This window comes from Lonchura striata, chromosome 5 (assembly GCF_046129695.1).
Source record: "Lonchura striata isolate bLonStr1 chromosome 5, bLonStr1.mat, whole genome shotgun sequence".
NCBI classification, from domain to species: domain Eukaryota; kingdom Metazoa; phylum Chordata; class Aves; order Passeriformes; family Estrildidae; genus Lonchura; species Lonchura striata.
Genome location: NC_134607.1, coordinates 31,377,872 through 31,449,960, shown reverse-complemented (window position 1 = coordinate 31,449,960; position 72,089 = coordinate 31,377,872). Strand labels below are relative to the sequence as shown.

The 72,089-nt window shown below is 38.3% G+C and overlaps 1 protein-coding gene across 1 annotated transcript; it reads right to left on the bottom strand.

Annotated features, from left to right (window-relative positions):
• Positions 1-35,078: 35,078 nt before the first annotated feature.
• Positions 35,079-51,165, bottom strand: GPR37 (G protein-coupled receptor 37). Its single transcript, XM_021553468.3, has 2 exons — positions 50,473-51,165; positions 35,079-40,571 (listed from the first exon to the last, which is right to left on the bottom strand). Exons 1-2 carry the CDS (start codon positions 51,163-51,165, stop codon positions 39,753-39,755), a joined length of 1,512 nt encoding a protein of 503 aa, XP_021409143.1. The 3' UTR covers positions 35,079-39,752.
• Between the last annotated feature and the right edge of the window lie 20,924 nt (positions 51,166-72,089).

Here is a 72,089-nt window from a genome sequence, read left to right as displayed (position 1 = left end):
TCTCTGGAATGTGTTCTGCCTTTCTCCCTACGAGGGTCAGAAAAAGTAGGGAAAAGTACTGGAGCTCGCTAGGAACTATATAACTATATAACGATAGCCTACAGAGCTATGAATAGATATGAAGGAAACAAAAAAGCAAAAATAATTCTGGCCTCACTGCAATACATCTGCATAGCAGTGCACAGAAAACTATGCCAATATATTTTGCTATATTTTGCTTTAATAAGTGAAAAAATCATTTTGGCAGCTGCATTACTGATCCAAATAGCAATACCTTCACATGCCTCTGGTTGAATATCCATGGAGGACTGCATAGAACAACAGCAATGAAATGAGCTAACCTTCTATGTAAATAGAGATGATTGGAGAATTTTTTGTCAAAATTGTGTTAATCGGGATATGTCCTTTTTATATTATATAGAAAAAAAGAATTTTGATTTCCTTGGATTCCTTACCTCCCTGTTTTACAAATAAACAAGAAAAATGTGTCAGTATGTTTCTTGGTTTGGTTGTAGATGTTTTGTTTTGTTCTGCTTCATCTTATTTTTCTAAACAATGAACATTTTGATTTCAGATTGTCATAAAGAAACTCTGAAAATTTTTCAATGAAATTTTTTACAGAATTTCCTATGAGAACATTGTTTGCATTATTCTGTCAGCTGCTCATCTTAGTATAACCTGTAGAAAGTTTTAACATATTCTCTCCAGTTTTCTCTTTCTTTTTGTATGAGAATGATTTTGTCTTTCAGTAGATAGCTAGCCAGCAGAGGCAGATGACCTCTGCAAGGCAGGTTATAATGCTAGTACAGTAGTAGTTAAATATTATGGTTTGGTTGCTTATTTATTTGCTTAGTTTTTTGAGGTAAATTATTGATTTTGCAAACTGTGGAGTTTTTAAAAAAATCAAATCCATGCTTTTCAATTCATACATAACAAGAAAGATTAACCACATCCCCCTTGATTTAATTTTCAAATTTCTGAGTGAGACTGCAATTAATGCTTCATGAGGTAGTTTAGAAATGCTAATATTTTCAATGGAAGCTGAGAAAGGTTTGGTAATTATTTTATGCAAGTTACTATAAGATAGCTCTGCCACATTTTCTTTGATTGTAGCACATGGAGAGAAGTAATGCATGCTAAAACTCAGAATAAGGTTTTGTATAGCAGAAGATTTCTTTCTTTAATAATATAATTTTCGGGCAATTTGTGAATGCTTAAATGTAAACACTTAGAACAACAAGTCACGTTCACAGGACCTGACTTTACTCTCATAACAGTTTTGTGCTAATCCACCCTAATTTTTTTTCAGACATAGCCATGTAGAAAAAATCAATTCATATTTCAAATATAGTGAATAAGGACAAATTAGAAATAGTTTTGTCAATGAAAAGATTTTTATGTTGTAACTTGCAAAAACACTGATATTTAAGTGAAAGTCTGAATAAACTGTTGATAAAGCAAAGAGCTCAGACTGTCCATCACTGTTTAACTCCAATTTACTCTTGTGTTGAAGATATTTGTAGACTGGATAAACTGGTTCTGAGGTCAAGATTGAATTTATTTTACTGGAGGCTTTTAGCTGATCTACTTCAATCTGGATAGGCTTCCATTCCCTCTCTGAAAAATAGGTATGATAATGGGCGAGAACATTCCAATTATATAACACAGATTTTTAATAATAATTCTATGGTAATGAATTTGTAAGCATTATATTTTTTTTTTATCTGAGCTGAAACTCTTCTGAAATCATGATGAAACTTTAGAAACTTCCACAACCAGATAAAAGCAACAAACAGGTTCATTGAGATGAACATGTTTCTTGAGAACCATCACGAAGAGAAGACTTTTCATAACAGCTCATCGTAAAATACTGTTTTCCCTCCTATATCACATCCCTGTATTTTTTTACTTTTTTTTTAGAGCATGGGCATTTAAAGGATGTTTTATTAGGAAAATAGAAAACACGACATAGGAAATTGATATATTGTAGTTGGGGTGTGGGACACTAGTACTTACTCTGGGTTTAAACTAACCAGTTGCAGCAGCTAGTTATAGCTGTGGACAAATCAAACTGAACTAAACATTCAAACACCTAATTTTTAATAGTCTTTTAGTTTGTTCTCCTTTGGAGCTGACTAGCACTGGCAACAGAAGTGACCAAGAAGGAAGGACAATGGCATCCTGGCTTGGATTCAAAAAAATATGACCAACAGGACTAGGGAAGGTATTTTCCCCCTGTACTCAGCTCTGATGAGACCACATCTCAAGTCCTGTGTCCAGTTCTGAACCCCACGCTGTAAGAAAGGTGCTGGAATACATCCAGAGAAAGGCAAAAAAGGTTGGTGAAGGGTGTGGAGCACAAATCTGATTAGGAGCTGCTGGAGGAAATGGGGTTGTTTAGCCTGGAGAAAAGGAGGGTCAGGGGGGATCTTATCATTCTCTACAACAGCCTGAGTGGAAGATAAAGCCAGGTGTGGGTCACTCTCTTCTCCCAGGTAACAAGTGGCACAACAGAAGGACATGGCCTCAAGCTGCACCAGGGAAGGTTCAGGTTGGACATCCAGATGAATTTCCTCACTGAAAGGGTGGTTAAGCATTGGAACAGACTGTCCAGAGAGGTCCTGGAGTCATTAACCCTGGAAGACTTCATGAAATGAATGGACATGGTACTATGTCCAAGTGTTATGCTTTTATTGGCATGGTGGTGTTTGGTCAAAGGTTGGACTTAAAACATTTTGGAGCACTTTCCAACCTCAGCAATTTGCTGATTCTATGATTCTCTCTTATTCAAGATCAAGATACCTTGAAAAAAGTAAGACCCATATGACTATTACCGTTCCCCAAACTGCACATTTGTCCCAAAATTGTCTCATATCAGCACAGAAACCTCTGTAACACCACCCCACTTCCACAAATACTTTGAAGCTGAACCTAAGGACAGCCCTGTAATGGAGCCAGCTGAGATCAGGAAATGGTGTAGGCACATTAGTACAGCTCAGCATCCAATCTAATAAGTCATACCAGAAGAATCATTCTCTTCGCCTTTTTTGTTTATAAACCAAGTAACCTACCTACAAATTATCAAGAGGTCACTGTACTGTCAAGTTATTCAGGAGCATCTTCATCAGCGTGAGTTTCAGCAAGGATCCAAAGAGAGGATTAAAGCTGTAAACAGGTGAACTGATATTTAGTCAATATATGGAGAATAGTAACTTTGACAAGCCATTATATGTCTATTAGCCAGAGCTAGTTACAAAGGTGTCCCAAATAATAAATTTTTTTCTATCACAAATATAGCTTCAGAGTTTTTCCTTTTATGGTCTGAACTTCTATAACAGTATAGAAAGGGAATATAGATTATTTTGCACTGTAAAACAACTTTGGTGAAAGCAATTCAGTGAATCACAGCTCAAATCCATTCCACACTAAAAAATCTGCAATCTCTCCATGGAGATTTATGGCTAGAAGCACTGGATGAAGCATTGGTGTATGGCAGACTTTCATAGCTGGTGCTAGGAAGAGTTCCTAGGTTTCAGAATGAACATCTATTGTTCATTTAAGTTAACAGATGGTTTTAAAGGCTTAATTGTGTTGCTTAAAATATTGCAACCACCTACATGGCCTTTAGAAATCAGGATATCCCCACTGAGTGCATGGGAATGACCCTGACCCTGAAGTAACAAAGGAGAAATCTTAGTAAAAAATTCTATTATGCCCACATTCCTATAAAACTTTTTCTTGACACTTTGATTATATTAAATTTCTCCTTCCATTTGTACCTAATTCTGACTTATTCTTCTTTCAAAGACAAGGCAAACCCTCAAAAAAAAAAATTAAATCAGAGTAAGGACATCCCAGCTTAGAATTTCCTGGTTAGTAATAATGACATAGATAAGTAGCCTAAAGTGGTGTCTAAAATTTTACACCTCTCTTATACATTTATTTCCAGGAATTGTCTGACACCTTGATATTTATTGCACTAACAAATAATACCATTAAATATTTCTCTCTTGCTCATGCTTTTATCAAGCTGAACTTGTAGTTTTGTGTAATCTGCTTGTGCTATACAATCTTCTTGTGGTATAAAATTACTCAAAGGCGGGACACTTCATTTCATGTTCACTAATTATGGTTCTTCAGCACTGCTGTTTCAGATAAAAAATGTGACAGCATAGGGAGTAGAAATAGCAACTGAAAATTTTTATCAAAGAGTTAATGAGATTTTACAAAGTAATTTTTATGTAGTTTCTTTTTTATAAAATACTTTTTTAAACTATGCTTTGTTTCTATCACAAAACTCACTTGCTCTTTTATTTCTATTGTCTCATTTTAGGAATACAGAAGTGAGTGTAGAAAATTGTAGTACATAGCAAAGACAGCTGGTTATTTTTCTCATAGATCTTGGGATTTCACCTCTTCAACTTTGTTAATTCCAGCCTACAATGAGAATTTACCTCTCAGAGGTAAAATATTTCATGACTGAAAGACAGCTCTGTTTTCTTGCATGTCTTTCTCTTTCAAAGTAGAATGAAGCAACTATGCTAGGTGGTAGGTGAATATTTGGTGTGAAGGTTTTGGTGCCTGGCAGTGTTCTCTGGTGTTCTTAGCCAAAGAAAACTACACTAAATTGCTAGCAATTTAGCTAAGAGTAATGTAGTAAATGGACAGTACTGGAAAGTTGTGTAAAGTCACTTTTTAATCAGATTTCACCCCATGATAATATGTTTTATTTCATCTCCAAACAAGATATCACTCCAAGCAAGTGCAGCTGCACAATAACCAATTGACACCTTATCAGAATGTAAGAATATAATAGACCAGAAAAATTATGGATTAGTTGGACTGGGAGATGAGCTGTAATAGTTTCAACTGACTTATTTTCCAGGTGGCAGTATTTATAAAAGTAACTTTTCGGCATGAAGCATTCAGCCATGCCTTGACTGTCTGGTTATTCCTGTCTACTTATATGTATTTCTTGCTGATAGATGTTGCAGCAAGAAAAGGTACTAATTCTATCACCTGACACAATTTTTCCAAAATGCCATAGAATAAATGGCACTATGTAATTTTTGGCAAATATACCAACTAAATTACTAAGACACAATTTTTAAAAATAAATCAGTAGACAAAGAAAATTATAGCATTACAGAATCATTTGGGCTAGAAAGGAACTCTTAAAGTCATTGAGTCCAACTGTTAACCTGGCAGTCCCAAGTTCACCAGTGAGCCATGTCCCCAGACACTATGTCTGTACATCTTTTAAAATACCTCCAGGAGTGGTGACCCTATCACTTCTCTGGGCAGCCTGTTCCAATGTTTGACAGGTCTTTCCATGAAGAAACATTTTCTAATAATTAATCTAAAGCTTCTCTGAAGCAATTTGAGGTTGTTTCCTCTCAGCTTGTCTCTTGTAACTTGAGAGAGGAGACTGACCTCCACCTCACTACCGCATCCTTTCAGGTACATTTAGGGAGTGATAAGGTCTCCTCTGAGCCTCCTGTTCCCCAGACTAAACACCTACAGCTTCCTCAGCTGTTTCTCTTTGGACTTGTTCTGTAGACCCTTCACCAGCTTCCTTGCCCTTCTCTGGACACTCTTCAGAACCTCAATGTCTTCCTTGTAGTGAGGGGCCCAGAACTGAATGCAATATTTGAGGTGCAGTCAATATTTGAGGTGTAAGTCTGTGATTCTTAGATGAACAAGTTTGAAAAGGGAATCTTAATATCTAAGAAATATTCAAGAAGAAACCTGAAACATTTTTAGTCAGAGATGGGATAGGGTGAAAGGCAAAACAGGAACAATACATACTGTGCAATTAAAAATCAAGAATTTAAACACTGTTTTGTACAGTGTGTTCATAGGAACACCACAAAATTTTCCAAGGAAGTAAGAACAACCTCAAGAAAGGGTGTTGATATGTTTTATTATTCTAAGGCATCTGGCTTCCTTCATAAATTTGGGTATGTCACTTACTTTGCCTGCTTCCTTACTTGGTAAGGGTATTGTTTTCCTATCCACAGGGCAGCTGTGGGGTAAAATGACATTAGCAATGACTAGGGATTTGCAAATTTGGATGTTGTCATACAAGTATCTAAGTCCTTAGTTATCTATTAGTTTAGAAGGAAATTGCATTTGGGAGATAGCTTTGTCTCTATCTCCAAACCTATAATTTAGTAAAAATAATGAAACACTGGGATTTGAGGGTCTGACTAAACTGAAGAATTACATTATCAACTCAGTCTCAGTGACAGTTGATGCTCACAGGTCTGATTACTTTCAAAGACTATAAAACACAGTCATCAACCTAAAAGAAGATATTATTTTTGTGCTACCTTAATGAAACAAATATTTTGAAGAAAACAATACTTTTTTTTTTTGCCTATAGCAATATCAAAGCTATTTGAACTCATTTATTCTCACATCTTGACTCTTACATTCAAATACACATCAACCTTTCTGTATCTCAGTCAGACACTAAAGGTAATACATTTTTGGCTTGAAATATTTTACTGTGTTACTCTTTAAATAACTCATTGACACCCTTTATTGGAATTTTGTTATTCTTTAATATTAACACCAATTTCCATTAATTCTGAACTTCTATTTTTATTTTTTAATTTAGAATGAAATTTCTATCAAAAATATTTATTTGTTAGGCAAATATTAAAATAGGCAAATATTTCATTCATTTTCTTATACATACTGTAAATAAAAAGAGAATTGATGTCTCCTAGAGAAGAATCCTTAACAGTATAAAAAGCTATAAAATATTATACTTTTAATTTAAATGCTTATAGGATCTTTACTCAGTGATATGAAAGTACTTTGAAAATCCAAAGAGAAAATGAACTGTAGTCTATCAATATGTAGCATAAAAGAGATGTTTCTTGCAGGGTCTTTGAAGAAATATTTTTTTTCATTTTCAGAATATTCCAGAATTAATTCAGAAAAGATTCTTGATAGTTATAAAGAAAAACTCAAACAGATCAGTGCAATGAGAGCCTCGTGCACCTGAAAGCTAAGAACTACATTGCCATTCAGACACAAATTAAAGATACATGGTCCCTGAACTTATATTTAAATGTTTAATTTTACATGCTGTTGAATAGAGAAGTTAAAGAGGAGTTAGGAACTAAAAATCTGAAGATTTAGTTGAAGGAGGCCTTTAAACTGAATCTTTCTGCATGGAGCAGAGAGAGTACTCTGGGAAAATGGGCAGATAGCATGGTCTGGATTCAGGGATACATGTGACAAATTTCCTTTTGGGTAAGTACTTTTGTGATCCTTTTGCAAGGACAGAAAAGACAGTATGTGCAGGCACAGCCCAGCCTCCTCCCGAGGAGGAGAGTATTCCTGAACATTCTCCCACATTTAGGTTTGGCCAGCAGCAACTCCAAGGGAAGTCAAAACAAGGAACACTGGACAAGGACCTGCATGATTTATATATACCTGCCCAACAGTGCAGCTGTACTGTCACCTCCAGTTAAAGAATATGAAAACACAAAGGTGAGTCTAAAGATGTACAGAAAGATATCTCTGCATATTTGGAATGCATAACTTTGACTTTCTCTTTGGGGGTGCCCACTTCCTCCACTGAAGAGGGTTTGCTTAGTTTTGGCTGTTTGACATTTTTTAAGCATTCTCCTAATTGTGATTAAATTTTTTTTCAAAAAATGTTTTACCCCAGTAATATTTTACTCCAATAAAGAGTAACAGAAACATATATCCTCTCTCTTAGCCACATGTTTTAACTATTTGTATACTAAACACTAGTTCTTTCCACTCAGTTCCATGACAGCTGCCTTCTGGAAGGAACTTGAAACAATTCTCAAAGGAATAATTCTCCAAATGTTTAGTAATACCGATTTTTATAATGCAGTGAAGGAGATGCATACTCTTCCAAGGAAGTTTTGAAAGAAAAAAGACAGCATGTGTATTTTTGAAAAGACCATGGTCATGGGGTCTGCTTAGTGCTCTTGGCCTCGGCAGGTCACCTGAGCAAAGTTTTTTGCAGTGTTACTGCATCTATTAAGGCACAGAGATGTAATGCAATTCCTTACAGCTTCCTTGTGATTGATTCTTCTGTCAGAAATAATGGTTAGGCATCCTCTGTTACTTAATAAAATTCTCCCATGCTGGAGTAAAACTCCCTTTAACCTGTCCTAATGAGAGATTGTTTTGCGACATAAGTCTTCCTTCTTCTAAAATGGTAATATTTGTATTTTGGAGTGTTTGCAATTAATTTTTTAGGGTATTCACATTTTCATATAGCTTTCTTCTCTTATCCCATCCTCACAGATCAAGATTTTAAGTATCTTAAGAAGCTTTCTGTTCTTTTGATTTTCTGCAGATTTCTATTCTCTTTGAAATGCAGCATCCCAAAATATGGGTGTTATTTCACATTAATCCAAAGTAGCACTATTATACAGGCATTTCCAGCAAACTTGACTTACTGTGATAATCCAATTGATACAACCCAACACTGGAGCTGCTTTTTTTTTTTATGCCTGCAAACTCATCCCTGGTTTATATGTACTTTAATCTTTACACACTCCCTGATGAGCCCAGTTTAAGTGTGTTCTTGAATTTGATTACTCAGTTGTGTGAATTTATTTCCATATGTCCTTACTGATTCTCCTCATTGATTTTAGAAACTTGAACCATTTAAAGAATATTCCATGTTTTAATCCTAACTTCCAAAATAATTTAGATCCTTTTCAATGTCAACTTTTGCATATAGAAGTTATGAATATTTTACAGTGAATGTTTGCTACATTGTGGTAAAATATAGTATTTTAGAGGACCCTACAGTCTTTAGTGAAACTTTGCTACATGGTGGTAAATATAGTGTTTTACAAGACTCTACATCAAATTTATCATTGAAATATCAGAATTACTTTATTTGATTACTTAAAATGCTTACATTTTAGAATTTCAAACTAATTTCTGTATGGCCCACAATCATATAAAATTTTCAGATTTTCCCAAGCAGATCTGTTCAGGAGTGAACTAGTTCATAGGATGAAGCCAAAATGTAGTATTTCCTTCCCCTCAAAATTACAGTCAAACATTTAAGAAAAAAAGAGATGTTCTGAATAACATGCAAGGAGCAACCAGTAGCATCCTCCTGTTCAGCCAAACCTTCTGCCTGAGGCTTTTTCAAATGTCAGTGCAAAACTAACAAATATTTATCCCTCCCAACATCTTGAATTTGCTTGTAAAAAAATGTCCCTATCATACTAACATTGGAATTATTACTTATCCTTTCCTCATAGTGCACCAGAGATCACACCCAGTTTCTTGTTCCCTGCTGTTCTCTATTTTCTCTCTACTTGTACACAAAATTATCTCTGCCTCTGAAAATTTTCACTACCTAAAAACAGTTCTCCTTCACACTGCTTCTGCCTTATTTAATAGTCAACCCATACAAAAGAAAACTGTCCTTTGCTATAGTTTTTTTCAGCTTCACAAAAAATTACTTCTGAAACACACTTAACAACTGGGTTCACACAAAGGATTTCTCAGATGCATGTTCACATAATGAATATCTTCTCCCTCTTATCTATGCTAACATACAGACCGAGTGCCATTCTTTCAGAAATAATTCCTTAGCCCATCGCCTTTCCAGGGAGTATTGCTTAAATGTTAAGTATTTCTGAGTCAGAAATATTCAGGTTGCAGGGTCACGCCCTTTTGGCAATGAATGTTGATTTGTTCTTGACCTCTGCAGGTCACCTGAGCAAAGTTTTGTGTCGAGTGCTACTGAATCTATTAAGGCACAGAGATGTAATGTCCTTCCCTACTCCAGATACCAGTTATGAAAAAGCAAAACAAAACAAAACAAAATCCCAAACACAAATAAACGAAAACCCAATACCACTACCATTGCCCCTCCCTTCCCCCTCCCTGCAAAAAGAGAACAGAAGACAAAGAATAAAAGTTTTTTGAATAACCTAGAGAGTGGCAAAAGTAGCTTTCCTCCTTGAGGAATGAGAGACAACGAGTAGGTACACGTGGCTGAATAACTTGTCCAATGAAGGACTAAAGTACTAGTTTCAAAAAGAAAGATGGAAACTAAATCTCAGTTTGGTCACTGACCAGCCCACACAGTAATGCCTGACATTCAACAAATTGTATTATTTTGTTCTGTTTAGAGCATATCCCTTCAGAAAGATACCTAACATGACCATCACAAATAAAATCCTCAAGGGAGTCTCATAGGTTACAAGGCAGTTTGGTGATAGGTGCAATGTCAGATATGGGACATCTAAGACAAGTATAAGATTCTCCAAAAGCAAAGGAATTCTCAAAGCAGAACAGAAGAATTCTTTGTTCCAGTCCATATAGTTAACCTGGCTGTCAGCAGTACAGGCAATACCAGAGAATAACAAGAAACTACACACATAAAAATCAACTAACAGAATGCCATCTGATGGCTGTCTTATCTCCTGAAGCACAGAATTTTATATTTTAGAATTTCTGCCCCATCAGCTTCAGGAAATATGTTTTCTTAGTTGTGGAACCAGCTGTTGCTTAGATAATATGGTTTGTAGTACATACATAATTTTTTGTAATGACAGAAATGGAATAACATCAACAATGGGTACCCTATTTGTTGAATGTTCTCTGAGAATAGAAGATATTGAACAACAAAAAATGCAATTTTAAATTCAATTCAGGCATTGGCATTGACCGGTCACTAAATTTTTTGAGTTGAATTCTAGATGCCAATAATTAAACAGCAGTATTTATTAAATAATGGACTTTTGTCGCAACAATAATGCCTGAAAGTATTTTTTACTAAAGAAATTTATTGAGCTTCATGAATTTCATGTTCAGATTAATCATGCTCATGCATGGTTCTAAGGCTTAATTCAGATGTTTCTATTTGCCACAGCTGATTGTACAGCTGATTGTACGTCACTTTTAAAACAAGTGCCAATGTATCTGTTCTGTTTGCAGTACATAAGGACATGGGGTCTAGGTGCCTGTGACATTTTGCTGATATAAAGATATTGCAACAATAAACCTAATTATATTAAATGCAGTGGAAAAATTCAGTGGTAAATACTACAGCACAAATTGCACCTTGACATATACCTGTGGTGACCTTACCAACATCAGAGCACAGAGGTTTCCCAGAAAAGTTTGGCCTTATGAATAAAGACTATGTGACATATGGCTATTTTTATCATAATTTGAAACACGAAATATAGAAAAACTACTTTTCATTCTTTGCAGAGAACTTCAACATTATCTAGTCCTCTTTTTTCTACTGATCCTCTTGAAATCCTATTCAAAATCAGTTGTCCTTTTGTGCAATAAATAATATACTCATGATTTATGAAGTGCATTTTTGAGATCAAAACTACACTGCAAAGAAAAGTACCAAGTCTTCTTTGAAAGCAATGGGAGTCTCTGTGGTAAATTATTATTTATCTAAAACCATATATCATTTAATAGAATTTTTAATTTGATTGAGAGATTAAAGGTTGAAAAAATGATGGCTAAGAGGTATTCAGGTTTGAGTAAGAAGTGATTGAGAATCCTGACATATTTTTCTTCTCTAAGTTGCCAGCTATAGAAAGATTTGAACCTCACACTACAAAAATAGCACTTCTGCTGCTACTCTCAGTGCCAGAAAAAGAAAAGAGGATTTGAAGTCAGTTGTCCTTTCATGCTTTCTTGAATTCTCAGGAAAATCATTCCCACTGATTGATAATAATCTGCTAACTTGACAGATCTGATCTTGGCCAGGTAGTATATTTATTCTATCCCTGTCTACCTGGTGGTGTCCTTATCCAATTTCACAGAGTTTCTGTGGTGCAGATGCAGTGAAGGTGCCTGTGATGCCATCTGCTCCCAGGTCTGAACTGGACTTCCCACACGGGAAGGCAGAGCAAGAAGGCAGAACTGGTAAAGGGGCTGAGCCGTGCCACTGCCCAAGCCATTCCTGTGGAAAGAACTGTCTTCTTGGCCTCACTTGCAGTGGCAGCCACTTACCATGTAAAACACTGCCAAATTCCATGTAAAAATTGGCTTGAACTCACGCCCAGATTTTAATGGATCCTCTCCTCTGTGACTCCTAGTAAATAAATTCCATTGCTGATTTCTCTATTATCTGATAACTATTGTTTAATACCATCTGCTGCATCAACCTTCACCTGCAATTTCTGCGCAAGAGCAAAACACATAATGTAACAAGTATTTTTGTAAAGCATTTGTCTGTACTACTTCTCTAATTTGTAGGGTCTGGCAGTGCAACTTGTTAGTCATTTATAGCAGTACTCATTTGGACCCCACAGAGGAGCTTTTGTGAAGCAGAGCTCACACAGATAAAAAACAGTCAGGTTCACAGACTGTGAGACTCCTTTTGTATGGTTTTGTTCCTTCTGAGAATCAAACCCAGAAGGCCCTAAAATGATGTGGAGTACAGAATTTCATACAGAAAAAACAGCATCATAGACAGAACCTCTGCTTGAGCTGAAGCAATTTGCCCAGCATTTTGCCTGACACCACAGCCTGAAGCAGAGCATTGAAGCTGCTGATAATATACCAGTATGGTCAGTAATATAAAGGAGATATTTAGTGTCCTTTAGCCTTCATAATGGCACTGAAAGTAACCCTGCTGAACTAATAGTGGGGAAAGAAGGGGGAGCCTGGTGAGACTGGGCAGGCACATGCACAGGATAATTAGTAGAGGTCTGAGCTGAAGAGAGTCCCCACTGTTAAGCATGTATTTCTTGCACCTCAGACAGCGCTGTGAATATTACTTTTAACTGCTAATATTTGCCTGGAGACAAAGTGATCAAACCTGACAGCAGACGTTACTAAGTGAACAGGGAATCAGTGTCCTAATAATTATTTGCTCCTGGAGTAGTTCTCTGGCTTTTTAGTGGCAGACAAACGCAGCATGCTACAACTAAATTATTATATGCTGATGACTACAGTAATTTCAGATTAGGCAAGAGCTGGAGAATGGTACTAAAGCAGGATGAAAATCTGCTCAAATGAGTGAACTGTTTAACACCTCTGCTGATGGGTTCTGTTTCTGCTACCAATTGTGTGCATGAAGGATATGTTTTTCTGTTTTCCTATTTTAATGATATGCTGTTGTGCTCATCTTTAAAAGAACTCATGCAAATATGCATTTGTTCCAAATGATCAAATGGTAAAGCAGAAATAATAGAGGTGTGGCACCTTTATAGCACTGCCTGTGTATTTATGTGCACAGTTTTATTTGACCTACAGGAAGAGAGGAATTAAAACAATAATTTTCATGACATTGCCATTTAGAAGTTATAAAAGAACTGGAGATCTGATAGTCACTCTTTAGAACTGGATGTAGGCTTCTGAACTGCATTTAATTTCTAACACATAGCAGACCTGTTTAATTAACTTCCCTCCTGCTCCTGAATGAATCATCAGTAATACTGAATAGGTAAACCTGCAAGATAGAAGAGACTATGCACCGCTATACTGTGCCAATGCAATCTATTTGGGCTGTCTTTTCTTCTACACTTTTTACTTTGAGTATTTAAAGATGGATTTCTTAAACAAAGCTGGTAAGTTGAGAACTTTGTTGGACAAGTAAGGTCAAATTAGATCTTCCATCAACACTATATATCTGCTGTATCTTCTTCGGTCTGTGGATTAAGATAAATATGGTGGTTCTAACTGAAGACATAAGAGCATTTTTTAAAGTCTAGTCATGTCTTTATAAGTAACTTGCAAAGTTGTTTTTTTTTTTCATCCTCCATTTTCCCTTTACTTTTCTCTCTCAAAATCCCTCAGATATTTTAGGGGGCGTGTAATTTGTCTGTACCATGTTAACACCTGGCAAAATAATGTGTGGCATATGGCTTAATAGCTTATGAGCACAAAAAGGAATTTGGCATTGCATGAAAAATTAATTTTGAATTCCTGTGTAAATTAGTGGCAAGGGAATGTGATTTTCCAGTTGACATGCATATCTCCAATAATAAATTGCACTTTAAGGCCAACAAAGTATCTGCCACAACAGAAAAACTATCTTTCTCACTCTGTCTGCATCTGCTGGTAAATTCTTAACAAGTTCATTAATGTAGGTAATTTTCTATGTACAACTAAAAAAAAAAAAACTGGCATCATAGTAAAGCATGCTAGTAATAACCATAATTTTTTCAACAAATTTTTATTTGTAGATAATACAGTTGCTGTGTGAAATAGTAATTTCTATCCACTATGTGGTCTATCTAGTCCAGTCAGATTTTATCCAAAACATCCAATTAATGAAGGGAAATAAAAATAAGAGGGATTAGTTCTTTCTGTCCCAATTGCTTTCGAAAAACTTTTGAAAGAACTTCCTGCATAGTCATTGTTTCTCTTTTAAAGTTCTTCAGGTCACTCTCGTTATGCAAATTTTTAGCATTATATGCCTACTTGATTCCAGGAGAAGTAATTTTATCTTTTAAAAAGGCCATGGCAAAAAATATTGCCATTTTTTTCTTTTTTTTTATTTTTTTAAATATTTACAGTGAAAACATTTAATTATTTGCTAAAGTTTGATACTTTGAATTCAGCTCAAAGTAGTGGACGTCATCCCTTTAACAAACAAAATACCACTGGCCTTGTTGTCAGGAATATAATGCTCCATCCACCACCTTGTCTTTTTTTGTCATCTCTGAAAAAAAGAACCTAACTTCTTATTTAGGCACTAATTTGAGTCTCCTAATTTGGAAGTGCTGCTGTGCTCAAAATTCCCTTCCAAGACGATTTAATAACCTGTACTCACCTCTGCCGAGGAGATCACACAAAGTTGCATGAAAGGCTGACCCTGGACTCGGGCTGCTTCTCATTTTCTAGGCTGGCTTTAGAATCCCTTGAAGAGGATACCTCACCACAGGTAGGAGATGAGAAATTTGAAGGGTTGTTACACACTGCCAATGTTGATGTAGGTTGGTGGAAAGCTATTGGGCACAGCAGGGCATAACGAGAAAGTCACTCTCAGCTCGGGGATCTCTTCCAGTCAGGCCACAGAGCTGCTGCAACCTCTCAGACAGGGTCACATTTCTGAGACTTTCTCTCTTTGCTTTTTAAATCAAAGAGCTGACAAGACACATGCTCTTTTTCAAATTGTGAGGTGACACATTATTACATGAATAATATAACATTAAAAAGGAAAGCACAAGACTTTTTACTCCTGCGGTTCTTTCAGTTTCCTCACCACTCTTTTTAGGGCTTTTTCTTTTCAGCATTCTCAGTGGAATTATTTTCTGCTCTTACCACCTAACTATTACTCTTGTGCAAAGATTTTGTTTCCACCTGACATGCTTGCTATGTTTGACTGTCTTTTGCTTTGGATTTCTGACTGTCATATTTCTTCCCCGCTTTAAAGTTTAGTTTCACAAATTTAATTTTCCTACTCAAACCTAGGCTTTACCTGCATCTCAGACCACCAGAATCCTCCAAGACTGCATACATTCTGCTACTTGTGTGGTAAGTCACCTTTTGTTATTAGCTAGAATAAAGCCATTAGGACTGTGCTAGAAACACCAAATTTGTGCCACTCAGCTGGCAGGAGATGGAAGCACTGAAAGCACAGGAGCTGATGTGGTAATTGGGGAGGTGAAGAAAGTTCATGGCCAGTAGAGGAAAGACTGAGGTTGTCAAGGGAACAAGACAGCTCTGCTGTGCATTCTTTTAAGCTGGAGAATTTTCTTTTTTCTTGTTTTGATGGCCAATGCTTTACAATTTAATTTTTACCATATATTATAGATAAGAAATAAGAAAGACATATTTCAAGAATCAACTGGGCATTTTCACTCACCCAGTGCCCTGGAAAAGAGAATACTGGCAAACAACTTCATCTTCCTTGTTCTTGTGTTGTATTTTCAGTTTTTGGTGATTATTTACTGAAATGTGTATTGCTAATCAATAGACCTGCAGTTCCTTGCTTCCCACTATGGCATGAAAAGCCCACACCAGGACCCTTTAATCCTATTTTAGTACCAGATAGTACCAACAGAGGCACTGAAGTCAGCCTGGTCAGCCTGATTGGGCTGTCTGGTCTAGTCAGTAGTCAGTGTAGTCAGTGGTTTCTAGAAACAGTTTGCTAAATGGATAGACCTGGGCTAAGGCAAAACCTATCTGTCCTACCCAGAGCCCTTTGATCACTTCCATAGTACAAATCTCCAGTATGAATGGCCCAGATGCACATTTTGCTCCCTCTTTTGTCATTTCTGTCTCATTAGCAGCCTCGTTTTTCTGTGCCTTTGAAGAACAGAATATTTTATGACCCACATTCAGCCCTAATTTTAAAGCGACACAACTGTAGTTGCTTAAGAAGCTTCCTAAGCCTCTTTCAGCAGGGCTGGGAAAATCAGCCCAAACTGTGGCTCATAGCAAAAGAGAAGTGAGAGTGTTCCCCTTGAATTTTTATCTGATCCATCTATGTTGTTTTCACTTTAAAAAAAACACTCATTGACATGAAACTGCTTTCATAATTATATGAAAAATAAAGAATACTGTCTGACTTTGAATTAAGATGCAACTTCAAAGGTGTAAGGAACTTCTTATGGTATCAAAATGTCATTTTCCTCATGATATAGGAGCAGTTGTCTCCTGCATTGCTGCAGACTGCCATTCTTTTACCCCCAAAGGTATACTAATCAATTCTTAAACAGTCCTACTTCATCCATGTTTTAGATGTCTGAACTACTGAGTGATCTTTGTAGCAGACACATCTGAAAAACAGCATTCACAATGCTTATGCATAATTTACAGTATAATTCTTTACACTTATCTAGCACCTTTCAGCTTAAGATTCCAAAGCTCTTTGCAAATATTAATTAATTTATCCTCCCAGTGGTACTTGAAAATAGGGGATATTACAATTCCCCAGGAGATGAAATGGTAAAAAATGATTAAAAAAAGAATGTAACTTTCACCAAGTCACTGTTGCTATACAGCTTTATTTTTTCAAAAGCAGAACGGAGATAAAATAATAAAGAAATTTTCAAAAAATGTTATGAATATTTTTTCCACTAAGAGAAGCCTGAATAATTTTAGAGCAAAAGATTATTTTTACATATGTTTAAGTAAAGGCATGAACTTGTGAAGGCCTCAACTCTTGCATTCAGCTAATGCAACACTGACATAAACAGGAGCTTGACACCCAGCCCCTGTGCACTTCTGAGAGTCTTGACCAGAGACCAGCAGTACAAATAAGTACAAATGGGAATATAAATCCTTCCCATTCCTGAGGTGCTTACCAGGAATTCAAGGACCTTATTGTGTATTTTTATTTTTAAATTTCAGGATCCCAACTTGTTTCTTGTCCGTCTTTATTTTGTCCTGTAAGAATACATTCTGCTTTGAAAACCAAAGAACTGTCATTGAAGCTCTAATTTTTTTGAATTTCTGAGAGCATTTTGACACTTAATCAAGTCTTGCTGCTCCCAGCTTCCTTTATTATGATAATGTATTGAACTAAATTGTAGATGGCAAAAGGAAAATTACTGGGATGATGTCTTAACCCATTGAATGAAGGCCTGCTCCCACAGAAGCCCCGAGCAGCACTCCCATTATTTGCTTAATGCCCATGTTGTATTCTCAGCCACGGCACACAGCAAGGAAAAGCCAGTTACACAGCCCTGAATATATTAAGATGCTGGCAGTGTTGGGAACTTAACTCCTTGGTGCTATGGTGCTCTAATATGATATTTGATGCTTTGCTAAAATGGAGTTGTCTTATCTACTCCTAAAGAGTTATTCCTATGCCACCTTCCACATACCTGAGTATTTCATCAGGACTTTTCATTTTAAAAGGATCCCATTTTCACACTTCTATTTCATAGGACTGGTGCATAAAGGAGAACTTTTTAGCTTCAATAATTATCCCTCTGGCAATGCTGTGTTTCTGTAATAGCCCCAGAGGGCAATATTTATTCCAGTGTTGATGCATATTGTTATTTTTTAAAAACTTATGAGTTTTCTAAACTTATGAGTTTCCATTTCAAACTGAATGTTTTTCTTTGAAGATACAGAGTCACATTTGTTTTAACAGGTAAGCAAAATAGCAGGGAATTTATCTCTTGCTGTTTCATAAGGAAACAAATTTTTTAAAATCTTTCTAAGACTATTTAGACTTTTGTTATCCATACTTCAAGTTATCTGTCTCCAAGTACATTAACCAATGCTTTTGTAGTCATTGTTGAAAACAATCCTGGCCTGGAATGCATAAATTGTATTTCCCTTTAATCTAACTGGCAACATCATTGTCATGAAGCAAACAATGGAGAAACAAAACAGAAATATGGCTTGTTTCTGGAGACAAATGTGATTTTATCATTAAAGTAAAAAATATATAAAAATTATCATAATATTTAAGTGCTATATATGATCTTTGCATCATCAATGATGCAACCACTATAACATAAAATAAATCTAAATATTGGGCTATTTAGCATGCTGGCCTTGAATCTAAGCACTACTAGCTAATCTCTTTGTAATATATTCATATATTATATGTATGAGTGTATATTATGTATGTCCACATATATTAGCATCCATCTTCTTAACATCAAGTATCATATCTGTGAATTAAATTTTTTTGTGTTTTGTGACATTTAGCATGTAAATTTTAGAGCTCAGGATTAAGAATTTTCCTCCAAACACTTTACTTTTGATAGATTCTGCCTTTGTGCAAATGGGCATCAAACCATACAATACAAATAGAAATCATGGGTAACTGGGGCTTTCACCTTTTTCTCTTACACTCACTTTTGTGAGTCATGCAACTCTGTTATACTTGATTAAGCACTTCACTGAAATCCAAGTGGATTTCACACAGGCATACCAAGTTTTCTATACACCAGCCCACTCAATCACAGGTAGTTATACAACTTCAGAAAATATATTATGGGCCTAGAACACACACCAGAGTGGATAGAAATCATATTATAAGTTATTATCAGGTCACAAAGAGTCTCAAAACTGGAGTAAAAGGATGCTACATGTAGCTTGGGCCCTTTCCACAGGATCTTTGGGACTTTCCTGGCTCCCTGGTCGTTTCTGAAGTCCTTTTGTAATAATGACTGTAACTTGTGGAGACTACCAGATGGTGTTTGTGAGACTATGGTCCTGTGTGATCTAGAACTGGGTCTACCACACCTTTGCTGTCTACCACAGCAACACACCTTGGGTTTGGATTGTGAATGGGTAGATGTTCTTTGTGTATAACATTTGTGCCAGCTATGCTCTTTTGCATTGGTTCTGTACCAATTAGAAAAGCAGATAAAAAGCCTGATCCAGCATTAAGTTAGAGATGCAGACCGATAATACTTGATCTGGCAGGTAGCCTGGCAATATGGAGTTAGTTTATTAATATTTAAAAATAAATATGAGTCAGCAAAGTAAGTATATACCACATCAGTGCCTCTCATCCTACACTTACCATGGTTTAGATTCCACAACAGGATATGTTTGTCATTATGGTGAATAGCAAGAAGCATGCTCATACAGCTCAGACATAAATCAGAACCTATAAGTTCTCCATCAGTGCTTTTCCCAAAACTGTTAATAATCTATGTCTTTCTAGGAGGCAGATTCCCAAGGTGTCTTTCCAGAGACATTAATGAATATACGCTGAAATTACTGAACTCAGTGTGATCCTGGTAGTTTTACCAAATAAAAGTGTACACTGTTTTCTTTTTTCATTATTGTAGTACAGTGCGTTAATGTTATTTATAAGCCCTTGCTCTAAAATTCGCAAGGGCAAAACTTGTTACAGAAACTACTGCTTCACACCAAATGAGACATGAATATTTTTTTATTTATTGTTTTATCCTCAAACATTTTTATCACACATTCAGATTCTAGTGCTGATAATTCTTAATACAGAATATTTGCACAAAAGACTGATAAGAAAACACAGACATATGCATGCTTTTCTATTATTTAACTGTAATGTGACCGTTGACTTTGTGACATGTTTACTTGGCTTTCAAAGATTTAAGTCTATTCCAAGATGCAGAGCTTTGCCAAAAGTGGTTGTTAACTTTCACAACAGGCAGAATCTGCAGCTCTGTTCAGAATCTTTTCATTCAGAAACCTTTTTAACTCCTTACTATTACATTAAATCTCTGTGATCCTCAACACAATCTCTAGCCCACATTCTTTAGGCTGACAACACTGATGTTTTCAATTCAGTGTCTTGTAAGGCAGGTGCTAAGCACATGACCTGGTGCTTAGATAATTAATGCTTAAAGTCACTTGCTAGGAAAAGGTAATTTAATAGAGGTAAAGTAAGTCCATATATAAAGCAAGCAAGCAAGGGAGTGTCCAAATTAATTGCTAGTATTTTGAGCCTTCGTGAATAGCTACTTTTACTGTGCTTTTAAAATGTGTGCGATTATCTTTTGCACATGTATGCTCTTTACTAGACAAGTGAGAGGAAGAGAAAAACATGCTGAAGTATTTGTCTTCCAGCAATTCATATCTCTGTGCAAGATACCACAAAATGTCAATATGTTCTAAAAATGGTCTGCTATTAATACACTGTGTGATTGTATATAAAGATCTGTTAGATTCTGTTGGGAATGAATAAGAAAGGAATTTCTCAGCAGACTGTAGTCAGGGACTTCTTTTCATATTTTTATATTCATAGAAAACTAGAAAAATGGGGCTGAAATAGATTACAAATGATCAGATGTCCAGTGGTTGGACCAAGACCAACTCTGTTACACCCTGATCAATCCTGAACATGCATTTTGATAAGCTGTGGTGAAGACCTCCAATGACAAAGACTCCTAATCCTCCCCGGGCAATCTGTTAAGGCTGATAAAATGAATGCAAGTGACCTTCAAACTAATCCAGATCTTGTGGAATTTTCTCTGAACTGAAATCTCCAGAGGCCTTTAGTGTGGAAGAACAACCAGCTGTGTAAGGGCTCTGAGGAACCTCCTGTCCTCTGCTCTTGGATTATGTATGCTCAAGGTCGAGAGATACTCACATTCCTAGTGGTGGAGGAATTCTCATTCTCTCCCACTTTTACAAATTCAGTCTCTCTTTTTTCTACCATAAAACTGCCAGTTCTCTTTTGTCTAATGATCCTCCCTCTAGATTCATCACAAATAGCTAGCAGGAGAAAATACAATTACATCCCATAATCCCATATTAGGCCGCCAGACATTGCTTTGTACATGCAAGATCGAATGAGTCATAAGAAAAGGAAAAGCCATAGAGGATCTTACAAATATTTATTGATTTTCATCTGTAGTTTTGTAAAAACTTCAAAGGCTGGATTTAAAATGTTTCTTTATTCAGCTACAGTTCCATAAATCATGACCTATGACCACAAAACTAAATATTGCTAACCAAGAGCTTTGGTTTTATTGATGTAGCTACTTCCTGAGCAGCTCAACTAGCAAGCCTAGACATTAAAGTTGGCCACACCCTGGCAATGATGCCAGCTGACGCAGAGCAGCCTCTATCCAGTGCTATTAACTATTTCGATTTTCAGAGCAATTTTCAATTTCCAGAGCAGAAACGTGTGCAAAGCATCAGTGAATGGTGTTTCCTAGTCCTCTCCAGGAGACATTTGGAAGATAATTGTGACCAGGATTGTTCTGAAAACATAACAGCATAACATATGGTTACTAGTACCTAGGGAGCTCCTGCAGAAGGCATACAGTATTCCTATAGTTATGAAAATGTTTACTTTGCTTCATCTGAGACATATCTAAGCTGTACCTTATAGCTGTCCTAATCAGCTGGTACAGCCACAGAAAAAAGAGATGGGCCAGGGACCAGGTGGAGTGGGGGGAGAGAGATCGTGAGGATCATGGGAGCACATTTTCTTTCCCAGGACAGGAGTTGGGTTGTAACAAAGAAAATTCTTGCCTGAGTTAGAGCTGTCTCCTCAGGCTGACATATAAATTAAAGCCAGTGTTTCTTACTCACATCAGTGCTGTGGGCTGGAGAAACCTGCAGCCCCAAGTCTTGTCATCCAGGGATGAATTTTACCAAGATTTTTGTACAGTCAAGATTTGGAGCTGTGGCTTAGAGAAGTGAGACAATTCAGTTTTAACCTTGTTCTCTTGGAGGTTGTCGCCACAGGCCCCCAGCTGGGTAATAATTAGCATTGGCTCCATGATTGCAGAAGTCTAATCAATTATTATTCTATCATTTTATAGTATATTATGTTAAACTTCTATTACACTATATTACAGTAGCAAGAGCTCTCCCTAACTACTAACTCCAACACCTGTGACTCTCTCTCCTGAGGGTCCTGGCACAGCTGTGGATCTGATTGGTCATTGAATCCAAACACCATCACCAGAATCCAGTCAAGCAATCATCTTGGGTAAACAATCTTCAGAACACATTCCATCCACATGGGCACAACACATGAACAGAGATAATTATTGTTTTGATTCTTTCTTCTAATTTTCCCAGGCCGAAGGCTGAGAGAACTCTCTCTGTTCTCTCTTTGACTGAACTGGGAGCTTCCACAGGAGGCTCTGCAAGTCACCAGCACATCGCATGGTCCTGGCACCCGAGACGTGCATGCTGGCTTTTCCACCCCCTGATGTGCCGTGTTCTTCCAGGACATCCTACCCATAATAATACCTGTGCACATTGCTTATCCCCAGTGCTCCCACAGCAGCTCACTGTAAAGGCAATTCATCTAAAAGTTGAGCTCTGATTGAGGTGAAGTAGAGAGAAGCTAATGACCTGAGACGGGTACACCACCCCTTTCTCCTGCCTCTCCTCATTCAGCCATTGTAATCAGCTATACCAGGGAAAAGAGATCCTCCTCATGTGCTGTGCATATAGGAAATGTTAAATTGCAAGGTTAAAAGTCAAGCAGGCCCTGGTGTCCATCATGCATGAGGGCTTTGTCACTGGTTTTGAAATTTGATATCTTTTATTCCAAAGAACTAAAAGAGATAAGGAGCACAGTATTTAAATTATTAACATCCTTGACTGAGGTTTTCAAAGGACTATATTCTGAGGCAGGACAAACCCAGGAGCTGTATTCATTTTAAATAATTCCAGTATTCCAATTAAGAAAGCTGTGAGCTTTTTGTTTCTTAGTTGCCTGGAGACATTGAATGCTTTGTGATGCTTTTAAAAATTCCCTATAATTCAAATTAAAGGCTTTTATATTTAATCCTAAGGTGGCACCTATTGTTGCTTTCAGTTTTCTTTGGCATGAAGAGATAGTAAGAAAGCAGCCAGAATTGTTCAGTAAGCCCAACAGGCTACCTGGGAAAGAGGGACTGTATGACACCATCAGCAGTGGCTGCCCGGGAGAAACTAATTCTCCAGAAAAGCTCGGAGGAGCAATTCACCTGTGATGTGCTGCTCCATCCTCAGAGCAGGATTAATGCCATTTAGGAAAACCAAAACAGGCAGAGATAAGAAAAGCAACAAAATTAATCACATTGGAGTTATTTTTTTTTCCCCTAACAAGCCTATAGTTGAAAGAATTTACATTTTGTATTGATTAGGAATTCTGTAGATTGGCATGTTTTTCCCTGTCTTAGAGGAATTTATATATGTGTTTTGTGGGAAAAAGACTGTAGCTTTCTAGGAGCTTCTATAATCTGATAAGATTTGCCTCCTGATTAAAGATTTTAATTATTATAAAAATTCTACAAGTTATTTATCACTTATCATTGTTGCTACTTCTGTTTGTTTATCATATTACAGCATATCAACACACATTATTGTGTATGATAGTATCATTATAGCATAAGTTTTAACAATATTAAATAGTAATAATACGGACAAAATTAACACCAACATTCATTAACATTAATAATGTTCCAAAGGTGAAACAAAAATCATATTATCATCAATAAGAAAATGCTTTATGTACCAGAGGAGTGAATCAGAGTCAGAAGATTTCTAATGCTGATGAACTTCAAGCCACTTTTTGAGAAATACAATTTTAAGCATACAAAACTCAAATTGAAATAATTTTATCTGACATATTATAGCAGATAATGTACAGATGTCACCTACAAATTACTGTTGGGAAAAAAAATTAGTCTATGTGATCAGTTATTGGACATTTTTTCTTTAGACCTTTTTTCAAAGTCAGAATTTTTTAAAGCAAGGTATGCTCTTCATGATTGTGTAAAATTTTTTTCCATTTATAATGAAAGCATACATGAAACAAAATTATATATTTTCAATTATTTTCTGATTCAAAGGTTTTCTCAGGGAAATTGCATTGTTTTGTGGTCTATGAATATTTTTTTTAATTATTAATTCAAAAAACTTGTGTACCGATCTTTTGCTGTTGTTGTTGTAAATGTCCATGCATCTAAAGACATTTTTGTCTGAAAATATCAGGAAATTTGGTTAAATGAATTGAGGTAGTAAAGTCTTCTATATTCAGAATTTTGGGTGTAGAGGATAGGTACAAACAAACTCTGCTAAGAAAACATATGCTTATTGTAATCCATTTGTGTCACAGCTGACTGCTGTAATTTGTGATTTATTGGCCTGGGTGGACAGCTCCCTGCCCTGGAAATCTGGCAGAGCACATGGATTTCTGGCAGCTCTTATGGAACAGAAGAAATCTTCCATTTGCATCTTCCTGCTTGACATAATAATAGCCAAATATCAATAGGTTTAATAACTTAAACTGTTATAATTTTGTGTGTGGTGGACAAAACAGGTAAACTCATAAGGAATATGCTCATCCTGGTAAAAATTATGGCCTTGCTCTTGCCTAAATAAGGTGAGCAGAAGTGCTGCAGTTGTGGGAGAAAGGGAACCATGCAATCAACAATCAGGAGAGGAACAAACACTCTAACCACTGAGATGTTAATGTTTTGATTTTCTATCAAAGGAATATTTTTACCTGACTTTACTGGAGAAAAGCACTCAAAAAAATTTAACTCATTTTTAATAGTAATCAAACAGGCACTTAAACAATTTGGTAATGACAGTCTAGAACAGGAATTATAAATTCAAAGTTAGGTGACCATATAAAAATAAATTGCTACACTTGTATGACTTGCATTTATATCCTTCTATTGCATTCATATCCTTGTATTGTATTATTTATATTCTTATAATGTATTATCAACACATTGGTTATCTAAGTATGTTTTGCTTTTATCACATAAAAAAACCCATTAATTTTATTCAGGCAAGAATTTAAGGAAGAGTGTTTTTCATTTCACTCCTGCATGGTTGAATCGACACCTGAAATGCTTAGATGCTGCATGTTTCTCCTCTTCACAAAAGGTCTAATATAATAAATCATTATCATATGTACCTTATTCTGTTTCATAATGATGTTTCATTTATTCAAATGAATTATTTGGGATGGTAAATTAATATACGCTTTAGTAAATAATGGTAATGTGTAGATGTAGAGTGGTTGCAATTTGGAAAGCATGTATATGCTAGAAAGTCATATCTACTATCCAAATTACAGCTTTTAATGTATCAGAATAAGTATATAAACATAATTATTGCTGCTTACTTCAGTTTTAATGAGGAAAAAACCACAATAATACATGAGAAGAAAGAAGGCTTGACAGGTGTATTAGCAAATGGGCTTATAAAGAAACAGATGCAATTTTGTTTTCAGCAAAGATGTAGAATAACAAAGATAACTTTAAATTAAGAAATTCATAGTCAAGTTCAAGCATTCATAAGCAGTATTCAAATATCTTAAAATATGCCCTTCATCTGTTGGAGATCAATATCTGCAGTACTAAACATTTTATGGATGGATTTATGTCACTCTGAATAACTATTTAAACATGCTATATAAAAGGAAAACATTCTCTGTAGCACAATAGCCAGCCAAACACTGTCAAAAAGCAAGTGAGAGCAGTTCTTCTCTGCCACACAACATGTGCAGCACCCAATTTATGATAAACCAAAGGGCCAGCATAAAGAGGGGAACCACAGAATGGGATGAAGCCATTCAATAGCCCAGTGACATACTCATGACCCTCATATACTTTCAGTTCTTTAGACAACATAATAGATGTTTTTTCCATTGTATCTGTTATTGCTGAGCCAACCTATTGCTTTTGCAAATTCATTCACTCTAGTATTTGTCACTACCAGCATTGTGCCTTTGATTCATGCATTAGGTTACATAGCTCATACTTTTGGAGATGTCCTAATTTGTCTTCTGCATCTTCTCTGCCTGCCTTAAATGAGAAGTCATATGGACAAACAATAGTGGTCCTGTTTAGAGATGAGGATTGCTCAGCTACCTACTCCAGCCATCTTCTTTACACCCCATGACTTCAGCTTCCCCACAAAGAAACTTAAAATTCCTGTCTTCATCTTCATATAATCTACTTCAGGGATAAGTCTTGGCCAGATTTGGTATATTTTGCTCTAGCCTAAGTATCTATTTACCTAGTTAAATAAGCAGTAGTGTATGTCTATGTTTAAAAATCAAGTAGTGTAAGTATCTTCCATATCTGTGCTGAGATATATCTGATTGTAGCACTTTGCGTGGTGTTAAAGTACATTAGCTTGGCACGTGAGGCTAAATTTAAAGAGACTAAATTAGTGTCCAAGCATGAAAATGTCATGCAAACGTAGCATCAAAAATACCAAAAAGTTAGAAAACTATGGGAACTAGCAGAATGAATTCTTATCTCTTGTTAAGCTTTGAGCTAGAATTCTTGTGTGGGAAGTGAAGCAGAAGAAATGAAAGTTGCATTTGTTTGGACCACTTTTGCAGTACATGCATAATAAATACCAAATAAATATAAACTTTTTATTTTTATATAAATTTATTATAAATCTATATATTTAGTGATTCATTTGGTGATGTTAGGTTTACCATAGAACTCAGTGATCTCAAAGGTCTTTTCCAGACTAAATTATTCTATGATTTTATAAACATTTCTTTATAAGCACTCAAAATCATTTTCAGCTACTGGCAATCAACAACTCTTCAAGGGATTAAAATTAAACACATGGGAATGTGTGCCATCTGGTGACACACAACATGACACTTTGTAAGACACATGTTGAAACTGATGCTTTAAAATGTTTGTTGATATTTGTAAGCCCTGCAATTCTTTTATTTTCATTGTCAAGATGAAGTCATGGTAGTAATCTGCAGAACTTCACTACTGCTTATTTAACTAGGCAGCAACACATAATTTAGGCACAAGAAAATTATTGTCTCTCACTACCTTTCAGCAAAGAGAGAAAAATTCAACACTGTAATACTCCATAACATAAAAATATCACTACATTGGTAAAAAAAAATAGTAAACTATACTTTCTGGATCTCTTTTGTCTACTTTTTCCTTTTTAGCCGTTATCAAATCAAAATAGGGAATTAATTGTACTGTGAATTACTACAGAAGGCATGCAACCAAGTTACACATCTATAATAAAATATGAGGGCATGGACATTTTCTTACAACTTAGAATAGAGGATGCTGGGAACAGAAAAAAATTTCTCTTAGAAGCATTAATTTTTCAGCACACCTATGTGAAGCAAACATAATCTCTTCCAATGGAGTAATGCATTGCATGGATGCAGGTTTCTTCTCCATTTAAATTAATGCCACAGCCACATATCCTGAGTACTTATGGTAATGGAAAGGGAAAGGAAACAGGCAGTGGACAGTCTCTCCTGCTGCAGCTCTCTGTGGTAAATATTTTATAGTGTAATAATTTTGCAGTGTTGCTTTAAGACAGTGAAGAATTGGTGAGGCTGGTTAAGAAAAATATGACCTGGGCCTCTTGTTTGTCTTGCCCCTGGCTTGATCAAGGCCTCACCACTGAATCATGTCTGAAGCAGAATTTCATGGCCCGATGGTGTTCCAGCGAGGCACAGAAGAACATCCCACCTCTGTACCAGCCAATAGCCACACTCCCTTCACTGTGAAAAACAAGCCTCATTATAAGTCTGGTTCATTAAGGAGATGAGAATGTGCACAAAGATCCTCTGATGCAGGTCAGAGAGCCTCTACTGCTCCATCAGTACATGATGGAGGATAAAGGTGTTTATTCTACTTCTTCTGTCATGTGTAAAAGTGAAATGGCAGAATAGAGCCATTTACTGGTTTTTTACATGAATTAACACCTTCAACAAGTAAGAATGTGAGGAGCTCCTCAAATTCCCTAGTTCTTTGTTTATACAAATCACTTTATGTTTAGGGGCGTCATTTCCTCGAAAGAGGAAAAACAGCAAATACAAACCCAAATCTCAAAGCCCAGTCATTATATTGGGTAGCATTTTGTTTTTCTCTGCAACACATAGCCCAGGATTTGCAAACTTAGTTCTTGAGATGCAAGGTCTGTCCCTTGCATAGAAAAGCACCTGCCTGATGAGGTATGAGCATTTTTTAAAGAGAAAGACAGAAGCTGTCATACTCAGTGATGCAAAAGAATTTGTGTGGACTTTGCCCATGGCAATATCTTTGACCTAGATTTGTTGCCTTTGGTTTTAAGACAAATTATATTTTAATATTCATAATCTCTTTCTTGCATGCTGAGCTTTTAGCTTTGGACAGTACTACCTATAAATAACTATAAACAAATAAGCACAACTAGATAGGACTAACTGGTCAAAATGGAAATGGGTTAAATCTGTTCTGCAGAAATAAAATTAAATTAGGAACATACCTAGTAGTCCTGCTTAAGAAATTTAGTAGCTTGCAATGACTGATGCCATGACAGAACAGAGCTGACAATTTTATGTCAGGGAGATATTAGTTTGTCTTAAATTATTTCAGACTAATAAGGAATTAATATTGTGTTGCTTGTTTATCCATGTCTACAGGTTAACAGAAAAAGGAAAGGAAAAAAGAATATTAAAAGGTGAAGGCAAACTACTCACAGGAGTAGTTCCATTTGGCTGTAAGAACACTGTTTCCTGTCTGTTTTTACTTTAGAAAATAATTCTTATTATCACTAATTTAAGAGGCAGCCTCTTCTTTATTCAATTGGCACCATACCTTTGTAGCTTTGAGGTCAAAAAAGCAAACAGCTGTGGCAAATGAATCCAAGCAACTAGTCTGGTAGCTCCTCGTGGGGAAGAAATAGATTGTGGCAAGGCATCTGTAGACTTTCCTTTAGGCCATCGCTGTCCAGTAGCTTCAAAATGACTTAGAGTCTTGCAGTGTTCAAGTGATCACTTAGATTAGGTTAACAGAAAGATCGTTCTTTGTAATGAGACCAATCGGCTGCCAAAGAATATTGGTGCTTCAGCAGAACACGTACTTGCACTGCATTTGCTTCCCCCCGCAGAGAGGAGAGCAAACCTTTTAGCACCCTTCCGAGTGAGAGACAAACAGCCCTGTCTGGACCCAAGTGTGGCAGGGATGGCGGCAATGTGTGAGCCATCGCTCCCGACCCTGCCACCTGAGCAGGCTGCCAGCCCTGCTGCTCCTTTTGCTTGGGGAGATGATGGGTTTATGATGCAAATGCAGGTTGACATAAAACACTGCAGCAATCTCCTCCTGATCACCTGCATCACTTTTTCTCCTCTGAGACCCAGGGTCTCCTTGATGGAAAATGCATTCACTTTTTTCTACTGCTGCTCCTTGTGACCGTGACAAGGCACCTGCTTGAATCAGTATAGCCCAAGGAAATTACAGGTCAAAGAAAAAGAGGATTGAGTGCATATTTCCACCAAGGCCCCAGCATTGCTGAAGTGTAACGAGTGCAGAATTACTCAGCTTGCTCAGTAAGGAGTATTCTCTTTTCTTTCCCCAGAATAAATCTCCATGTTTTTGGGGGCTGGAATTGGCCCTAAACAGAAAACCCTAAAATCATGCAGATTGAAGGGCATAATTGAACTTTTTGCCCTTGCTGTGGTTTATCATAATCATCCCACAGAAACACAGTATTTTCTGGTTTTGACAGAAGTACTTTGCTGTATCTGCAAGAAGCATTGCCATCAGCAGGAGCCACAACCCTGTGTTGCCTGACAAGGCTGTGCAGTGCAATGCCCGGTACCAGCAGGGCATGCAGCAGAGATTCTGCCAGTCTGCAAAGGGCTTTTTGGTGCTGATCCCTCAGTAAATGGAGCTTCTTTTACATCAGAAGAATCTTGATATACCATATTTTCACATCATAACGTTGTTGGAGAAATACCCCCACAGTGGACATCCATAAAATTGAGACCAGCCTCTGGTATTAGCCTAAAAGATACCTGAAATGTAGTAAATTTTATCCTTAAGAAAGCAGAAAATAGACTGTATAATGTTCTAAAGAAAACCCCAAATGCCCCAATGAATTCATATTAACTTGCTCATTGACAACTAGACCTTTTTTTGCTAATTAACAGCGTGCCTTTTCAGCAAACAATTTCCTGTAACAAACTTCTTGAACTTAATCTAAAAAGTAAACATTGGAACTAGGAAAAAAACCCCTATACCCATTTGGGTATGTAAAAGCTATCTTTAGTTGATAGTTTGAAAGTCGCATTGAATATTTGCCTAAATAACAATAATGAACTGTCCTGAGAGGACATAAAACGCGCATGCGTTTGGAGCAATCTGAGTATTTTTCATGCTTTTTTTAGGAGGATTGACTATGTGGGAGAAGAAGGAAACCCTAAGAGTTTCAGCTGAGAAAGGGACTACTGGTAATTATCTTGTATTGTCACCAAAACCCATATGTAAATATCCAGTAACGAGCTTATATATCCTGAGGTTAGAAAACTGTTCAGCTTCATAAATTGCGTGTAAAAGAGATCTAATCTTGTATTTAGCTATTCCAAAACCAATTCCATTTAAATAACTAGATTTATTTGAACATGTACTATCAAAATTATGAAAGATTTGTTGAAGTCATAGGGTTGCTGTTTTCTTAATTAGCATAATTAGCACTATAAGGAAATGGAATTGCAGTCTCCATGATGACTGAACAATTAGGTCTGCCTCTAGTATCCAAACCTAAACCAGAATTTTTGCACTGAAGTAATTGGGTGAAATTGTGAGGGTTTGTTAAGCAATTTAGCCTGGTTTATTTCTTTGTTGTCCTTACATTTTTATATTAGTATATGCATATTTATCTCTAATGTAAAGCAAGAGATATTTCATACATACAATTAATCAGTTAGCATATTATAGATAAAAGCTCAAATCTTGATTCAAATTCAACTTAATTTGATTAAATAAGCTTCCTGTAGAGGCAAACATAAATCTTACCTCACAATGTCCTTCCTGAGCAAGTGATTATTAGAAATGTGTCAAGAAGGAATTACTTTTGCCCATAAGAATTCACTTTTGCCCACAAGGAATCTCATCTTTTAATACTTTTAGGTTGACACTAATATTTGAGTTAGATGCCAGAATCAACAAAATAGATTTTCTCCTTCAGCTGGGCCAAAAACTTGACAGCCTGCCAGTTGCTTGGGAGTAAAGCAGGTCAGGTATGCTCTGATGGAATAGACCTTGGTGTTTGAAATGCTACTCTGCTGAACACAGCATATTTCATTTAAAATATCTCATATTTTAATTTTCATTCTATTTAAGGTTAGTTCCAAGGGATGCCCATCTTTGATTTGGCAGGTCCATCCCAAGGCAGACTTCTGCAGCTGGCTGCTGAGTGGTAGCAGAAAAGCCCACAGTAATGATCATTTTACCAGCCTCCAGGTTCTGATAGCTTTTGGTTAGCTGGCAGGCTCATTTATTTCTTGTCTTTTATATTGAGTTAAGGCCCAAAACACACAGGTACATGGTCACATGGTGAGCTAGAAGTGCTTACTCTCTTTAACTCACTTTTTAGTAACTGAACTCATGCTCTGATTAAACAGAGGTCGCTTCGAGATGTATAGAGGACAACACAAACAATTAAAATTCTCCAGCTGAAAAGAACAACAGAGATGGAGAATAGAATGAAAGATGACAAAGGTAAAGAAAATAAACAGAAAGGAAGAATAAGACATTTAATGAATTCTTAAGCAGTAATACCATGACTGACAGTAAAATAAATATTACTCTATTATTGGGGAATGGTGCATTGAAAGCAGAAAAAGGTAACATTTTGGTGTGTTTTCAATTGATGGACTATCTTCTGTCAAATTCAATATAAACCCACAATTCTGGAAGGTTTTTTTTAATATGATTTCTAGAGTTCAAGTCTCTACAGTTTCTTCTGAGTATAGTTGCTAGGCATGGATATATTTGCAATTTCTGATTTTTACTGCAGTGGGTCTCCAGGAGAAAACAAAGCAAAGCCCTCAAACAGTTAAGAATTACTTTCTTTCCTTTTATTTACCAAAGAAAGGTTAAAAAAAGTCAAGCCCTACAGGCAGTAGGACCTTCAGTATCTCAACATACAGTGCTGCCTTGTGCAGGATGAAGACAGCCAGAAACAGGCACTGAGAAGACACAAACTGCCCCTATTCATCCAAAACCAGGCTCTGCTAGACTAAATGCTAGCACTGTTAACCCTTTCATCACTAAGGGGAGACATCAGGAAAAGCAGGCTAACCTACATGTTCTCATATCAGAATGGACCTGTTACTCTAACAGGCCTGTGAGTTTGAAGAAAAAAGTCAGGTATTGTCTCAAGTGTCTTCATTTTACCTGGGTCACTGGATCCATCCTCAGCAGCAGTTGGGAGGTCTATATTAGAGTGGAGTATTCAGCGTCCAATCTGTTTTAACCTGGGGAAGCTAAGAAACCACTAGAATTACAGAATTCTATCCCCAAAGACAAAAGTCAATCCACATCTGAGCAGGATCCTCTCCTTTTCTTACACCTTCTTTCTTCCTCTTCTCTTGTCAAAAGCCAAAGGCAAGTCATCTGCCATATGAAACAAAGATTTCTTAAGGAGGAGTTAATAGTTTAAGAGACTGGTTATCCTGTAAGGCTATCCAAGCCTCTCAAAACTAGTCCCAGGTTTTGACAAACTTGTCACCAAATTGTCATGGACCACCAGGAGGCTGGATGCAGATGCACTGCATTGCCTGTGGGGGATCCCTGTCCTTTCACCTTCCAGATGCAGCTTCCAGAAGTGCTGGTCACACAGAGGCATGTCTTGCATCATAGACAGGTCAACAACTAATGTCAACCCCCAGCTTAATCATACAAGCCTGAACTTAAGGCTCATGAATGATACCTGCTCAAAGAAGCCCTAAATGAGAAATAGTTTGCTCAGAGGTCACACAGGTATTTAAAAATCTAGATTTTTTTAATAGATAACAAGAGACTCCATAGAGAATTACTATATGAAATGAAGATACCTGAGAGTTTCTTGCAGAAACCTCCCATGTCTTGGCAAGGAGAGGCCATTGTTTTCTCTTGTATCATGATTTGCAGGTAGGTAAGCCAGTTTTAAGTCAGAAATACATGCTGTAGTGTGGATACTCTGGCCACAGGTCTTGTACAGATTGATGAGATATTTTCATTTCTGCTAGGGTAGAGAAAGATAGACTGCAGCTTCCTTATTTGTGAATACTTTCCACAGGGAGAAGGACTGTTCACCTTTTAGTCTTCCAGTGGATAGATTGTGCAAAATGAATGAGACTTACTTACATGCTCAGTTTAAAAGAATTGATCTTCAGAAAAACAACAGCATTTTCCTTTGCCCAGGGGAGAGTTAGCAAATGGAATAAGACACTGAAAAACTGATAAGAACAGTCAGTAGAAATTGCTTCAAAATAGACGGATGAAAGAATTTAAGAAAAAATGTGATGTATAACTGCTGGCTACAATTACCAATATGATACCTTCTTTCTTAGGCTTTTGTGTTCCCTATTCAACACTAAAAACACTAAAACCACTAAATTAATTAATCTAGCACACACTTGTATATTAAATCAAATTGGAAGCACATTTTAGGGAAGAATTAGTTCTCTGGTACAAAACTGAAGAGGCTAAAATTTATTTGTTTACTTAAATATTTGTATTGTCTTCAGCAGGGACTATCACATGCATATCCAGCTAATATAAATAATTTCATTCAAAATAGTATGTATTCTGGAGTCTCTAGTGACAATTAAGAAATTCAACCACAAACTATTGTTGTATGTATTTGTTGTATCTGTATGTATATGTTGTATGTACTGGTTTATGTATGTTACATTGTATGTATCTCCCATCTCCTAAAAAGTTTTGGGTGGTAAGACCAAAATTTAAAAAAAAAAACTGTTATCATCCCAGCCTGCAAAGTTTATTCAAGTCTTCTCTTTTCAAGATCAAGTTAGTAATGACCATGTTTCTAATTGAGGATTTTGGTTTCCTTTCTCAAAGAACAATGGGATAAATTCACTGTGGATACAAATGAAAATGTCTGATGTAAGCTAATGATGGAATTTAACTAGACAAAAGAATGAGTGCTTGTGGAATTTTTGCATTTTGTTTAGGGAAAAAACATCTTTGTGATCACAGAAAAATAAAGGATAAAATAGAAAGGATAAAATACATACATATTAAAAAAGAAAAACTTCCCCTTTAGCTAAAAATTACCTACTAATTGAGTAATAATGCTGCCACTAGCACTTATATTAAATACATTAAACTGGGGACCTGTAACTTTGACAGGCCTGATTTCTACTTGAAGAAAAATCCCTCAAAAATGTTAGTCAGGATAATATCTTCTGCTTTTCAGTAATAAGAAGCTGTAATGCACAAGATGTGCACAAGGACAGAAATCTTTGACCTCTTCCTTGAAAGAGGAATGGATCCTGGCACTCCAGGTAACACTACATAGGGAATGTGTCACCACTAGACATAGAGCACTGGCTTTATGTGTTGTTATTTTGAAAATGCCAGAGAGTCTTTGTCACAGCTTTTACTGCCTGAAACCCAAAACCAGAACCAGCCAAACTATACCATAGGGAAGGAAGCAGCTTGGTTTTTAGGGGTTAAATACAGTGCATGATTAAACATGGCTCTCCTGACTGGTGAACCTTTAGCTCTCAGCATGAGTCAGTGTTCCTATAAGCAGAGATGCCTGGGTGCCCTGGAGTATCTCAATCTGTGGCTTTTTCATTGTTTCTTATTCATTACAAAACATACCCATTTACTTTTGAAAATTTGACATCTACCAAGGGCAGGTGTTAAATGACTCAATCAAATACAAAACAGTAGTGAAAAAATACAGTTCCCGAAGACTGAGACAGTACATGTAGAATGCCATTAAGTTTTAATGATTCATATAATCTGCTCACATTGACTTTGGCTGAGCTTTTCATAGAAAAAGAAAGAAGGAAGAAAGTTATAACTCATCCTAATCACATTTCTCAGTGATACAAAGAAATAAGGATTGTTTCAGCATGCAGACACAAGAAATCCCTGTTTGCCTTTGCAATTCGGGAAAATCATTAGGTCTAGGTTCTTAAAAAATAAGATGAATCAGCTTTCTGCAGGAGGTTAACTTCTTATAGGTTCTCCCCTGTAATAACACCAGTGTGTCTATTACTACAGCACTTATGCCTTTCTAATGGCATGTTGAACCACCAAATTTCAAATCTCACCTCTAAATTAAGCAGAGCACAGGTTTGAATCTTGTTCTTCCATCCCAGAAATAACAGAACCTAAATTTTTGATTCATCAGAACATGAACAAACATACACATGCTGATGCTGCTGTGCTAAGCCTGTATCCACTAACAGTCTGTAACCTTAGACGTGCTCTCCGTGCAAAGAAGAGAGTCCTGCTAAGGAGACAGACTAATTTTGAGCAGGTTTTGACTTCAGTCTTAGTTCCAGTACAATAACAAGGGGATGATTTAAGTGGTTTGGGAGTTCTGTTAATGCCACCTGGCAAAAAAAAAAAGTCCAGAAGCAGCTCAGCAATGTATCTGAGCACATCAATAGTAGTCAGGCACCCACAGGGCAAGTTGCATGTTTTTACACTGTTTCTAAGACAATGGCTCACAGATACTAGGAGAGGTTTTGAATACTCTTGTTGTTTAATGAATTTGGGTAAGCTACTCAGAATTTCAATAGCAATTCACATTTCATAGAATCTAGTTTGCTTCTGAGTGCCAAGAGCACAATAGAACAGTCTCACCATGGAGCCTAACATGGCACAAATTCTTACAAAGAGATCCAGGACTACATGCTTGGAAACCTCTGTAGTGTCTTTAGGAGCTGCTCCCAGAGCTGCTGGAGCAGCAGCTGTGGAAACTTACATCATGGTCTCAATGACAGAACAGGAGCTGAGCAAGTCACTGACATCATTTAAACACAGAATTTATTTAAGGTTGAATGTAGGAGTTTATCTTGAAAGTGGTAAAATAAGCAATCTCTTCTGAGAGATATTACTCAGTAATTTACCATTTGTACTTTGACCTACAAAATTATCTTTTGATACAGGTCATGAAATGTTTTCATTGGAGATACTGAAATACATACTAGAGTTTCATGGTTTTGAATTTCTCAATGTAGCCAGGGCTGGGACAATTAGTGCTAATGTATTAAAGGCTTACATATGTGAAAGGTATAAGGTTTTCCTACCTTACAATCTGATTTTCCATTTCATCACTCTTCTACGTTGATCGCCATGTTCTGCAAGTTTCTTTAGTTTAGGTAAAAAATTAAATCTTTGCAATAAGAAAATCTTCAGTCATCAAATTCCCTCTGACAGAATTGTCTGACAGAAGTGGATTCAAACCAGACACAAGCAGCTTATTAATTATTAGAATAATAAAGAATTATTATTTAATATAGAAGAATATTAAAGAAAGTAAGAAAAGCAAACACAAGAAAATTTCAAGAATTCAGAGCATCAGTTGGATGGAAGAAATGCAATGCAGTACTGCATCTTTAACATAAAGAATCATTTATCATGGCACTTGAATGGCTGTGACAATACAAATTGCTAATGAGGTATTAGTTTAACCAATTTAGAGAACAAATTAGAATAAAAGAGTGTCAAATTGCTACAGTAATCCATGGCAAGGCAGAGAAATAGCTGTGAAAAATGCTCTTTCAGCAGCAGAAAAGGCAAGATTACACAAAGGTACAGAGAAGCCCCATCATCTGGAGAATGCTCTGCCACACAAGGAGGAGGATGCATTTACAAACACAGCATTACCAGATCCTATCTTCTCCAATGCCTTCTTACATCGTTTCATGTAGGGGTTGGTTTTTTCACTGGGTATGGATTTGGAGTTTTTGTTGGTTTGATCTGATTTTGTTGGTTTTATGTTTGGGTTGGTCGTTTGGTTGGTTGGTTGGGGATTTTTCCAGGATTATCATACACGTATTGTGGAAATGTTTAAATGCAGAAGCAAATGCACCTTTCTGGGACACAGAACATGTAAGCTGTGAGCTAGAGACGGTTCTTAGCAGAGCTCACATGCCCAGTGCCAAATGGAAAGCTGGAAGCACCTTATCTCCAAAGCAATGGGGACATTTTGTGTCCTGGTGCAATCTTGAACCTAAAATAGCAAAATGTGATCATTTAATATTTCCAAGTAAATTCTTTTTTTTTTTTTTCATTTGTTTGTTTTAAAGTGCTTCCTCTCTTTCTGCTGCTCTTTTCCAAGATCCTTGAGCCCCTGTTGTAACAGAAAAGGCAGCTGAGGGAAACAGCTCCCTCAGCAAGGAAAAAAAAAAGGAGTCTTATTCCCATTCTTTATAAATATTGGCATATAAAAGAGAATAGTAAAAATCAAAATGCAGAGCTGGCAATATATATTTGAGGAAACACAGGCAGCAAAGTGAGGAAGATTTTGCTTCCATCTTTTCTCTTTCATACTTTATTGAATGTAATCAAGCAAAGCAAAGTCAATGAAAGGTTTTATAAGGAGGGGTAGTTCCCATCTTCAGAAGTGATTGAGCATGTAAAACAAGACTTTAAAAACTTGGTTAATTTTTCAAGTTCTAAGCAGAAACAAATGCCTGTGGTTAAAGCAGACCACCTTGCTAGGGCCTGGTATCTGATTCAAAACTCAGAAGAAGAACTCACATGTATATATATTAAGATTCATATTCATATTAATTAATTTCAACTGGGTTTTTTTTCAGTTGAAATTATTATAGGTTAAAATGGTAAGGAAAAAGAAGAAATACTGCTTGCCCAAGAATATCACCAAGATTAGATAAATTAAGTCTGGAATCTACAAACAAAAAATAGAGTCCTTTCCAGAAGTTACAGCAAGCCTTTTAACATATATCGAGGCAGGTATCAAGAGGGAGGTAAGACTGCATCAGTTATACTCACTGTTTAATTTCAAAGCATGAATGCATGAGATTTTCCTTCTGCTCAATACAGCTGCATTATTTATTTAATTAGTATTAAAATACAAGCTATCTATAAAAAATTCAGTTCCTCAGCCTGTGTCTATACTTCAGCCTGCTGCCCAGTGTAAATAGAAGCCGGCTTGCCTGCCAAGAACAGAATGTCTGCTTCAGCCAAGAGTGGGGATATAAGCTCTGCTGGTAAGGAGAGGCACTTTGCAGTCTCCTAGAGACTCTTATAAGCCTGGCTTGCTTATAACAACTTTGGATTTTACTCTATCACACTGTTGCTGGCAGTGTTGACATACCCTCATTTTAACAACTCTGTGGACAGCAAGAAGCCATCAGCAAAACACAGAGTGGCTCTTAAAAGCAGCTTCAGAGCTGTGAGCTGCTAATGAATAGCAGTCTCTGTGAGAGCAGCATGGTTCTGATCCAGCACACAGCCCCTGTGATTAATATTCATGCTACATATGCCAGAACAAATAGAAGATGCCAGTTTGATTCAAAGCTCTCTGAAATTGATGGAAACCTCTCCATTGACTGCCATGGGCTCTAGGTCAAGCCCCAGGTGTCCAAGTGTGTTTATACCCTTTAAAACAGAAGGAATTCACTCACCACATGTTTCAGTCCCTCACATTTATTGTCAGAGCAAACCTCTGGCAAAAAAAAATGCCTTTCTCTGCAATGAGACTCTCACTGAAACCAGTAGGAACTATATATACAGAGATGGAGGACATAAACTCAATGTAAAACCAATAGCATACTGGAAAGAATCTTGATTTTGAAATCACAGAAGACAAAATTCAGTGATAAAGTGACTGTTTCTTGGTAAGAAGTATAAAATAACTCAGTATTTTGTATACCTGCAGGTTAAGAAGAAAATTTTCAATGAGGCACATTGAACGTTCATAACAGAACATTAAAAAAGCCCACTCCTATAAATCTAATATCATTAAAACCATCTTCCTTAAACACTCTAATTATATCCTCCAAGTGTAAGTACTCAAATGTTAATTAAATATTGCCACCTAAATTATGATATGCAAAGATTTTTTTTACTTATTAAAGGAATTTAATACTACTCATAGGTGTCTTTGTTAAATGTAGATTGAAAATCAAGTTAAAGAATAAAACCTCATTTATTTTTATGCTACTTTATAAATTCTCTGAAGCTCAAGCCCTCTCAAAATAGTGTACAGTAATTGGATTAAAACTACCTTCAAATACTTTCCACCACATCTTTTACATGAAAACACCTTGCAAAGCCCACAATTTCTATATAATCATTTTACAGTGATTATCAAAAAAAATTACTACAGAATTAAATAAAAATGGATTGATATAGATCCTCTTCCTCACCCAATGAAATCATAGCACCATACAAAATCTCATTATTTAAAACTGAGTGATGGCTCTCATTCTCTCTCTTTTTCTTTCCTTTTAATAACCAAAGAAATTATTTTCCAAAGCACGACTGTTAATACAGATTGGTTTCAAGCGTACTTTTTAACAGTGATTTTGTTTTCCTGCATTTTGCTTCAAGAAGAAAAATATGAAGTAAAAAAAAAGAAAAAGGAAAAAGATACAGGAAATAAAGCCCTAAGGTCAATTAACAGTGAGTCCCCACAGAAGCGAAAGTCGACATTTCACGACGAATGGTACTGAACGGGGAGAGCTCCAGCTCTGTGGTGTACTCGTTGTCATTGTCATCACTCGTCACCGTGGAAGACTTCTGGATGCATTCATCACAGCAGCAACAGCAACACTCCATAAAGGCCCGGCTGAAAGGTTTACAGAGACAGAACAGGAGAACTGGGGTAACACAGGACTTAAAGAACAAAAGGAACTGACTAATGAGATGGAGGAGGTCCATAGTCTGTCGAGAGACCCCTGTGGACATATAGGCAGTCACAATGTTGCAAATATTTTCGGGAATAATGCAAAATCCATATAAAATGGTCAAAGCCACCACTGTGCAGTTCATCTGACTTTCCAGCTGAATTTGTCGCTTGTTCCCCCTCGTGCAGGCTTTTTCTGCCCTCCTGATTTTCCTCGCTGTCACCAGGGAGCAGGTGATAGTGAAGAGGGTAGGCAAACAGAAATAGCAGCCGAAGTACCACCAGAGCCGCGCCCCGTCGTAGGTGAGAGCCAGCACGTAGATGGTGTCGGGCAGGGCCGTGGAGATCTTCACCACGCAGCGCTCGCCCGGGGGGCTGCCGCTGTATTCGGGGTCCTCCCTGGCCAGCTGGCGCAGCACCACCTCCGGCAGGGCCAGCAGCAGCGCGCCCACCCAGATCACCGCCAGCTTGGCCGTGGTGGAGGCGCAGTTCTCGATCATCTCGTAATACATCTGCACGTTGGTGGCGGCACGGAAGCGGTCAATGCACAGAGCACACAGCGTGAACGTGGTGACTCCCAGAGAGGCCACCTGCGAAGGAGGAAAGGCAGCACAGGTTAATACAGGGGCTGTCTCGGGGAGGTTAAAAAAAATGTGGGGGAGAAAAGGGAAAAAAAAATGAGAAAAAAAAAGGAGGGGAGGAAGTGAAGCAGTTGAGCACTGGGGTGCTGAGCACCATCAAAAGCATCATCACAGACGGACTTGGCTTCCAGTGTTTCCTGAGCTACCATCCAGCATGCATGCCAAAAAGAGTACATGCTTCTATTTTTTCGCCTACAAATTCTTATTCCAGCCTAGTGGCAACATCTCCTGGAGATTCAAGTAAGCACCTGTGCAACACTGAGTGGAAAAAAGAATATAGAGGAATTGACTAAAGTTTTAAACTAAACTGTTTCCTTCCCCACTTTTTAATTAAGGGGTGTTTTTCAGAAAGATACGTTCCACCACAGGGTTTGGAATTTTAAGTCAAATTGGGAGAGACAGGAGAGTCTTCCTTCAGCAGAAGTTATGACCACGTAACAAGTTCATTATGCATGCAGGGGATCAAAACATTAAACCTTCCATATCTACAAAACTTATGAAACCCTTGGGATGAGGAATCTATGGAACTGAGTAGAATCCAACAACTATTTTTGTGGACTTAGGCTTTTAAACAAAATTTTGATGGGATGTAGGTGCATAAAGTCATCCCCCACCATGAGGTCAAAGAAATTGTGTTTGAAATCCTCAGACTTTCAAAGCCTGTGCAAAACTAACCTTCACTACAGTGCTTAGGCTCTATATAACCAATAGTCAGTATTTCATTTAGAAAAACTTCAAGGAAAACCCAGGCTTAATTTCATAGGAAACATTCTGTGGGAGAGTGTACTGTAGGCCAGGAGAAATGGAAGAAGTTTAATTCTTTAAATGACTAAAAGATGGATTGGAGAGAGCTGTCAGTTATATACTGTGAAGAACAAGTACAGACCAATGCTTATGTTCTCTAGCTTTAATAATCATTATTCTATGCATGAACAGAAATTTGTGCCATCATGAAACATCATTTCCTATCATTTTATCCTGTTTATAATTTAATTTCCTAAAATAAATTTGCAAGAAGACTATATACATTTTGGTCTAATTCTATTAGCAATAAATTTAACTTCAGTTCAAATTTAAAGCAGAACTCCCATTAACTTCAACTGGAGAAAGACTAAGTGCCCTGCTGAATTTTAATTAACTTATTTTCTTGCATACATGTGTTATGCTGAAAATGTGTTGATGTGTTGTGAAGAAAAAGTAAAATAATATCACTAATAAACGTAAAGAATGTTTACTTTTATAATGAATGAACCATATCTTTGCAATAAACTGGGAAATCTAAAGTAATATTAGGCAGTTCACTATAATTTTGCTTATCAAAATTTGATGTGCAATGCTATATTTAAATTTCGCATAGGCAGACTTTAAGAAGCACTTTCTGATTTCCACCATAATATTGAAATAATACTGTTTACACATCCCTGAAAAAAGTTCTTCCAAGATACATAGTACAATTATGCACAATTATATAAATGTATCATTAATTTTGACCTTCAATATTTAATCGCCATATCAAATTGCTAAAATTGACTATAATTGAAAAATATAAGGCACTTGGAATTACAATTGCAAGATATTGGCTTGGTTGGAGAATTCTTTGAAGCAGCTTCCTAAAAGATGGAATAAGTAATATGCAACCTCTTCCTAATTAACTTCCAGAAATATTTAATGACAAGGCACCACTGTGAAGATTTTTAATAGGCAACCATTGATTTGGAAGTTTAATTGTCTGACAAGATTCAAAAAAAGCTTGCTAAAGATAATAAGAAATAAAAACATTTAAAGAACAATAGCTACAGGGAAATCTTAATGAACAGTGATAGACTTTGCTAATGAAATATGATTTTCCTGTATCACAGCTCAGAGTCAGGTTTTTAAATTCAAGATTAGCAACTTTGTTTCCAAAATATTTAAATGTGTGTGCAGTCATCAAATCTCTTAGTGAGAGCAAAACCTTTAGCCTTAACACGCATCATGAATTACAAAAGGGTCAGGACTCAGCTTACTACAATTATAAGAGACAGGGAAATAACTGAGATCTGGAAATGAAAAGAGATTGAAATAACAATCAGCAAAACAGAAGAAAACCCGAGTCTCTGTGCATGAAGATGTTTCCTTTCAGCTCTGGCATGAGCCTGCCCCCACCCCAAGGCAGACACTTGTATTGCTGCAGCATTTCATGGCAAACAGACTGTTTACACATTGAACTCTGCAGCTGTTAGGGCTGGGCTAATGAAAGGAGACACGTCTGCCATGAAGAAACATAACCTACAGGGCTCCTGTCATATTAACTGGCCAACAACTTGGAGGCTTAAAACAGGGAAACAGAGCAAGAGGGAACAACTAAGAATACTGGAAGGCGGCATTGAAAACCCTCCCATGGATTTACTGATGAAACAAGCTAAACAAAGCCAGTGTTTCCCTGGAACAAGCAACAATTTCCTATTTTCTGTAAATTAGCAAAGTTAGTGATGCCATGGAAAAGCTCGCAGAAACCACACAAAAACACTCAAGCAGATGATCATGGATTCAGTCCAGCTGACTTGCTTAAATGCAATAGAGCAATTCAAGGGCTGGATTACTTACTCCACACAGCAGACTATAAATAATAGCCAGCAAAATCAATGGGTGCTGCTCAAAACCTATGGGTGAGAACTGGGACATGCATTCTGCATGTTCACACAATTTCAATTTAGGTGTGCTTCTTCATACTAGTTATACTAATAATTACAGTAAAGCTGAAAGCGTGAAAAAATTCAGAGAAACTTTCTTTTCGGGTGTTATATTGCCTTGAAATAACTACAGAATTAAGATCGTTCATTTGACAGGGAGAAGGAAAAGCACAAATTAACAAAATGTAAAGTGGTGCAAGGCCACAGGGAGTTTAATGGTGTTCTTTTTGTAACAGCTGAGTGTCTGATAAACTGTTGCAATCTTAATTCCACCAACCTGGCAGGAAATGAGGCAAGGTAAGGGCAACTCAGGCTCAGTGGTTTTTGATCATCACTTAGCTGTCTGGTTTATTTCCCTATTGTCCACTGAAGATTCTCCTACAGTTTCTAGACATTCAGGCTGACATCATTTTAAAACTTTCTCTTGTTACATGAAATCAGAAAAGTCCCCAAATTTCCAACTGAGTGACCATCAATCTGCTCTGAGGTGAAGGAACCCCTGCTTTGAGAAGATACCCATACCAGTTGAAGGGATTGCTAGCTACAGCATACACACACAGAGGAAGACATTGTTGTTACAAAATAATCTCTTTAAACACTGCTGCTCTTTAAAAAGCCTTGACAGCATTAGTGGGCGCTGCGATGCCATTTCAAGACACTGCATAAACCTTTGGTCATTAGCTCACCAGCTGTTAGCCAACTGTGCCAAAACTGATTTGGGGAACTGAGGCCACAGAGAACAATAGTGAACTCATGAAATGCTCAGCGTAATTGCTGTTCTCCTGTCCACTCTTCCAACATACCAGTTCCCCTTTCACAAACTTTAACAATTACCAAAATGTTCCCAGGCCTTTCCTGGCCTGTCCTACTTCTTCTCCTGGCTGTGGTCCCACAGCTCTTGGCCCTGGCTTCCAGGAGTAGAGACTCTGGCTGACCAGCAGAGCAGTGGAGATGTATTACAGTGAGTTATGGCTGTGGAAATAAGACTCAATTTTGTCCCACTAATTTCCAGTCAAAAGTAATAAAAATGAGAAACAAAATCAGAAAAGGTGACTTGAGTGAAAAGACCAACAAAGATCAAATTCTGTAAGTGAATAGAGAGGTTGGGTCATTCCATCCAGTAAAACAGAGAGCAAGAAGGGATATTGCTTCTATCTACAAAAAAATCTATGATGAGACACAAAAGTTACTTAAGCCAAAAGACAGTGAGCATAACAGAATGGAAATCAACCAGCTCTGAGCAGCTCCAGGCTGGAAATGAGAGTGATCATTCTAACAAAGAAGTGAGTGGAAACAATTAAAAGCTTATATTGAACAAGTTAAAATAAAGGTGTTATAAGAAGTGGACCCTTCTACCATCTGAAGTTTCTAAGACAGAATATTTTATGTTGATAGAAAAGAATTTCTTAAAACTACATGGCACTTTTCCTTTGTTACAAGACAAGATGGGTATACAAAACATTTTCCCATTGTAATGGGAAAGCTGAGCTACAGAAAAGGTTGGTGACTACCATCCAAGCCACTTCTGAGCTATCAGTGACACCCCGTAAACTCTGTATATCCATTCCTGTTATATAATATAAATAACTTTTCATTCATCAAGCCATTATAGTTTATCATTTTCTTATGGCTGTTCCATATCCACATTAAATTTCATAGCTTTTGAACATGTTAATGCAACATACCAGGGGGACTCCTGTAGATTTGTCATTTTTTCCTAAGATAAATACATAAATTTAGCACAGACTGCAATACCTTTTTTTGTACTACTCTACACTTACAGTACAGACTCCAGTAATAAGAACAGACTACTGCAAAATAAAAGATCAAGCCATTGCAAACCATTATGTAATATTTATCTAGACTTCTGTTCTTTTAATAAAAAAGTCCCACTCCACTCCCCCAAAAAACCCCAAAAACCCCAAAACAAAACCAAGAAAAACAGTCATTATTTAAAAAGAACAAAAATATATCTGTATTTCTCACAAGAAGTGCTATTAAACATTAATGGCTTTATGCATTAAAATAGGGAAGAGTCATGCAGTAAAAACACTACTGTGGTGTGGCAAGAATAATTCAGTGGCTAAGAAGATCTGGGGCCAGGGTATAGCTCTAACATCAGCAATTACTTATGTATTCCAAATAAAAATCTACATAACCTATCTGAAAGATGAGATGGTAATTCTGAAATCCACTATCATGGAGATGATCGTACACATAGAATAACAGGTACAATACTGTTGTTTCCTTTGAAATACTGTCAACATTCACACCAAGGAGACACAAAGCACACATACTTTATGTGATATTTACTCTTAATAACTTACACTTCTGTATATCATAAAATATACTGTTTAGAATGAGCATCCACTTCCATGCACCACTCTTGAGTTCTGCTGAAAGCAAAAGTCAACAGACTCACAGGGCTCTGGGGCACTGGAAATACTCACTAGTACATTACAGGTTTATCCAGAAGCTTGGAAATATCACAAAACAAACAAACAAAAGGACTTCATTTTTGTTCATTTTCCTGTTTGCAATCTACCACGCTACCAAATAGGTAAATTTATTTTTGTTTTCTTTTTTCTAAGTCACTCTCCACTAAGGATCAAGTTCTCATCACACTACACAAGGGACTCCTGCACTAGTTCTTAATAGTAGCAATATGGAACTACAAATAGAAATCTACCTCTTCCTCTTTTTGCACGAAAAATCTTGTCATATGGAGAAATTACATGCTTGTGTTCAGAGCAGGTCAATAGAGCTGGGATCACAGATGCTGCCTTTTCCTCTCCACACATATGCAACTTAAATATTACTGACCCAATTTTAAACCTACTCTGACATAAATTCATTTCCATGCTGAAATGCCACAGGCAAAGTTTAGCCAAAAGCAAAAATTTAGAAGATCCTAAGGACAGGATTTGCAGAGGAAAGAAAGACTGAGAGAACAACCAACATGGCAGCTGTCATCATTGTGTTATTAATACCTAAAGGGCAGAGATATATTAACACTTCAGTTTTAAATAATTATTTATTGTGTGATAAGCACGGAAGATAATCTGCTCAGTTAAAGACACATCAAGCCATTGCCCTAGAAAACTCTCATGATGAAGCCTTGAAACTGCAAACATCTCTGTTTTTGTCTGTGACCCAGAGGACTCACTGGAGGTTCAGGAGCACAGCTCTGACTAGAGTCAAAGAGACATAAAGAAAATACTGCGCATCAAAAGACACAGAAAAGATAGATAATACACAGCTTTCATAAACTCCCATTAAAAATGTATTTGCTTCCCTAAAATGAAACTTAAAATAGGGATCTCTTCTCACAGCTTGGAACAGGCAGAGAATAGGCATTTTCTCTGTGCTTCTTGCTCACTTCCGTCAAGTAAAAGAGAAATGGGAAAAAGCCTCACTTCAAATTGCCCTGGAGGATCAGCTCCAGGGAAAGAGAGTAATTCGTATTTCAGTCCAAATCAATCCTTATGCTTTGCACTAAGAATATTAATTGTGATAGCTTTCCTGAGCTGGAACTTGCCCACAAGAAACAGGAGTGATGCCACAAATCCATTGCCAAAAGCACATGCAGTGTTTGGGCATCAGATTTCAAAGGCTTTTAGTGTCAGCCTGCTCCAGAATCACACCAGTCTTGTATGCATGATATGGTCCAGATGAGGACACCGCAAACTTTGTCCTTCTGTTCCTTGTGAGGTGTATGGGAGAGGCAGAAGGCCTCATGATTACTAGCACTGAATTCAGGGCTGTATACCCTGAATTCTAAACCCTTATTTGGCTATAAGTAGCTTGATTCAATCTATTGGTACAGAATGCAACCCTCTCAAATAAAGCTTCTTGTGTAACCTCCAAGAGCAAAATGCACACAACTCAAGCAAAGTTCCCTCTTAAGCCTGAAAGGTTTCTAGTCCTACCTGACAGAATCTATTTGTCATCTTGTGCAAGTTGCTTTGGGCCTTAATCAACTTATTTAATATCTTCATTACTGGCTTTCAGCATTAAAATAAAATAAAGAAAAAAATGCAACTTCACATGACTAACAGTTGTAAAATATTTAAAATCACAGTAACAGTACAGCTTTTGTCCACATTTATTCCCTTCTCAACTCCTTTTCTGTACACTCAAAACTAGTAGTTACAAGTTACAAGTGGTAATACAATATATAGGTGAAATTACTATTTAATGTGCTTGTCATAGAAGATCTTTATTAGGTGTGGGAAAACTGCCCTTTAAATTAAATTTGTGAAGACATTCCACTGCTAGAAGCTCAGTCTTTACCTATACAAATGTGCAGGAAGATATCATAAAACATTTTCCCCAGACTGTGTGCATATGTGTTATCACTAGCAACAGATGCTTTGTTGGAATTCTACACAATATCCATAAAACAGCACAAATAAAAATCAATTGGCCACAAGAGGCTGAACTAAGAAAACTCAAGGTATTTCCCTGGGATCACTTGAAATCTTCAAACAACACTAAGAATGCTTGAATTATGTTCAAATGCCATGATCACTGCATCACTTGCTGTGGATAATCAGCCATGCCCTGTTCTCTAGTTCTGAGAATAAAAGCTGGTAAGACAGAAGACTCAGGTCAATAAGGGGTTTTGATGCTTGAGATATTTCTGCATCCACAAAACCAGGTGAAGCATGTAGCTCTTTCTCTAAACAGCACATGCAAAAAACCCCCACAAAAATAAAAAGATTAAAAGATGGAACCAAGAGACCCTTAAAAGAAAGGGGTGCAAACTTATAGAAAACACAGACAAGATGTTAAAATGTGTCCATCTTCAGGAAGATGATTCTATTTGTATTCCACAAAGGTCTGGATACCTCTCCTGAGGTTTCCTCTCAAGGAGCTAAGAAGTCTTCACCCTTTCCGTCTGTGAGAGAAGATGGGCCTGCCCAGGTGAGTTACAAAGGAAAAGAGAGTTGTTCAGCTGTCAGCTGAATGTACTGCTGTAAACAACCCCTGACAGAGCAAGGAGCAGCAGCTACACATGGGCTGGATTTCATGACATGCTACACATCTGCATTGCTCCTGGTGGTGTCAGTGTCACTGTGCAATGCCTGGGAGGTTAGATCAACACTTGGAAAGCGCTGAACCTTTGCTCTAACTGCCTTCTCTGCATCAGCAGGGTCAAATCCTGATTTACAGGACAGTGTCCCTCATTCCAGGCTCCAGGTGAACTGTAGAGGGAAAGTCATGATCCAGTAGTGTTCAGTATCTGCTACTCACTGCCACAGTTTACAAAGAGGGAAATCCAGCCATTTACTTACTCCTCTTACATGCATGACTATTACATTTAATAACCATTGAACAAAAAATGTACAATTCTGGGAGCAACACAGAGCCCTAAAGCTAGACCTCTTTATATTTGTAACTAAGAACTAAGAACTTCAGTTCTTAAGAAATTAAAAACTAAGTTAATTGTACTTCCTCAAGGACAAGGAAAATGCTTAACTTTTAGACACCAGTATTAATTAAGCCTATCACAGAGACCAAGCTACCAGTTTATCCTGACTGGACTGGTACTAGTTCTTGAATAAGACCAATTCTAGGCATCCACAGAACTTTAAAGTGAAAAAATAAGGTAACATTAAATTATAATGGCATACAGCAGCAGCTGAATATTTTTCGGGATTACAGTTTTGAATTTCAACAACTACACTTCAGCCAAACTACTTTCAGCTTGAAAAGCTATTTAGTGCCCAAAGCTGCAAAGCATAAGCAACTAATTTTGAGGAAGAGTGTGGCCACACAAATACTTTGAACTACTGATCTATTTCTATTTTGCATGTGGATGTACCAAAAAAGGGTTAGGAAGCATGAAATGTCATATGAAAGTCCTTGAAACACAAACTACACTATATATTTTAAATGAAATTGTTACTTTTATTGTATTGGTTAACACAGCAGCCCCAGAATCCATTTCAGGAATTTTAAGGGATTCAAGCACTATCACTTTCTCAATAAATACATATTTACTGCATCATGTCTTCTTAAATGCAAATCACTTAAGTGTTCTCTGAGTTTTTAAAATGCAGTGGTATAGTACTGGCCTAGAATTCAACTAAGCGTAGCACAGCTCCACCCTTTGTCCAATACCACCAGTAATAAACTAAACACATGAAAGAAGCAGTGTCAATGTTATGGCTACACAGGTCACACATCTTTTTTAACATTTTAAAATATCATAGGATCATTTGACAGTTAATGCTGTGTTACTGTGTACTAATGAGCTGCTGCAACTGATACTGTCTGTATTAATAACAGCTTGGGTATTTGAGGGTTTTTTGGGAGGGGGACAGGAGGTTGCTTTTTTGTTTGTTTGGGTTTCTTTTCTGATAGCTCATTCTTAGGACAAGAGAACCACCAGTTGTTTCCTCAATTTTCAGTTCCAGAATAATGCTGGACGTAAGGTTTTGGGAATACAGGCGAGCCAGCCGGAACTCCAGGCTACCACCGTAGCAGCAAGCCTCAGTGTTCAGTTCCAGTAAATAAATAAAGCGGACAACCTGAGCACTGCCGGCAGGACTGTGGCCAGCTGTCTCAGAGCTTCTTTGACAGAGCCGCTGAACAACTGCCAAGAAGCAGCAGTTTAAACGGAGCTGGTGTCTTTCAAAAACAAACAAACAAACAAAAAACCCAAACAAACCAGCAGCTAAATAAACGTGAGATTTGGACGCTGAAATATAAATTAAGAAACCAGACATCCCATTGATGGTCCTTTTTACAATCACCTCCTTACAAGCGATCCCCTCAAGCCCTTCATCCGCTTTCCTGACTCATCTTCACTTTACTAAAATAAACAAAGCAAAAAACTTGTTATCTAATTCTGAGACGATCACTTGTTTTTCAGGGTCACAGGAAGCAAGGAAAGTTTGGCACAAGTCGTGCGAGTGGCAGGACGCACTGAGCGGGAGCCACAGGAATCCCGGTGCCGCTGGAGCCGGTGCGGCCGCTGCCGACTCCGGTCCCTTCGGGGCCAGGACGCGGCCCCGTTCCGTCGCAAGAGCACCCAGGAAACCCGAATCAAGGCGCACCGGGACGTCTCCGGGCCGGCAGCAGAGACGGCCCCGCACACGGCTCAGGCTTGCGGCCGGGAAGCGGCGGCGAGAGGAGCTCAGGGTCCGCGTGTCCCCACCCACGGACGTTACCTCAATGTACGGGACGATTTTGCAAGAGAAGTCTTCTAGAAGCCACTTCTTGGTGAGCTCCTGGAAGATAACCAGCGGCAGGCAGAAGAAGACGATGAGGAAGTCCCAGAAGGCCAGGTTGGCCAGCAGGGAGTTGGAGATGCTCCGCATGTAGTAGTTGTGGCAGACGATGCACATCACTGCCATGTTGCCCATGATGCCGATGCCGAAGATCACCACGGAGAGGCACATGACGGCGTAGGCGCCGTACGACTCCTCGGTCAGCGGGTAGAAGGGGTTGCGGAGCCGGGCGCGGCGGCCCGTGGCGTTCCCGCGGCCCCCGGCGCTGCCCTCGCCGCCGGCCGAGCCGTTCAGGGGCAGCCAGCGGGGGCCGCCCGCCGCGCCGGCTCCGGGCTCGCTGCTCCGCGCCCGCCGCCGCCCGGTCCCCGCCGCCCCGCGTGGGGCGCAGCTGCCGCCCGGTCCCGCCGCTCCGCCGGGTGCGCCGTCGGCCCCGCGAGGGAGGGCTCCGCGCCCGGGGGGCGTCGCGGCCGCCCGCCGGCCCGGGGCGAGGGGCGGCGGGGCCGACGGCGAGCGGGAGCGCTGCGGGACCGCCGGAGGCCCAGAGGCTGCGGCGGGGTCCGGGGCCAGGGCGCAGGCAGCCCACGCGCCCAGCACCTGGCAGAGCAGGGCGAGCGGAGCGCGGAGGGGCCGCATGCCGGGAGGCGGCGGGGCTCACCCGCTCTCCTTCAGACCCGGCGGCCGCCTCCCTCGGCGGGGCTGGGAACGGGAGACATGCCCACCCGGCTCCGGGGACAGCCTGCCACGACGCCGCTGCCGCCGGAGTCCGCCGCGGGCAGCGGCCGGCGCTGGGGGCGCGACGAGCGGAGCGGCGAGCAGCCTCTCGTCGCCCACGCCCGGGGCAGACCCGGAAAGTTGTGCCGCCGGCTCCGACGCGCCGAGTTAATGTAGCAAGTGCAGCGCCGGGAGAACCCCCCCTCGGCGCTCCGCCCTTTCCCGGGACCGCTGCCTTCTCGCCAGCAGCCGCACCGGTCTCCTGCTGCCCATTTGCGTCCTCTCGCCGCCGCGGGCACCCGGTGGCACTACGGGTCAGGAAAAGTCCCTTTAGGAAGACACCTCCCCTCGCCGGGCGGTCGCGAACACTAACTCCTCATCTCCAGCACCTCGGAGAACACAGGTTGTTGCGCGCAGCTTAAGGTGTTTCGGAGCTTTGCACAACTCTTGCCGGGATCGATCACTGCACCCCCAAGCACTCGCACGCGGGCAGGGGAGGGCGCGCTCGGCCAGGGCGCCGCAGATGCTGCCGGCGCCGGGCGGGCAAGCCCCGGGACGGACCCCTCGGGGCTGCTCCTGCCTCCCGAGTCGCGCGGGCACCAAGTGAAGCGGGGCGGCAGCCACGGCCCCTCGCAGGCAGGGGCTGGTGTGCGGCGGGCTCCGCTCCTGCCGCCGGCTCCCCGCGGCTCCGGCCCCGCTCAGCCCGGCGCGGCTCGCCGGGCTCGGACCGGCCCCGCCGCGGCTCTCGGGGCGCGCCGGAGAGGCGGGCGGGCGGCGGCCGCAGTGCGCAAGCGCCGCCCGGCGGCGCCGCGGGGCCGAGGCACCGCCCGCCGGGGCGGGCGCGGGGCCGGGCCCGTGTGGGGCCGGACCCCGAGCTCTGCCTGCGAGGATGCGGCCCCGCCAGGGACGCATCCCCGCGCCGGCTCTCTGCAGCTCACCGGCGCGCCCCGGTGTCAGCGTCTGGCCGCCCTCCTCGGGCCGCGGGTGCCAGGCGGGCAAAGCGCGCTGCTCCGGCACCGGGAGTCTCGCCCGGCTCGAGCCGCGGGCGGTGGGAGCGGAGCGCGGCTGGCAGGCGGAGCGGGGAGCTGGCGGCAGAGCAGCAGCGAGGGCAGAGGCCACGGACGGGTGTTCTCCTCGGAGAGCAAAACCAAGCAGCAGGCTGAGCGAAGGAGATGCTGTTCACACATCCTCCCGCAGTGGAATAGCATCAGAGGCGTCTCCACTGATTTCTTTCCTGATATGGACATTTGTGTATGGTTTTCTTTCTTGCATTGTACAGTCGGTTAAACTTCACAGTTCTTTCTTCTTGTTTCTCTTTTTTTTATTTCATTCAGGTCACAGCGTGCCGAATTTGGATACAGTAACTGTAAAATTATAAGTGCCCTTAAGGATTCTCCATCGCTCCTTCCAGTTGCCATTTTGTAGAGCTTTTTTGTAAAGTATGCCATACTAACTTAAAAGTTTAATATTTTTCCCATAAAGCAACTTGAGAAGGTGTTCTGCTATTTTAACTTTGAAAAATGTCTGTGACAGTCACCCAGAAAACACGAGCTAGACAGAGAGTTTTTCCTTTTCTCAAACCATCCTCACACATGTAGGTGAGGTGTAACTGCGGAAACCATAAGGTGTTTCTGAGCTTACGGGAGTGTGTAGTGAGTTAGGCACTGCTGCGTTGCATATCCCTAAATACAAGTCAAGCCATTTTCTTGCTAATCCTTAGCAATGTAAATATAATCTCCTGAAAAAAAAATTACCAAAGTAATTTTAAGAACACCTATTAAATAATAAGTTTAATCTAATAAAGGTATCTATGAACATTAAAAACTAACTAGGAAGTGTTAAAACCTATCAGGAAAAGAAGAGAATGGCAAATGTATTTAACCTATTTTCCCTTTCATTTTTCTTCTATTTGTTCCTTCTGAGCTCAGCTGGTGTATAAAAGGAGTTAATGATGATAATGAGCTTACATTTACAGTGCCTTTCTTCCTGAAGAGTCCCAAAGGGCATTACAACCAGATATGATAAATTCCCTGCTTGTTCTTAAAGGGTACTGGGGATTTTTGCTGCTGGCTTTTATATGAAAGGAGCAGACAGGAGCTAGCAGACACACTGCCCTTCTATATACTTCTGCAAGAAATATGGATCGTCAAGAAGAAGGTTAAGCAGTGTTTGGTTGACATCACTGATCCTGTAATGGTGAGATAAGAACTGAGTTGGGCATAGGTTTTCCAGTGTTGGCATTTCACCTGCTTTATAATGGAGAAAAATTGTTTCTGAACACAAAGAAAAGTCTATTATATACTATTATCTTTGTCACATTTCTTTTGGTTCGTTAAGTATTTTGTTTGTTGCAAAGTACAGCACATACAGAAAATTTGGATTTTGGATTGCATTCAGCCAAGCTAAAAAGGTCATTTGCTGGCTTTAGAAACAGTTGATTTGCCATTATGATAGTCTCCTGTTTACTATTGCTGCTGTTAAATACTAAAAGTTAGTGTCTGAAAATTGCATTTTTCAAATATCTTTAGTCCCAAATATTTTTTAAATTTTGCTGCAGTCCATACAATTTCTGAGTTTTTGTTTGTTTTGGTTTTTTTAGAGAACGAGTTTATTGTGGTCCATTTGCCCCATGTCTTTCAAATAATTCCGTTACTTTTTATGACAAGATATTTCTGTTGAATAAAGTTCTTACTCCATTATTTTTTGATGCAGCCTACAGTTCATTAAGGCTTTCACAACTCTGCTAAAGAAGTTGTATATGTTTTGACAGTCTTTCTGCCAATTCATGCATCAGCCTAGAAACGATCTTGAAAACCACAAAGAGACTTTTATATTTATAACATGTTTAAAGAAAAAAAAACAACCCAGAAACACCCAAAACATTTTTCTCTGTTAGATAGGGGAACTAAAATCCATAGATGTTTTTGCAGCCAAAATCTATAAAAGGAACACCAATAAGCATATTCCTACATGAAAAAAAAAAAAAAAAAAATTGAAAGGTTTCCAAATACATTCATTCTGTTCTGTTGGTGTCCTATGATAGTTCATCTATGGTAAAAAAATCAATAGGCTCTCAATGTCTGCACTGCTGGGGTTTTTTTTGACATCTCCAGTATTCATTACCTGAATAAATAATACTGAACATGTTACTGTGTTTCAGCAAGAAGCTGAAACAGCAAGAATCTGCTGTTCTTTTTACCACTCCTCAGGGTTCATAGAATCACAGAATGGTTTATGTGGGAAGGGGCCTTCAAGATCATCTGGTTCCAGCCCTCCTGCCCTGTACCCTCCATAGACCAGGATGCTCAGAACCCGACATAACCTTGGCTTTGAACACTTTCAGGGACACAGCATCAACAGTTTCTCTGGGGAATTTGTTCCTCACTGCCCTCACAGTAAAGAATTTCTTCTTAATATCTAATATTCTTCTTAATATCTAATCTAAAACTACTCTCATTTTGGAGCCATTCCCCATTGTCCTTATGAAATGTCTCTCTCCAGCTCTCTTTGTGTACTGGAAGGTGCTTTATGGTCTCCCTGGAGCCTTTCTTCTCCAGCCTGTCTTGGTAGGAGAGGTGCTCCAGCCCTCTAATTACCTTTGTGTCCCTCTTCAGACTATCCCCAACAGGCCCATGTTCTTGGTATGTTGGTGTCTCCAGAGCTGAGCCCAGCCCAGGTGGGGTCTCACCAGGGCAGAGCAGAGGGGCAGGATCCCCTCCCTCAACCTGCTGGCCACACTTTGGTTGCAGCCCAGAATATTGTTAGCAATGTTTAACAGTTCAGCACTGAACAAGGAGTGTATTTCCCAAAACAACTACTGTCTTTTTGGTTTTGAACTAGGGTATGCTCAGCTACTTTACACTTGTTTCTTCTTTCTTGTTTAGGTAGATTTAATAGGACAACTTTTTTGTTTATAAAATACATAGATTTGTTTATGCTATCTTCTTACATCTCATTGGATTTTGTTGTGTATTCTATTATAAAAATCTGAGTTTGGAGAGAGCATAATTACTATGATGTGGTATCATTGGGCTTTTTATTTCAGGCAGATAAACATACTCTAAGAGGAGGAATTTTGGTTTTGAATTCAGTTTCTTATATGGTTGAGTCAGGCTCTATAACAATAAAAAAATGATGAAAATTTTGAAATTTAAATTCAAAATAATTTGAAGTTTTATGATAATATTGTAAATTTCTTGTAATTAGTATTTTGATTATGTATTTATTGACATCATTAGGAAACCTTCTGATGGCTCTTGAGTATAGATTGCTCTTCCTGTCTAGTTTCACATTTTAAATTATAATGCTTTTCCCTTTAACCTTTCTCATCTGCTGAAGTTTGAACTCTGTTTTAAAGGATAAATGTCAGTGCTCATGTCACACAGTCTAAATAGATTTGTTCAATAAGTTATCCTTGTTTTAAAAGAGAAGTTTCAGCAACTCTTCAATACAATTAGTAATAAAACACAAGTATATATGTTACATGGAAAACTGTGATGTGGTTGATACTCACATTGCTGCTTTTCTGTCTTTTTTTATCCAAAAGGCAGAATGATGTATTGACTTTTTACCAACACTGATCATTAGATTGAGAAGTCATGAATTCTTTTTTTAAGGTGAATGACTTGAGGAATAAGTTATCTTTATATAATGTAGAGCTGTGGGAAAGAGTATCTATTATTAGTAGGTATCCTTGATAGAACATAGTTGAAGACAATGAGGGTAAAGCTAATGTGTGATGTCCATCCACAAAAATTCAATTTATTTCAATCTGTTCTGTTAGTATCATCCCTTTTATCTTTATGATGATCTTTGCAAGTTTCTGTACAGAAAGTGCTCAAATAGTAAAGGTGTCAATACTAAAGGTGAGATGCAAAGACTTCTTTTTTTTTGATTTGCCTGGCTATGAAATTTAGATCAGTGCAAAAATAATAAAACCTTTGCATCTTAAAATCTTATCTGAGTTTTTCACTCTGTAATTGGTAAGAAGTGTCGAAAGGCAATACGAGTCATATGGACACAGTTTAAACCTTTACAGCTTTGAAAGTGTTAGGTCATGTTCAGCCTGAGAGATTTTTAAGCATCCACCATGGTGAAATTCTTCAGATCACTGCATTTCAGAGAATTTTTAGATATTTGTTAATTTGGTTGGTTTTTTGTTTGTGTGGGGTTTTGTTTGATTTTGCTAGCTGCTTTATACACAATATTTTTTTCCCTATTTACGAGTTAGACTATTTCAACTCATTTGAATTGGAGCCATAAACCCTAAAAAGCAGAAACTGATATTTTCAAAGTTTGAAGTCTGCCACTGTGATATAGATACTCAGTATGAACATTGCTCCTGTGAGTCACTTCTTGCCCTAGTTTGTTATCTGATGCAATCCTGAAGTTCAAAGGAAATTAAGATCTGAACTCTGGTGACTTCTTAGTTATGCTTCATGAACTGTGGAAAAATTTTGAGGCCATAACAAAGGTTTCACAGCTGTTGTGGAGAAACTGATGGAAGAGTGGAAGCTCCACCATTGCCAGTTCCAACCATACTGAGAAATTCCAAAGAATTTTGAAAGGTTTTTGCAGCAGTGCTGTCCTTGGGATGGCCAAAATTGCCCAGCACAGCAGCACCTCTTCTCATCCAGCCTGCAGTCCAGCCAAGAGCAGGTGATTACATGTATCTCAGAGTGGCGGAAGTTTTTGAGTGGCATCTCAGTAGGTGGATTTAAGCAGCTTTGTGCAGTTTTAAATATAAATTAAGAAAATGAGAGGAAGGGAGCTGAGAAAGACTCTGAAAGATAAAGAGGGAGAGAAATCAAGAAGGCTGGCAGAAAAAAAAAAAAAGTTGTAAGTAAGTTGTAAGAAGAGATTCACTTGAGAGAATATGAGGAAAAGAAGAGCTTAATGATCAGAATAGAGAAGGGAGAGACTATAGCCTAAACACTGCCTCAGCCTTTGTCCCTAGCCCCTTTTCTTATCTCCTGGTGTTATGGTCCCTATCTCTCCCTTATGTATGCATTTCAAGATTTTCTGTACTTCAGTATGCTAAAATGTATGTAATAGTTAACAAAACCTAATGTTTTTTACAAGCAGATTATTTTCTCATTTCCTATTCCATATTAAACTACTAAATATGTGGTTTGGACATGCATTAACTTTTGTGTCCAATGGGGTGCACTCCAAACAGTCATATGTATCATAAATAACATTTATTAATTATCCTTTAATTGCTAGGCTAACTGTAGGCCATTGTTTTGGCTGTAGAAGATGCTTGGTTTTTTCTGCTATGGGATCTCCCTTCTCCAATGCAGTAGCTTGGTACTTCACATTTGTTTGGTTGTTTTTTTTTTTTTTTTTTTAATTTAGATCTTAGTTGTTTGGGGTCTTTTTGCCACTTTAACATTACTCTCAGTAGTTTCATCTGCCAATGTAATTTACATATCATTTACCTTTCTTTTGAGGTTATTAATGAAGTTATTAAAATAAGAAACCACTTCATACCTTGCAGTAGACCCACTGCTTACTTCCCCACAACTTAGTGCAATATGCTGCTATTTCCATCAGCCAGTGTTTGTGATCCTTCAACCTGTTTTCAATTTACATGACAGTGCTTATGTCCAAAGCAATTTGGATTCATTTTGGGAGATTTAGTAAGATACTGTATTAAATCCTTTATTAAAATCATGCTGTGTATCTCTCATCCAGGATTTTTGCAGTTCTATCAAAAAAGCAATCACGTTTCCTTGGCACGACATGTTCCTTATGAACCCATGCTGCTTATTGCTCATTGTACCATTATCCTTGGAATGTTTAGAGGAGTGTTTTGGAGTCATGAGTTCTGTTTATTTTTTCTGTTTATTTTATTTTTCCCCTTAGCAAGTGTTCTTTCTCATTACAAAATATACTTGAAATTAAACTCCTTGTTTAATAAATCACACTTCTTCCCTTTATTGATGTTTGAGGCTATATTTCCTATGCTATATGACTTTTCAGAAATAGTTTTTGAGTCTTTTCAGTGTGCACTCAGGGATATCTTTAATGTGGGGTAATTGACTGGATACAGCTGTTTTTCTTACTTTTGTGCTATCCATAGCAATTTTTTCTTTCTTACCCTGTTTTTGGCTAGGATAGAGTTAATTATCTTGTCCTGATTTTGGCTAGAATAGAGTTAATTTTCTTCCTAGTAGCTGGTGGAGTGCTGTGTTTTGGATTCAGTACAAGAAGAATGTTTTAACACACTGATGTTTTAATTGTTGCATATTATTACTCACCTTAAATCAAGGACTTTTCATGAGGTGCTGCACAGGAAGCTGGGAGGGAACATGGCCAGGACAGTGACCTGAACTGGTGAAAAGGATGTTCCATACCATAGAACATCATCCCTGTATAGAAACTGGCATAAGTTGCCTGGGAGCTGCTTGAGGATGGGCTAGCATTGGTCAGTGGATGGTGAGTAGTTGTCTTGTGCATGAGTTGTTTCTCTTGGGTCTTATTCCTCGCAGTTTTATATCATTATTACTACTGCTGTTACTATTATAATATTTTACTTTATTTTAATTAATAAAATGCTCTTATCTCAACCCACAGGCTCTACCTTTTTGTGATCCTCTTTCCCATCACCCCAGGGAAGGAGGGGTGGGGAGTGAGTGTGGGGCTGTGTGGTACTAAGTTGCTGGCTATGGTTAAACCATGATACTTTGTTTTCAGGCAAACCCGCTTTCAATGGGAACAAATAATAAATACATGTACGTGGGGAACGTGAGTTTTGCCCACTTCTCTCCCACCAAAGAAGCCTGACATTTGAACCGTGTTTGCATTTATTTGATATATTTTAATAATTCCCTTTGGTATCATTAAGTTTTTCCTGGCTTTATCCTGAGAGCCACTGAACACTTTTACAGAAGACTATTGAAACTGTAAGAGTGTATTTCCTTTACATTGCTCAAGTATCCTGCAGGAATTTGGTTACTCCCTGGTGTTGGGAATATTCATGCATTCAGCTTAAGCACAAAATCTTGTGCTTTGCTGTTGCTCATACAAGTTCATCTTTTCCCTGAAGAGTAGCCCACTGTACATAAACACAACACCCGAGGGAGAAGAGTTATTTAAAACTATGATAAAGGTCATACACATTCTCCATTTCATGACTTATTTGTTCTCTGTTAAGCACAGATCCACTTGTTAAAGCTGTAGACAGTTAATTTTTATCACACCCTTACTTGTCAAATGTCATATTTTGGCTTAGGGTTCTCTTTTCTGTTTTAGTGTGCTTTGGGTTTTTATTTAATTTTTTAATTTTTTTTTTCTTTTTCCTCTCTCCCACTTCTGTATCGCATAATGAATTGATAGCTTCTGAAGAATGACAGGGAATAAGATCAGCTAACTGCATCTCAACAACTGGCAGGTTACTTCTTGTGCATTTTTATATTATGTAGATCTTCTGTATTAGAAAAATGTCTGTATTTGTTTCAAAGGCTGAAATAACAGCCTTCTATAGCATTTTTGCAATTTGCCAGTATCTATTAATGAGGGCATGGTATGAAGTCACAGATAATGCCAGCAGGTCATTAAGGAGAAGAAGCAGTCAGAGATGCCAGCTCTTCTGTCACTGGTCTTATGAATCACAGATGTGCAGGACCACAGAAGGCATCTGAGGGTGTTGGTAGAAGCTGTCTGTGGTGATGTTAAATTAGGCTGTGCTTTTTCTACATAAATACCATCAGTATGTACCTCTGTATAGGTGCAAACCTCAGTTTGCTGCATGAGATAGCATATTTTTCTCTTAAAATCATCAGTGATGATTTAAGCAATACCCTGATTTAAGCAATTACCTTTGGTACCAGAACATGTCTGTCAAATAAAATATCATTAGGAGGCACTTGCTATCTGTGCCCAGTTATAAATTCTAGGATACTTTTTACAAGACTGAAAATATCTTGACATTGAGAGCATGGTCATTTCCCATAGCAGAAATCTCTTCACTTGAGTGGTAAGTAAATTACTTGTACAGTGGGACACATTTTTGGCTGTGGCTGTTCTTTGTTAAAAAAGCCAGCAAAACCACAGATTTAAAGTAAATTTTCTTTTAGATACTTTGACTCTAAAAACTGCTGTGAGGTTCAGGGATGCTCACAGAAATAGTGCTCCAGACTGTCATCTGCAGCTGTCTTTCCTCCTAAGCGGTGTCACAGAGCCATGCTAGATGGTGTTTGGCAATCAGCAACTTTCTTTAATCAGAGAAAACTCACTTTTAGCTGCTTTTTAATATGTGTAGTTCATAGCACAAGGAGACCAGAAAAGAAAGGTCAAGGATCCAGTCTGATCTCTGTAAAGAGCTTTAGAAATATGTTATTGACCTCCCAAAGAACTTAATTCCATGGAAGCCTGAACAGCAGAGAAAGCCATATGTTTTCTGGAAGAAAAATATATTATTGGCTGGAAGAGGTGTTTGCAATTGTTTTTAGAAATAGTAATTCAAATTTCCAAATAATATAGTCATGAATCCCCTTTCAAATTACTATGGTTTGAAAGAAAGCTAATGGCAATTATTTTTCTCTCTACCTTTACTTCCAGAATGAAAATTAAGGATTATTAAAGTCTAAATTGTGAAATTAATATTATCTCTTTTGAGAATGCTATGTTTTTTCTTTTTCTTAGCATCCTCTGTGAAACTGTATTTCATTTATATGCTGGCAAAATGTTAGCTTCCTGGAGAGTGAAACACATATGCATTACATGTGGAACACATGTATCATAGATGAGCCTGGTTGAACTGTATGTTGCTGCGAGCTAAGGCTTCTGCCACATCCCCTCCCACATTATAAAGGTAAGGAGCAGCAGCAGTGATTTGTATGAAGACTTTTCAGAATGTATTTAATTGCTATTTTAAATAGGAAAGGGCTAGGCTGTTATGTTTGTGAAGATCCTTCTGTTTTCAGGCTGAGCCTGTCTGCAAAGCACCCATCATTCAGCTCAAGTCACTCGCTGGAACACTGCTTAAAATGAAGGGCTGCTCTTTCTAACCTCTTGCAAGGAAGGCTTTAGCCAGAGCCAGAAAACAGAGCACGACCCAAGCTGCCAGCTTGTTAGCGTGAGAACCCCGCCTCCATAGAAGTCTTTGGATTAATGACTTCAGACAGACAGATGTGAGACTCAGAGGCCATGTGTGGGGGAAGGGGTTTCTTGTCAAAGGGCCCTGGAGTGTTCCTGGTGATGACAATAGCTTTATTCCCTGAAAAATGTAGGGTGTTGACTGAGCAACTCTGAAGGAAGGCTGGCAAAATGGAAGGAAAAATATAAATATTGCAGGTATCTCAGTGCTGGAAAGTAATGCACAGCAGCTGCCCTGAGTCCATGCAAGAAAAGACCCTCCTTTCTCTGCGTTTGCTGTAAAAGATCTTAAGCTAAGTTCTCCACATCTGAATACAGTAATGTTACCAATGCATCATTGCTAATGGAAGTGATCCGAGTTTCCCATGAGCCATCATCCCAGGAAAACCTATTTCTGTGGGGTAGAAGATTTTATAAGCACCAAATCTGTCATAGCAAATCCATCAAGATTATCCCCTGCACACTAGCCTTTCTGCTATGCCATCAAAAATAAATGAAATCAAATGAAATCTAAACATCTTCATCAAGCCCTTATAAATGAGGGAATACCCTGTGGAGCACAAGTTACAGTACATGCATTGTACAATAAAATAATAAATAATAAAATATTTGCGTGTTCTGTGACATCTGTAGAGTGCAAGAGTCTATAGTCTTGAATAGCATTTGAAATGCAATTGTGCACACAGAAGAGGCAAATAGAAAAGTATTTTATAGTGTATAGTGTGCTTATAAAATTATCATGGGAATATAAAAATGCAAAACACTGATATCCTGAAATAGATTTCTTTATATATGGTGCATTCAAATGTAATATTAGTTACATTTTTATAACCTGTATGTTGTAAGTGCACATACGCACATGCACTGTTTCACACAAACATATGTTCTGTCATACACTTATTAAAGTACATGTCACACTTTCTATTTTGTGATGTATGTTAATGTTAAAACCAAGAAAGTAGAGGAATACTTTCAGTCTAAATTCATAACACTGGGAATGGGTAATGGGAACAGATGTGATGTAGAAGGAATTTTATTCTGGAGGGCTGTCATAACAGAATTAAGCTATCCAGCTGACTTCATTTCAGTGGTAGAAACTTTCAGTAGTGGGTGGTGTATGAGCACAGAGTCACACCAGTTTAGAGCTCAGTGAATATCTCTTAAATATAGCTAAAGTACAGCCTGATTAAAGATTTAGGAATAATAAACAGCAGCTGATGCAAAAAAAAAAAAAAATTGCTGGTGGACATAGTGTATCACAATAGCCCATCACATTGAGATAATGTACAGCTGCAATGATGTCAGCTGCCCTGTTGAGAGCCCTGTGATGGGGTCTTGGAATGATGCAACTGAATAAAAAAATAACAAAGGCTCTGTCAGTGTGTGCAGTGTGGCAATAGGCTGGAGACTTCTGAGTACCCTCTTGAGGTGTGTGACCTCCAGCAAGAACACAGATCTATCTTCTCAGGTCTGGGCACTAATAACTTCTGATGCATTCAGTCACCAGTCCTTCAAAATTTCCCATGGACCAGGCCCTGCAGCTATAAGGCCAGGAAAAGATCTTGCATAATCAGCATAATGGTAATACTCTGTCCTGTGTTTAGTAATGATCACACCTCAAGATTTTGTATTTACAGCATGGGAAATGGGAAAAGAAAAGAGCCTTGAAGGGTGTCACATTTCAAATTCCTTTACTCTGACACATAATTAGCCAGCAGAGCCAGTTACCTCCCATTTTTCAGACTGAAGGAGGAAGGGTGCTCTTACATGTAAGATCTTAGGAAATACAAGCTCAGTAGCTGGCTCTGAGAGAGCTTTTAGTTTAGTGTGCCCTTGAGAAAGTTCTTCAACTGGCTACTATTTTCTCCTTATTTACAAGAGGATCACTATTTCTGGTCTTCTAATTTTCTTGATATTTCTAGCCCATAGGTTGACACCAAACAACTACAAAGTATCAGACACACAATGTTCCAATGCTGTTTGGACCTGCATGCACTCCCAAGCACACAGTTCTTGCACTGCATGCAGTCATTTCAGATGAACAGTGAACAAGACTGCTGGAGAATTGCTTTAGAAACACCAGGCATTTCCTCTGTCTGCTAAAACAAAATGATATGGACTAGATACATTATTTATTTAAGAATCTCGGGAAAAACTAAACAATACTGAACTTCTTGAGGGACTGAACAGTTAATCACAATTGTAATTGATGCTTTCCTCAAATTTAATTCCAGAGTTTTTCCATTTTCTAGAAACTGGCAAAATAGAGCAGGATTATTTGCCAAATTTTTAGATAATTTTCTTGAAAAGCTTCCGGGTATAGCATTGAGGAAATGATCTATTATTTTGATCACTATGAAATGTTGACACCTGTTTCCCTTGGAAGCTCTCAAGCAGAAGCTTGAAATGTATTGCAACAGGGTAAAGAAAAAGGAGGTTCCCTTTTATTGTTTCCCTGAAATCTTATTCCACTGGAACTGTTTTTTCTCTCTGCAAGTGACAAATTCTTTTGCTGGCGTAAGGGCCGGACCTCGAGGCACTGTAGGCTCATGACAGGACTATATTCGGATATTTGGAGTCCTCCTACACACACACACATACACACATGTTGTCTTGGGTGTCCTGCCCCTGACATACCCCCAGTAAATTTCTGTGTGTGTGCTGATAATTGTTAGTCACCAGAGACAGGGGGAGGAATGCAGGGGAGGTCAGAGGAGGTGATGCTGGTGGGCACTGCAGCACAGGTGTGTGTGCTGTCCCACGTGCCCTGCTGGAGCTGCAAAGGCTCCATTATCAGTAATTCCTCTAAGCCTCTACCTGCATCATACAGTGCATACACACTGAAATGGCTTGTGGGCTATCAGATATATAAGGTCTTGCCCCTTCTGAGCAAAATGACTCTTGATCTCAGCCCTATATGCTGCTAAAGATCTTGGATCGAAATGATTGGTATTCACAAAGTGAAGGAGAGGGGAGGGGCCATGGCTGTCAGCACGAAGGACAAGCGCAGGACCTTGGCTGCAGCAAGAGGTGTTTGAATGCTAACATCTCCTACAGCACTTTGAAACAGCATCCTGGATAAAATAAGGGGAGCCTTGCTAATATTTTATGGACCAGCCTGTTAAATAAGTGCCTATACTCTCAATCTAACATGTTATTGTTTCTGATTACTTTTTGATGTATTTCTATCCACTTGTTCTGGAATGCCTATTATATCAGACTGACGTGGACTAATAGCTTGGTTGATTATCAGGGCAAGTAGACAACAATTGAGAAAATTATCTATGCCTCTTAATACAAGATTTCTATTATGTTAATTATGTATTCACAGAAGAGCCAGAGGGCAAATATGTTGTACCTTCATGTAACAGTGTTTCAGCAGAAGCTATTACTGATTATATTTGAATTCATATTTTTCAGAACACATGTGCCTTTTACTTATGTGCTTCACAGCAAATTTCTAAAATTATGTTTGGTGATAAATCGTGGTACCAGCTGTGCAAGGTTTGCAGTAATTTGTTATCCTAGAGAGTCACTGTCAAGTTGGACAGCCCAGCTCTGAGAGGCAGGACTTTTAGGAATGGTAATGTTAATGTCATTTCATTAGTGTGTTCCCTAGTGCTTTCTTTTTTAAGGAAGCTGCTTACCCCACACAAACACACACAAAATTATGAATGCTGCATTGCCTGTGCAGAAATATGTCTATCATATTTCTGCTGCGACGTTATGTCACTCATGGGTGGTGGTATATGGTTTTGTATAACTGAGACACCCAAACTCCTAGTTTTTCTTGCTGATTTCCCCTGCCACATATAATCATAACAAGTGAAGGAGCAGCTCTTTTTTTGTCTCCTATTACCAGAATATTGCTATATCTGACATCTTAACATCTAGGCAGTGTAAGGAAAGACTAGACATGGCACTCTTGTCTTCAACTGCTGTGGTAGGATATCACTGTATTATCCTCATCTCTAGATATGGGAACTGTAGAAAGATCTTCAAACAAACCTCATTCTCCAGCAATTTTCTGGGTTAAGTAAATGTTGTCTCCAGCAGATACATGTGAGGCATTTTTATAAAATTCTCCAGCAAAACCTCTATGGGAACAGCCTCAGAAAACAGGATTTTTTGCTTTAGATTGAGATGTTAAGGGAGCCTGTTCTCATTTGCTTAAAGGTAATGACTGGGACAGGAGAGTGTAAGCACTTAAAGACCACAGCTACCTGTCTTAAACAATGTTCAGCATGCAGAAGGACTTTACCATGGGATAAGCACAGAATAGAATGGCAGGATGGTGCTGACTCTGGTCTCATGGGAGCTACTTAGCACATCCTGGATAACACATCCAGACAAAAATTCCCACTATGGCTAGCCCTGTAAAGAAGAAGTTGCTGCTGCAGATATAACTGGTTAAACCAAGATCACCCCAATTTATGGGACAGATGGCACCTGTGAATACCAAAGGCTACTGCAGCCTCCCTGAGTATGCCTCCATGCATGCCTGAAACATGGACTGTAAGTTAAGCTGTCATCACAGGAGCTTGAGGGAAGGTAAAGGTGCTATTGCTGCCCAGGTGTTATCTCAGACCAAGGGCGGGGGGGGTGGTAACAAAGCTGCGGGAGAGGAATATATCACTGATAATGGCAGAATTTATGGCACACAAGGAAACCCAGCTCAGCAACTGTATTGAAATTAGCCCAGAGCAGCTAAAAGGTAATTCTGGTGGGTGGAGATTGTGACCACCAACTCACAACCCACTGACTCCAGAAACCCACTGACTCACAACCCACCAATTCAACAGAAGAGAAACACTGAACATGGGACTGTTTAGCATTAGAAGTGAGGGAATAATTTAGCCAATATAATAAGAGAACTGTGTAACCAACAAGCATTAATTCCTTTGTTTACTAAAATCTGAAATAGCAAAAAGTGTTTAATGACCTCAAGAGCCCCAGCAACAAGAGGCCCACGGTGAAGGAGGACCAATGAGACACAGGTCCTGACTATCCTTTGCTTGATCTCTCTCTTTCCCCCATCCCTCCCCCCTCGCCCCTTTCTATTTCTTTCTCTTTCCCCATCATATTTTATTGTTAAATAAATTCCATATGATTGATCATAACAGAGAACAATTGTGGGAGAACAGAATACACCTGCAGAAAAGTCTTTCTTTCTGTCCTACCTGTGTTTTTATTTTCTGAGGCCACAATAAGTTGAAAAGAGATAACCTCTCTCTTAATAAGTAATCAAGGATATTTGAGGGATACTGGAAGATGCTTCTGCTTGCAGTGATTGTGCTGTTGAATTTTTGCCTGAAATGTTTTGATTGGTAAAAGAACTAAAGAAAAGAAATCTGACATAAAAATATTAGTAAAATGTGAAGGGAGGAGTAATGTGTTCTTCTCTTTCCCTGGGATCAGAAAAATTAATTCACAAAGGCTTTTTGAATACCACAGCACCTTAGTCAGAATTAGAGTGTGAGGTTTTAACCATGTCTGCTGGCATGTGTTTTAACAATAAAAATGTTTCATATGCTTTGTCAGTTCAAAAGAAATATACCCATTTCATTGCAAAACTGATGAAGTTTGAGTACCATTAGCAATAACCATCTCTGAAAATCTTTGAAGGATGCTACTGTTACTGCCTTTCAAAACTCAGCAATCCTGCTGTAGGAGCATAAAAATTAAACTGATGAGCTGCAGCTTAAGTGTTCAACAGCGAGATATCAAGTGGACTATTCAAATTTGCTGCAGCATAGCAATTCATAGCTGTAACTAACAGAAGGCAACAACAGGTATTTGAGAAATGAGCGAGAAGCATGCAGTGTGAATGCTGAGGTGGCTATAATGGATGGCTGAAGAAATGAAGCAGCAAAGAGAACTAATTACTGAAGGGACAAGAGAGTTTAGTAGCTCTGGAGTTGACAGGTAGCAGTGCATTAAATGACTCATCCAAACTGATGGAAGTTGATGATACTGTAGTAGTACCAGACAATTTTTAAATTATATTCTAATGGTTAAGGTTTTGGCCAGAAGATGACCATTTCCAGAGCAGTGCAGCTTTTTTCTTCCTTTGTGTAGTCAGGAATGTGAGAATTTCAGGAACACAAAGGAAGAAAGAGTGGCCCCAGAAATCAGGGCTTAGACACTCATCTTTTGAATTACAATAGGTTGTTATTTCCATGGGGAAATAACAACCTACCTTCAGTTCCCTGCTTGGAGTCATTCAGACACCTGACTCCTGCCTGCTTGGCACCCTAGGGCTGGGTCTTTCCTGGGAAGCAAGGGAACATAGCCCGATCTCTGCTCCCCAGGGCATTTCTGCATAGCCCCATCTCTGCTCCCCAGGGCATTCACTTACTCACTGAGAAGTGATCTTCAGCACTAAGGACAAAACCTGTACCTGCTGGTGACCAAGCAGTGGCTGAAGAGTTCTCTGCCTATCCATCCACTGGGAGGAGGAAGCTCTTTGTGAGCAGTACTGACAATATAAGTCTTAATATAGATGGGAAAGAGAAATTATTTGGGATGGAGCATATGAGAAACCTTGAAAACTGTGCTCTGAAATGGGGAGCTGCAGTCCTGGCAGTCCTGAAACCCTGGGATTGATGGAGGTCTGCTGAGCTCTCCTGAGGGTCATTCAAAGATTCAGGTATTTGTTTCTAGCTTGAACTCAGGACTCACCCTGTCATTCTAAATTAGGCATTTCCCAGACCCAGAAAAACCATACAAAAAAGAAAATGATTTGACTGATCAGACACTTGTTTGTACCACTGCCTCCAGGCTATTTTTCTGTCTTTTACTGAGGTGAATAATCATGAGTGAAATCAGAGCCAAGATGTTCAAGTTTAGTTCTATGGTTCTATGCAATGATAGTTCATTATTAATCAATCTTGTGGAACCCTGAACCTGACATATACAGTGATTATTCATTCTACTGCTGTTATTGCTTCAATTGACAGAAGGGAACAAATAGAACTTCATATGAATATCAAGCAAAAAGGATCCATGTCTTCAAAGACCTGAAGTTCCTTTTTCTGACCCAAGAGAAACTCCAATACAAAAGTGAAATGCAGAAGAATTTGTTGAGGTATATTAATCATGAAACGGAGTGAAGTACAAAAATACTTTCAGAAAAATACTGTACTAAAAATGGTACATAAATATAAGTTTTAAAATTAAAATATTGATCATGAATCTGTCTTATAACACTTTTTTCTCAGTAATGTATAACGCTTTCTTTTTGTATAGCACTTTTTTCTCTGTAATGGCCTTAAAATGTAAGGTTACATCAAAATTAATTGTAGCTAGGTAATGAGTATCATTAGGTGGTGAAAAATATTAGAATCCAAGACAGAAGCAAGGGATGGCTATTTTTGTACCCTGTTTAATAACAAGCATAATTTTCATGTTTCTTTTCAACAATGTTCCCTATTGATACATAGAGCTTTAAAGAGGATTCTGTAGGCAATTTATACAGGTGTTTGTGGCTGTTTTTGCAGGTGGAGAATTTGCACAGAAATAAACAGCTTTTTAACATCTGTAAGTACAATTGCCCAAGAGAGAAAAACAACAGAGAGGAGGAGTATGCCATTCAAAATTATAACTATTACTATAGAACTTATTCTTTCTGTGTGTTCCATAACAATCATCAGTCGGTGTGAAAATGAATCTGTTCTTTACCACTATTATTTTCCTCCAATTTGTGTCCAAGTTGGCTTGTTGAGATAAACTGGTGGGCTTCTGGCACTCATTTTCCCTTTGGAACCTAAAGAGAAAATAAAGAAAGATTAATTTATTAAAAAACCCAAGCCAACCAATCAAACAAAAACATACAAAACCCCCTAAAAAAACCCCCAAAAGCCCCAAAACCCCCCAAAGCAAACAAACAAAAAATCCAAAACCAAAACAAAAAAAAATTCTGTAAAACTGCTTTAACATTACAAAGCAGAAATGAGGACAGAGGGAGTTACTTTTCAGGCCTGGCAGTTTCAACACTTTTTCCCTGTTTTGAAATTGCAGTGGTTCTATGAGCTTGAGTCACATTTGAGTTTCTTCTTGACCTTTTGTAAAAAGAAGCAGGTGTGAGGGAATAGTCATTTCCCTGTACATGTTATACAAATGGACACAACCTGAGGAAGGCAAGGCAAGGTTGGGGCGATGTCATAAACACCAAGAAGTTATTTTCCATTTCCCTGCCTCCCATCCAGAGAGTAATCAGGGCTTTTCAGAAAGTGTTTAGCTGATACAATCTATCCTATTGTGATTTTCAATTTACAGTGCAAGTAATGACTGATGTTTCTTATTAATGTAGTGAATATGCAGTGAATATGTTTATCTGTGTGGTTTAGGCTGTGTTGAAATTACATCAATTTACAGTGTTAACTGTTATGCAGCACAAATAGAGCCTGCATGGAAATCTGAATTGGGAACTAAATGAGCAGATGCAGAGATAATTCCAGCTGTCACTATTAATATTTCCATTTTTTTAAACGCGTACTTCTCCAATTTTAAATACAAGTTTGGGGCTATGTATGGATAAAACAGGATCCATTTTTACTCAGATATTGTTCACCCAGATGCCAATAAGCTGGTGCACCCACAGAGCACAACCAGGGGTGCCACTTGCACAGAAGGCACTGGCTGCCTGCCCTGCAGGACACACCTGGTGTGTGCCCAAAGAGTTGTGTGCTACTGATACTGCAGATGAAGACATTGCCAATACACAAACAGATTCTCCTTCAGCACTTTGTGACTTTCCATCTCAGAGTTTAAGGGCCTCTTAGTGCAGTTTCCCTTTGGGACCATACCAGATGAGAGGACATAAAGATGGGATGGAAATCTGCCAGATGCCAACAAATAGCCAAGATTTGGTAGAAGAATTATATTGTGTTTTAACATTATATTTTGTTTATATAGACAGAAAAAGAGTTTGGTATTAATGTCATCAAATTTGTGCAGACATCTTTACATATAAACAAATCTGAATCCTCAGCTAAGTATTCCTTCCTCCCTAGATGAGGTAGGGATACAGGGCAAAGCAGGCAGTTGGAACATATTGTTAAGGTGAAGGTCTGCAGGAAAGAAAGTTTCCTCCATTATTATGATCTTATTTATCTGTTTTAATCTTGGAGACAGCACAAAATATTTCCCTGACATCCCTAGCCTACCCAGTATAGCTGTACTTGCTACATATTTCTCCTTAGCACACTGATTTTACAGATCTACATCCTAAAATTTGTAGGGAATAGCTCCCTCCCCTGCAAAAGATAAGGTATTGCTGCAAGTCATAGGGGACCAGTCTTGTACTGGTCCTCTATGATTCCTTAAGTGTTAAAGGGAAAATCAGCTCATTTTGTTGGATTGCAGTGGTAAATTGCACTCACTGATACATTTGTACAGTATTTACTATGTTTAGCATGTAATTTGTGAATTTTACTCAGACATCTAGGTTGTAAATTCATTTACAAATATAATAAGAATCTTTAAGGAACACAATAGAAAAAGCTCATTAAGGAAATTTTTCCCTAGAAAAAAAAACAGTCTTATTAAAGGCTTTTCTTCTCTGATTGGAGGGCTTATGCAGTCTTTCAATGAAAAGAAGATAAAAGAAGCATCTGTTTCATAATCATAATTTAGACTGCATAATAGTGTCAGAATACAAACACTACAAGAACTGCAGATGCTGGGTCACTCCTCAAAAAGTATTTGATATCCAAGTGTTTGAGAACAGTGTAAGATTCGTATACAAAGAGAGCAATCTTTTCATTACAAAAAAACACCCAAAAGCCCTCAAACAATCATTTTCCTGCAGGATAAAACTTTAGAGTTAATTTTCATGAAATGTAATATGTCAGGTGTTTGCAAGAAAATGTGTGAAGTACCGTAACATATTATGCATCCTTATGAAGAGGTATAGCCTAAGAAGAAAATTATTGGTTTACCAAATATGAAAAGTGATTTAGATAATATTTTCTGCTTGTATTTGCTTAACTGGTATTTAGGAATATCCTGGGTACAACAGTAATAAAAACAATAAATGTATTTTGAACATAGATCAAAGCCCCCTTCTTCCCTTGTCCTAGGATTAGAAGTATGAAAGTTAAGAATCATTAGAATAGATTTTTTTTAAAAATAGAAATAACATTTGCAATCATAAACTTCTCTGTTGTTATCCAGTAAATTTGTAGGTTTTTTTAATGGGCAGGACCAGCTGTGGTGGCATGAAAGCCTGCTCATCTCAGTCCCCTTCTGGTGTGAGCAGAAAGAGTAAGACACTTGGATTTTAAAACTGGATGAAGAAGCTTATGTTTGACCTTGGTTAGAAATAAATATATTATATGTTTTTCACATCCAATGTATTTTGCAGACCCACAGTTGTAGAAAAAGCTATTAACTTTGCTCTATAGAACCTACTGGAGAGTCCAGTTTTACTTCCTCTAATATGTTTCCTCTGCTTCTGAAAGTATGATTATTAAGAAGTATGTCTTTACCTTTACTCACCCTATTAATTGGTAAAACATATATATGTAAGTAAAATTGTCAGAAGGAAACTATTATAAGAACAATAAAAAAATGATGCTGTGCTAATGGGTTGTGGGTGGATTTTATCCTGCCTGACACCAGGTTCCCACTAAGCTTCTTTATCAGTCCCCTCCTCAGCAGGACAGAGGGAGAAAATACAATGGAAAAAAAATTGTGGTTTGAGAAAAAGGTAATTTACTAAAGAAAAAGTGAAGATTGGACAT

What these genes read in the sequence shown, in the direction of transcription:
- GPR37 (XM_021553468.3), bottom strand. Translation starts at nt 51,165, where the DNA reads ATGCGGCCCCTCCGCGCTCCGCTCGCCCTGCTCTGCCAGGTGCTGGGC. An exon ending in AAATCGTCCCGTACATTGAG is followed by an intron (nt 40,572 to 50,472) that starts GTAACGTCCGTG and finishes CCTCCTTCGCAG; the next exon opens with GTGGCCTCTCTGGGAGTCAC.